The following is a 72,089-nucleotide window of genomic DNA, read 5'->3' as shown; positions in this document are numbered from 1 at the left end:
TAAAGTAAAGAAACACAAAATTCTTGTGAAATCGTTAAATTCATTCTCAAAATTTTGCTATTACAAATTACTTCAAGCAAGGAATAGCAATAGTACAGACTCCACAGTTCTTAAGCCGTTTTGACTAAAAGAAAAGAAAACAACATATGGAAAAACAACAAAACCAAATAAACAAGACTCAACCAAAGATTAATTTTCCAACTTAGGGGCCCGCGAGGCATCATTCGGCCTTTCCGCGGCCCTTGGTGTGAGGTCTCTCTGCAGACCTTTCAACTCATTCATGATTCGGTGGACGCAACCCATGATGGAAACAAGGAGGGTCTTCCGAGGCATTTGCTCGCATGCCAGGCATCTCATGTAGATGTAATGCCCAATCTCGTCGATCCTTCCTCGAATGTTGTCCCTTTCTGCGAACAAATGCCTTATCTGTCGGTTCTTCAACCCCAGTGTTTGCGCATTGTTGGCAAGCTGATCCTGGAATATCTCCATTCGTCTTTCCATTCTGGTCATTGCATCGTAACATCGCCTTCTGTCGGCTTGGGCATCTCGTGCTTGTTTGACGATCCGATCATGTAGAGTGGAGTTCGTCTCCCTCAATATTCCGATGCTCATCTCATAATCCCTTATGACCTGTTGCAAACGCTGCTTCCGGGCCAATGTGTGCCTTGCCCATCTGACCTTCATCCTTGCTATGCATGCTTCTGATTGTTCTAATTCTTCTTGGCTCTGGATGACCTGACTTCTCAAACTTGCTATCAATCTTTCGTCAGAGCGACGCTTCTGTCGGTCAACGTCACTCTTACTGTCTTGGTGAAGGCGGGCCTTCAAGATTTGGTTTTCTTGGGCTAGCTTGTTTCTTTCAGCCTGCTCCGAAGCGGCTTGCACATTGTTCTCGAATGTAAGTCTTTCGACTTGTTGCTTTAGCTTCCCGATTTCAACCCGGTAACCTTCCTCCCTTTTTAACCATCCCCATTGCTCTTGCGAATCATTTGTGAAGTGTTGGACGTGTGCCCTTTTAGCAGGTCTTTGCCGAATCTGAAACCTTCCTTTGAACCAAGCATCGTACTTTGGGTCTACCTCACCTTTGGCTAGTTCTCGCACCATGGTCTTGGGCTCCAAGAATCTACATTCATGCCACAGTTTTCTAATCTTCCCCTCGGGGAATATGACTCCCGGGCTTAATTCTAAGGCATGCTTGCTCATGTCTTCGTCAGTAGGGACTACTTGAAACCTGCCCAATTGTCGTAATACCCGATGAGGGGCATATGGCTGGATGCTGCGAAGGCCTATTAAGAGAACATGACATTCTTCAGCCGACATGTAGATCACCTCAGTATCAGCCAACCAACCGAATGCCCATTCAATTTGGTCAGCTGTTGTTGACCTTAACCGTGTAAACCATGCTTCGGCGCCTTCAGGAAATCTGGCGCCTGTCATGCGCTTCTTGAATCCGCTGATACAATTCCTCTCGGTCAACCCGTGGTTCATGTATCCTACTCGGTGATGGAGATGTTCCTGCATCCATAGCTGAAGTAACAGGTTGCAACCTTGGAAGAACTTGCCTCCTTCTCGGCATATAGTCAGAGCCCGGTAGATTTCGGACAAAATCAAAGGAACCACAGTACTATTGGTTCTTTTGATTGCCACGTCGGCCATCCCTACCAGACCTATCTCTATCTTTTTATCCTTCCTTGGACAGACCATGACTCCCAAGAATGCTGTGATAAAAGCCAAAGTACGTCTTGCTTCCCATTTGTTTCTGTTCCCTCCGTGAGTTAACCCAAGGTTTGGTTCCTCAAAACCCTGCGGGGTTCCGTACCGCTGATACAAGAAATGGAGATCACAATATCCTCTCGATAAATCGTCATGTTGTACCTTCCGACTAATGCTTAGTAGATCCAGAAACGCATGCGGAGACACTGGCCTTGGCGAAAGCAAATATTGCCCTCTTAACCTCTCATTCAATCCCGCATATCCGGCGACTTCCTCAAGTGTTGGTGAAAGTTCAAAGTCAACAAAACGGAATACATTGCGGGTTGGGTCCCAAAATGGTATTAGAGCTTCAAGAATATCTGTCCTTGGCCTAACGCCCAACAAATTTACAAAACCTCCCAATATTCTTCCTACTACCTCTTTGCCATTGGCTTCCAAATCATTCCACCACATGTGGAGTTGTAGGGGGACCTCGCTGAGGGCCGAGAATGGTTCATTTTTCTCTGTGCTCATCCTGCACATTTATTAAGGTGACCTTTTAGGCCAAAACAGAAACCTTTATTTTGACTCTAAACAAAAATCTTGGAAAACAAAACAAACAGTATATGTATTTATATACATGTGTGTACATATATGCTTTATGGTATATCATTATTGGTAAAATGGAAAGGGGAGTTGGACCCGATGAGGGTTGCCTACGTATCTCACATCCGGTGAGAATCAAACCCGCGTAGTTCGGTCAAATAAGAATAAGTAGGCAAATAATGATAAGCAGATGAACTAACTTTTTTTTTGATTTTTCGTTTAAAAGAACTACTTTAAAAGCAGCAAGGAAATATTATTTTTTGATTGATTTTCTTTTTAAAAGAACACTTCTAAGATATATTTTGAATTTTCATTTGGTCTTTTTCTTTATTCTAGAGAAGAAGAAGAAAATATTTTTCGGAATTTTGCTTTTAATAAAAGAAATGCTTCTCAAAATGTTTTTTTTTGAATTTTGAATTTTCTTTTCAATTTCGAAAAAAGAATCAAAATATTTGTTTTTCTATTTTATCTTTTTGAATTTTGAACTTTCTTTTGAAAATTTTTTTTGGATTATATATATACTTATTTTGGAACAAATAATAAAATCACATTCAACGCCGGACTCTTTTTATTTTTATTTCTGGCATTTTCATAGACAAACAAAATAAAATAAAATGAAACATTTTTTTTTAAAAAAAACAAACTCTTTTTCATTTTCATTTAATGACAAAACAAACTATTTTCTTTAATCTTAAAAAAAAACAGACAGAACAATGATGATTTTTTTTTTATTTTCCCTTTGCTTTCAATATAACAAACTAACAAGACATTTTTTCATTTTCAAAATTTCGGCAGAGTTTCGACTCTACTCAGACTTCTATGCTGTTATTTTCTCCTTTTTTTCACGATTTTCTTATATGTGGAAAATGATGACAACATAAAAAAAATTTGGATTTTCTTGCTTTGTTTTTATTTGTAATTTTATTTTTTATATTTATTATTTCTTTCAAAAATGTGGCATGGGAGACATAACGATTTCCAAGACTTCTTGGATTCCGCAAATGCTCCCCATGCGCTTTTCCCAACATGTGAAGCGTGGGGGACATATGGGAATTCCAAGACTTCTTGGATTCCACAAATGTTCCCCATGTGTTTTCCCAAAAAGCAAGCGTGGGGGACATAGGGAATTCCAAGGCTTCTTGGATTCCACAAATGTTCCCCATGTGTTTTCCCAAAAAGCAAGCGTGGGGGACATAGGGAATTCCAAGGCTTCTTGGATTCCGCAAATGTTCCTCATGCTTTGATTAAAATAACATCATGCTGGAAATGACCAAATGACCCATTTGCCCTTGACTGAATACAACATGTAGCACATAGGATGTCATAAGATGGTCTATTATTTTCAGGTTGCTTGTCCTAGACGGACCCAACCCCTGTGTTGAGTCCCCTAAGTCAAATGCACATGATGCAAATAAACGTTCCTACTAGGGATCCGGCATGTGGCTTTGTTATACTAGGTTCAGAACCTGGGTGTTTGTTCTAGACCTGGCTTACCCGAGCGGACAGCTCGAGCCGAGGGGGGGCAGCGTACCGGGAATACAGAAGCTTCACCGGCTTAGCAACTTATCCGAACCTCGTTCTAAATTGGGATTTGACACTATACAGAAAAGAAGTCGTACGAAGTACACCCTTCTTCATGATTTAGAAGACTCAGAAAGGATATGGGTTTCGGCACAGTTTATATACAGTTCACATAATATCAAAGCGGTAAAAGCAACATTTAGCACATTAGGCTCAAAACATGTAAAAAATCAGATAAAGCCAAATATAACAATTTATCTAAGCTCGAATTTCTAACCCTGAACCAGTGGTTCTGGGTTCTTCCCCAGCGGAGTCGCCAGAGCTGTCACACCTCCCTTTTCCGCGCCCGAAGGGCGCATGGGAGTTTTTTTCCAATTAAAGGACAATCGAAATGGGATTGGTTTATTAATCTCAGAGTCGCCACTTGGGAGATTTAGGGTGTCCCAAGTCACCAATTTTAATCCCGAATCGAGGAAAAGAATGACTCCATATTACAGTCTGCGCACCAGAAATCCGGATAAGGAATTCTATTAACTCGGGAGAAGGTGTTAGGCATTCCCGAGTTCCGTGGTTCTAGCACGGTCGCTCAACTGTCATATTCGGCTTATTTATCTAATTTTAAATACAATATGAACCTATGTGCAAATTTATCTTTTAACCGCTTTACTATTATTTTTTTTTTTTTTTTGGAATGTGAACATCGCTTAAAATATATCTTTGGACTGTGTCACATGAAATGCACCCACAACCCGAAACATATTTTATTTGATGTTTTAGGATTTGGATTTGGGTCGCATGAAATGCACACCCAAGTTTAAGAAAGTAAATTATTAAACACGCGCCTAAAGAGGCTATCGCGTTATTATTTTGCGGAGGCCGTGAAGTTCGCTAAACGACCCTCCTGAATTCTAAGTAATTTTAAACAAGTATTTACTGAGGGCCCCGCAATCTGTATTTTTATTCGGCGAGGCTCATCTCATTCTTATTTTTTTTTTAAGAATTTGCAACGTCATGGAAATGCATCTCGGGCCGCGCCACAATCAATGCGCCCGTGACTAGAGACATATTTCGACTCCGTTGAGATTTGGATTTGGGTCACATAAATGTGCACCCGAGTTTAGGGAGATAACATTATTAAAGGCGCGCCTAAAGCAACTAGCGCATTATTATTTTTGGGGCAGGGCCGTGAAATTTACTAAACGGCCCGTCCCGGAATCTAAGTATTTAATACATATATTTTGCGAGGGCTCCGCAATTCGTACATTTTTATTTAGCGAAGCTCGCCTCTTTTTTATTATTATTATTTTTTATTATTTTTTATTTTTTATTTTTTTTATATTTTTAAAGGGATGCCATTTTTACGCCTTTAACCATACTAAATCTTACAACCTCTTTACAAATACAATCTCATAACTTGTCAAGATTTAACAAAGGAAGTTAAGCGGATGAGTGTTTCGGGCGTAGCAACAACATGTACTAATACTAATTTTGTCCAAATAAACTAAGACAATAATAACATAACACATTGAACGAAAATGCATACGGTGAAACATAAGCAGAAAATTATCATATCAATTGATATATTGCAACTTCAAACATTGAACGTAAAATTTCTTTAATCCAATACATCGAGGTTTACTAACCTTTGAACCTCAACAAACTCCGAACGACAAACACGATTCCGACGGAACTCGAGCCGGACCTCTCTAAACGAAGAACAACGATGGAACCTCGGACAGCAACTCGGCGCACCGGACCTCGACGAGCCAAAGTCGACCACGACGGGAAAACAGAAAACTCGGTCAAGAAGGATTGAAGCAACCTTCTGTTGCTCGGAAACGCAGCTACGACTGCTTGGAGGTTGACGACGTTGGACTGAAAATGGCGGACTGGTTCTGGAGGTTGACGACGGTGGTTATGGCGTCGCTTGGTGGTGGCGATGCAGTAGAGTCGACGGGTTTGGGTAGTGGTCGACGGAGGGCTGGAGGTTGACGATGGTGGTTATGGCGTCGTTTGGTGGTGGCAATGCAATAGAGTCGACTGGTTTGGGTAGTGGTCGACGGAGGGCTGGAGGTTGACGATGGTGGTTATGGCGTCGTTTGGTGGTGGCGATGCAGTGATGGAGCTGGAGGTTGACGATGGTGGTTATGGCGTCGTTTGGTGGTGGCGATGCAGTGATGGAGCTGGAGCTCGCGGGCTGGGGGAAGGTGACGATGGTGGCGCTGGGAGGAGGAGGGTCCGTGTGGTGGTGGTGTTTGGAGCGTTTGGACGTGGGGCAGGTGAAAGGGGGGGGCGGTCCGGTAAGGTTTTCTCTTCTTCTTCTTTGTGAAGAAGAAGATGAACAGTGCAAAGAAATTTTCCGTTTTTTTTTCTTTTTCTGACCAAAAATCCCCCAAAATCCCTCATTCCTTATTTGTCCGTGTATTTGTATAGTCTCTGCCCAGAAAATTGAGCCCCACGCGTGGTGGGGTTCCCCACGTGTCCTGGACACGGTTTATTATGGGCTAGGTCCGAAAATTAGGCCTAAAACCGGGTAGTTTAAACCCGAATATTATTCTTTTGCCCGGACCCGAGAAATAGGAACACGTTGCTTAACTAGTCCTATGTAAGCAAAATAACTACCAAAAATAAGACTAGTATTTAAACAAAACTATATATTTTTTTTTTTAAAAAAAGTATTTTTTAAAGATTTAAAATAGCTACAAAATATTAATGAAACTATTTTTTTTTGTAATTTTCGTTTTTCTTAAATATTAAGATAAAATATGAAGTAATATATATTTTTTTTTTGTATTTTTCAAAGTTAAAATGACTATAGAATATTAATAAAATTATATTTTTTTGTAATTTTCGAATTTTATATAAAGTACCAAAATAAAGTACAATTTTTGTATTTTTCAAGTTTATGAGAAATACATAAACTAACATTTATATATATATTTTGTGATTTTTTTTCTTTTTGCAACAAAAATAAGGTAAAATAGTTAAAATAGCTATACTAGACCCAATTTCACATATTCACGCTAAAAATGTGAAAATTCTCGGGGAGGGTTAAAAATCACGTGCTTACAGTCACAACTAAAGACTTCAAAGAGAAATTTCCTTCTGCTAACCCTCGTACATGGGCCATTGGCAGATACCCTTCCTCTATCCCTCCTTCGATCATTCCTATTATGAAGGAAGACTGCCATTGCCAAGATGTAAACATTATCACTCTTGCTCTGGCAGAGTGGGTAACCTTACCCAAGAAGGGTTTTACATATTTTTATATGTATCCTTTCACTTTGGGAGCATTTTCTTTGAGTTGAGAGCTTGACTTAGTCATCGTGGAGTTCTGCCTCCGCAACCAGGTGTGTTTGGCATAGTGTGGAGGACAATCACTTGTCTTCAGCACCTGTGTCAGGAGACGGGAGATGAGCTATCCCTAGCTCAAATAATGAACCTCTATTCCCCCAAGATCTTCCGCGGTGGAATAATAAATTTTAGCAAACGTGACAACCATGCTCTGTTATCTAGCATGGGTGATGACAACGACCGTGGTGGATGGAATGATTTGTTGCAGTTTCCACTAATGATATCATTCCGGCAACGGCTTTATCCTCTCCGGAATTATTGAACCGCACTCGTAAGTTCCTCGTTTAACCTTTCTTTTATTAAAGATCATCTCATACTATTATTGACCCTTTTTCTTTTACCTGTTTTAGCAACTTTATGGGTACCACCTAGGGTTGAAGGCTTGGACCAATTGGCACAGAAAATCTTGTATGTCACTACGCCTGAGACCCATATGTGGAAACAAATGGCCCTTAAATACGGGTGGAAGGCCAAAAGTCATGGTAACTTGGACTCATCTCGTCTTTGCTTTTCATGTAAGAAAGTTGATTAATCCTTTATCTTTTTGCTGAATTCAGGTCTACTCCCGGGCTCGGTTGTCGTCCCCGAGGAGGATGTTTTGACTGATCCTGTTGATACGGCGAGGCTTCTTCAGGAAGCGTTTACTCGAACATGCGTCTCCAAACCTGCTTCAAGTGCAAGTGTTTCCTTTTGTAGTCCCCAGCCAGAGAGCAAACAAGCAATAAAGAGATATTCCTTCGCGGTCAGGGGAAATCATAAAAAGGTAAGGAGTGTCATGCCCGAATCGTCTGTAGATGCTGTGGTATCGAGCACCGCGCCCGAGCCGGCCATAGATACTGTGGTTATTGATGATGATTGAGAAGCTAGTGATGAAGGGGATTCTCTACATTGAAGATAATGAACTTCATCAACTCAACATAATGCTCAATCTGTTGAGTTAGTTACACCAACCGACGACGATTCCTCGGCACTCTTGGGGAATTTGAGATGGTAGAAAATGCCAACTCTCATTGCCAGATCCCAATCGCTGCGCCCGGTACCGTGAGGCTGAGTACCAGGTCCCTGTTGTCTTCAGTTGACAAGCAACCAACAACCAGCACTGCATTTTCCGCAACTACTTCTCACCCTTTAACACCATTAGCTTCATCTCCTTCTTCACCAGCTCTTCCACCAGCAAATGCTACGTCATCTCCACCTACCACATCTGTCCGATAAGAGGATGTTCCCCTCCCCCAGTCCCTAGTTTATGGGAACTTGGGGCAAAGTTATAATGCTTCCTCAGAGGATCCCACAAAGGAGTAGGAGTGTTACTTTCTCGGTCTCTACCGGATGCAATTTGTTGTCCCGACTGGTGGAACTTGCTAATTATCTGAAGCCTTTGGCTTCAGAAAAGGATAGGGAAAAGATACAAGCTCTGTTGGGAGAGTGCTTGTTGAACAATGCCATGCACAATGCCGCATCGTTATATCCTTTGTTTCCTTCATTATTTCTTCTACTTTTGATACAGTACTATTTTGAATTTACATTTTATGGTTCACATGCCAACTTTCTTGCTTTTGAGGGCCTCCAAAGGTTGATTCGAGATAAAGAGGAACTTATCTCTAAGCAGGATCAACTTTTGGCCGAAGGGGACCAAACTGTTGCTCGCCTCTTAGAACTGGAGGCTAAAGCTGCTGAGGGTGTTGTGTTGCAGGCTCAGTTGCAGCAAAACGAGCAAGAAGTAGAGACACTTAGCCAAGATATCGCCCCATTGAGTGTTCAATTTGAATAGGCTAGGGCCATATGGGTTGAAGTCCATAATTTTGTTCTTGCTGCATCCGATCGCGAGGTTGCTTCGTCTGAAAGATTAAATAATTTGGAAGCTGCCTTGAACTCCAAAATCGAAGAGCTTGCTGCTGCTAGGGTGAAATATGCCCAATTAGAGGAGAAATATAAGAAGACCATTGAGCATAATAGACTTTTCAGCTTTGCGGTCCGTGACCTTGATGTCAGCCTTCAGTCCATTAGATCCGCACGGGAAAATCTTTCTACCGAGTTTGACCAACTTAAAGAAAAACTTCAGCACAGAGAGGCTTCCCTCATTGTTGAGAAAACACATTATATGTATAGAATGGGGAGAAAAACCTTGGAAGAGGTCAAAGCGGGTGTCATAGACTTTGACGCCGAAATCGCTAAGGCCCTTGAACTGGAGTTAGCTGCAAAAAGAGGTCTTCCGGCTAGGCCTGATGCTACTAATTCTTGTAGTTCCGGTTTTGAGTTCTCGGGAACTGAAGAGGAGTCTAAAGGTGATGATGCTGAGGGCCAAAATGATGAAGGCCAAGATATCAAACTGGCGGCGGATCTACCTTCTTCTCCTAGGGGAGCAGACGCTTCTCTTCCTTCGGGTTTCGGAGATGCAGCAACTTAGCTTTTAATTTCTTTTTCCAAATTTTGTATTTGTGCCATTTGACACATTCATTATAAATAAAAAAACTTTTTGCTTAAATATTGCATGAATTTTCCTTTCTGTGCTCTTTCTTATCCTCATATCATCCCCCCAGTGTTCGAATGCGAAGAATGCATTTTCGAACACTGGAAGTTTTTACACCTTCGAGGATTCCACTAATGAATTGCTAGATAATCTCCAGTTTAGTAACAAACTTCATTTCCCCTTAGGAATTTATGTTATCGAGTCGAAGACTATCTAACAATCCCTATTGGCTTGCACTTGTGAACGGTTGGGTAATCTTTGTTCGATAGCAAACTTAACTTCCCAGTAGGAAATTTGCTACCGAGCAAAAGATTATCTAACCGTCAAAGGGGTTCGTCGGTTGTGTGCCTTGTTATTAGAATGTCTTATCGTTGCTGTTGAAACTTTCTTCGTAGTATGTTTTCTGCTGCTGCCTCATTAAAAACCTTGCAAGAAAAACTCAATTGGGACAAAAACTGGATGAAGGGAAAAAGAGTGCAACACATACTTTCAGTACAAATGATGTTCATCAGCAATTGTATCTCTTGAGATGTGCCACATTCTAGTTGCTTGGAAACTTGTCTCCATCTTGGTCCTCCAACTCGTATAATCCTTTCCCGGTGATAGCTGAAACCTGGTAGGGGCCTTTACATGTTGGACCCAGCTTCCCTACATTGAGTTCTCGGGTGTTTTGAGTTACCTTCCATAAAACCAAGTCTCCCACTTTGAAATAACGGAGGTTGGCTCCTTGATTGTAATATATTTCTATTCTATGCTTTTGAGTTGCCATCCTTATATGCTCCAAGTCCCTGCTTTCATCGAGTAGCTCCAAATTAACCAACATTGCTTCGTTGTTTGCTTCTTCATTCACCTCAAAGTACCTCAAGGTAGGTTCCCCTACTTCCACTAGGATCAGGGCTTCTGCTTCATACACAAGGGAGAAATGAGTCTCTCATGTGCTTGATTTGGCCATTGTTCGGTACGCCCAAAATACTCCTGGAAGTTCCTCGGGTCATTTGCCTTTAGCTTCCTCTAACCTCTTATTGAGATTTTGTATAATCACTTTGTTCCTTGATTCCGCTTGACCATTTGTGCTCGGATGATAGGGCGAAGATGTGATCCTTTTGATTTTCAAGTCTTCAAGGAACTTCGAGACCTTTGCACCTAATTATGGCCCATTTTTGTAGACTATCTCATTTGGTATCCCAAATATGCAAATTATGTTCTCCCACAAGAAATCTACCACTTCACGTTCGCCGATCTTCTCATAAGGACCTGCTTCAACCCATTTATAAAAATAGTCAGTTAAAATCGAAAGGAACCTTACCTTACCAGGGGCTGGCGGCACCGGTCCGATGATATACATTCCCCACTTCATGAACGACCATGGAGACAAAACTGAGTGCAATGGTTCTACTGGTTGATGTACTAACGATGCGTAGCATTGGCACTTATTGCATTTTTGAACAAAAGCTTTGGAGTCTTGTTCCATCCGGGACCAATCGTATCCTGCCTTACCAATTTTATTACTAAGGAATCTGTGCCCGAATGGTTTCTACGGATCCCTTTGTGGACTTCTCTCATAACGTAATTAGCTTAAGAGGCTCCCAAACATCGGGCCAACGGGCCTTAGAAGATTTTCTATACAATTGGCCTCCTTTGAAACAATACCACATTGCTTTAGCACACAGCGCTCGGGATGCTTTTGGATCTTCAAGCAACTTTCCATGCTCGAGGTAATCAATGACCTCATTCCTCCAGTCCTAGACCAAATTAGTCACGTTTACCTCGTAGTACCTATCTGCGTTCTGAACCGAGTGCATAAGTTGTACGACCATACCTAAGTCTGATCCCTTCATCTTTGTTGACGAGCCAAGGTTAGCTAATTCATCCACTTCTACATTTGTTTCCCTCAGGATATGCATGATAGACCACTCCTGAAGTCGAGCGAGCAAAGCATAAATCTTCACTACGTATTGCTGCATGCGTTCCTCTTTGGCTTCAAAGATCCCGTAGACCTGATTTACCACCAGTTGAGAGTCATATTTGATTTCTATGACCTCAGAATCTAGTCCCCGGGCAAATTCGAGCCCTAAAATTAAAGCTTCATACTCCGCTTCATTAGTAGTCAGTGAAACCTTTTTTATAGCCTGCCTTAAGGTTTCTCCTGAAGGCGTGGTTAATACTATGCCGAACCCGGACCTTTTTACGTTGGAGGATCCATCCATAAATAGGGTCTAAACTCCTGATGTCGATTCTGACATCATCACTGCTTCTTTAATAGCCAAAGGTAACAATCGTGGACTGAAATCAACCATAAAATCGGCCAAAACTTGTGACTTAATCACAGTCCTAAGTTTATATTCTTTGTCAAATTCACTCATTTGACGGCCCACTTGGCCAACCTAACTAAAAGTTCAGGTTTATGAAGGATATTCCGCAGGGGAAAGGTGGTCACTACAACTATCAGGTGACACTGGAATAAGGCCTTATCTTCCGAACGACGACTACTAGGGCAAAGGCCAACGTTTCCAAATGTGGGTAGCCAGTTTCTGCTCTCGTTAAAATTTTAATAACATAATAAATAGAAGATTGCGTACCTTCATCCTCACAGACTAAAATGACGTTTATCGCTACCTCCGAGACTGCTAGATAGATTAACAACTTTTCGCCTTCTTCCAAATTTGATAACAGCGGAGGACTTAACAAGTATCTTTTCAAATCCCTCAAAGCATGCTGACATTATGGGGTCCACTCAAAGTTGTTCTTCTTTTTGAGTAACAAGAAGAAATGATGGCATTTTTCTGAAGACCGGGAAATGAACCTTTTCAAGGCTGCCAATCTCTCTGTGAGCCTTTGAACCTCTTTTACGCTTGATAGCTAGTCCGAGATGAATTCAATGGCTTTGATTTTATCGGGGTTAACCTCAATCCCCCTTTGTGACACCAGGAATCCTAAGGAACTTGCTGGAGCTGACCCCGAACGCACACTTATCCGAGTTAAGATTCATCTTATGCTTCCTTAGAATATCAAAAGTCTCTTTTAGGTATTTAATATTATCACCTGCATTCAAAGACTTAACAAGAATATCATCTATATAAACTTCTATGGTTTTCCCTATCCTTTTTTCAAACATTTTGTTTAATATGTGCCGAAGTTCGTTATAAATGAAGTTTTTTCCTGGTCCTCTGGGTTTATCTTAATTTGGTTGTACTCGGGGTAAGCATCGAGGAAACTCATTAATTCATGCCAGACTGTTGCATCAATAATTTGATCAATGTTGGTAGTGAGGACGAGTCCTTTGGGCACTCCTTATTCAAGTCCTTATAGTCCACGCACATGTGAAATTTATTATTCTTCTTTGGAACTAATACTACGTTAGCTAGCCAGTCCGGATACTTTACCTCTCAGATTGTACCGATACCAAGTAGGTGAGTTACATCTTCTTTGACGAATTTGTTTTTGGCCTCGGCAATATGTCATTTTTTATATCTTACTGGAGGATGCTGAGATCCAAACTCAGATTGTGCACGGTCACTTCTGGCAGGATAGCTGTCATGTTCGCATACAACCACGCAAAACATTCGACATTAAATATAAAAAATTCAATAAATACAGACCTTAGTTCGGGGTGCAGTCCTATCCCCAAGTCGAATTTCCTTTTCAGGAACTTCTCGAATAATGTGACTTGCTCAAGCTCTTCCGCTGTGGACTTTGTTGCATCCGTCTCTTTTGGTACCTGGAAATACCTTGGCACTTGATAAGATTATGATGCCTCTTCCCTCTAGTTGACCTCACTTGGCTTGGAAGCATGCGCTGGTTCCTGTAATTGCTATGCTGCATTCTCTTTCCCATTGCTACTGGAGACCGAAATTGCATTCATCTCCCTTGCCATCGGTTGGTCACCTCTTATTTGTTTAATTCCCTTAGGAGTTGGGAATTTTATCAACTAGTGATATATTGATGGCACAACTTTCATTTCGTGCAACCATGGTCTTTCCAAGATAATGTTGTAGCCCATATCGCTATCTACTACCTCGAAAAGGGTCATCTTCATCACCCTTTGAGCGTTCGTGGGCAGTAGGATCTCTCCTTGGGTTATCACACTTGCTTGGTTGAACCCGACAAAGAGTTTCATAGATGGAATTATGCTTTCGATATGTTTGGCTTGCTCCAATACCCTTCACTGTATAACATTGGCCGATATCCATGGATCCACCAGAACACGTTTGATCAATCTAACATATTTAAAGAAATTACCAATGCACCGTTGTGCAGTAGAAGCAATCCATCTGCGTCTTCCTCCGTGAAAGTGATATCATTTTCAGCGACTTCCCGAAGTCTCTTGCTATGGGTTACTGATACCTTTGTATTTTTTGCTGTCGAGAAGGTAACCCCGTTAATCTCGTTCCCCCCCGAAAATCATATTGATCGTTAGGTGCAGGGGATCTTCAGGTGAGGGTTTTGTGTTGTCATAATTGCGACTGTAATTGTTTTTAGGTCGGTCACTTAAGAATTTTCTAAGATGGCCATTCTTCAGCAGTGTCGCAACCTCTTCGCGTAGATACTGACAATCTCTATCCCGGTGACTGTTCATCCCGTGATATTTGCACCACAAATTAGGATCCCTCTGGTTAGGATCGGATCTCATCGGCTTTGGAAACCGTGCTTCTTCGATGTTCCTCATAGTTGATACCAAATCTATTACATTGACGTTGTAGTTGTATTCTTAATGTCTGGCGTAGGAAGGATCTCGAGAACCTGATATTTCCTTGTCCTGTAATGACGGGTTATTCCGGTTGCGATTAGTTCTTCTATCAAATCTATCTGTCGCCTGGGAGCTTCGTCGCATCCTTCATCCTATTCATAGGGCAAGAACCGGCTCATCGAAGATCATCTATCTGTGTCAGAATCGTCTTTTGATTTCTCTTTATTCTTCTCTCGGCCTTTAACCGACGACGGAAAATCGAACTGATCATCCTCAATCCTTATCTTTGACTCGTACCAGTTGTGAACATCCGCCCAACTTCTCGCTTGGAACTCGATCAAGCTTTCTTTCAACTTCCGGGAAGCATCGAAACTTCTCGGATTCAAACCCTTGGTGAATGCTTCAGCCGCCCATTGATATGAAATGGCTGGGAGCAACATCCTTTAATACTAGAACTGGGTTATTAGTTTCCGCAGCTACTCAGACTCTCCTTGTGCAATCCTGAATATATCGGCCTTTTAGGCCTGCACCTTTTTGGCCCTAGCATGGGCCTTAATGAAAGAATGCGTGAGTATCTAGAAAGAATACATGGAATTCTCGGGCAAAAATGAATACCACGTCATGTCTCCCTTAGTGAGAATCTCTCCAAATTTCTTCAGTAAAACTGACTCGATCTCGTGGGAAGCTAATCGTTCCCCTTCACCGCCATTGTATAAGTAGTGATATGCTCCTAAGGATCTGAAGTCGCATCATATTTCGGCACACCCAACATTTTAAACCGCTTTGGGATCAATTTTGGTGCCACACTCGATTTGTACGTCAATTGAGTGTACTTCTTTGGGTCTGACCCTTTCAACACTGGTGGTACGCCCGAGATTCTGTCCATACAGGCGTTTACTTCCCTCATAAACCATAAGAGTTGATTTTTGAAGGGGTCGTTCTCGTTGTTGAGAATAGATTCATTTCCCCCGGCCCTATTAAAGCCGACCTTTCCCCTCGAGGTATTGTTGTCGACCCTTTGCGTTGTTTGATTACGGGAGCATCGGAAAAAACTAGACTTCGTCCATTCGCATTATTGGAAGCACCCGATAACGCCTATTTCAGTTCCTTCATAACCTTATCATGCCATATGAGATGACCTAAGATGGCCTCATGTTGCTCCTGCAACACCCTTACTACTTTAACGGCGTGCTATTCTTCAGCATCATCAGGGGTTGCCTCTCAAACATGTCGTGGGTACCGTCTGTCGTAGACCGGAGTGACTTTGTTCCCCTCACTATGGGTATCACTGATCAAATCCTCATGCCGAGGCTTATTTCCTTGAGCCTCAAGGTTGTGTGTGTTGTTAAGACCATTATCTGCCATTTTCTACGATTTTCCCCTAAAAACAAATAATCAAACACATTAGTAAAAGAGGCAAGGATCAACTTAATTACACAACTGTCTAAGCCCCACTGTGGGCGCCAAATTGTTTACTTGTAAAATAGTACAGTTGAATTTATACATAGTTTATTGACAAGTAAACTAATTTGATCATGTAATAATAGATGAATTAAATAAAAATATGATACTTAGCCTTGAGACTGAGATAAAATAGCAGAAATGGTAATTCCGGAACAGGGCTTCCGGACACAATAGCCATGATATTATTAAACAAGAAGATAAGATTATATTGAGCTTGGAATAGAAAGTAGCATATGTTTGCTAGAAAATTCGTGTCCTTTACAATGATAATAGAGCTCATTATGTATAGCTGGGCTTAGGGAACGGGGTCCGAGGATCAAGCCCCTCTTTAATGTCAATTATAAGGTCCATTGAAGAATGTGTAACGACGAACAGTGAATGTCATATTCCTTGTAACGGGCCGCATACCTAATGCGATAGAATATTCCTCATTAAATGCTACCGGGTGGCAGACATTTATTTGCCTTTATGAGTATAATTCTCTCCGGTAATAGATGAGATTGTTGCCTTTGGATTCAACTATCTTCTATATTCGGCTCCACGTATCACTTCCGTATGTGATCATTTAATATAAATATATTTTACCCTATACAGATAGTCCCCTTAATCAGTGCTTTTGAAAAAAATGAAACAAGTCTTGTGTGATAGTAATACCATCATTGTATATAATAAGAGACAAGGGGATACCATATTGAAATCATAATTTTGAGGGCATCCGAGTAAATAGTTTTAGGGATATGAAGGGAGTATGAGCGATTAATTATTTTGTGCTTAAGGAGCATCTAACGATAATAATACTTCAATCCTGAAACTAGTTGGGGTCGGCTATATGAATTCTCTATATTTATTAGGCTCCATGTGGGCCCTTCTCGTTTCAATAAATTGCCAAATAAGCTTATTTATTACAATATTTAGTTTCATTATTGATTCTTGAACAAACCCCATAATCTAGCAGAGGACAACCCCTATAATATAAGGTAAACAAATAAATTTAAGCATGATTTAAAGTTGACAAAGTTAATAATTTTTACTAAAGATTCAATTTTTAAGTAAATTTCACTATTGAGTAGGAGTGAATTTTTACACTATCAGTTCATTGTTGTACATGTTGTTACCTTTTTTCCAGATACAAGGCAAATGATTCATTTAGAAAAGATCCGATACCAAGTGAATGAAGAAAAAGGGATTTAAAACTTGTCGTCTACTTTCAGGAAATGTTTGGAAAAGAGAACTTACAATAATACAACGCCATATTCTCCGAAGATTGAGGAAGAAGAAGAGATCTAATTTCACTTACTTATTATGGATGATTACCTTTCATTATCTATCATTCGAAAGATTGTTCTTAACTTTTTTTTTCCGGTTTTTTTAGATTGTAGCGCCACGGAAGGACAAAAGGGCTATAGAAAGACACACCAAGTCCAAAGAAGCAGCATTGCTTGAAACTGAAAGCATACTAAAACGTGCTCTACAACCCGATTAAAATATACTGTTATTTACTCTCTTAGTGTATTGGCATGAAAACCTGGTTCTTACCTCATTTTCTAGGATACTAATGAGAAGGAGAAGCTTACTCTTGAGATGGATTTACCGATTGAACTAGATTTATATGCTTTTTCACCTAAGTTGCTCTATATTTCTTCACTACTCGTACATGCTTAACGGAGTTAAGCTGTATTGATGGAATCGGTTTTGTCTCAACCAATCAAGAATGCCTCAACTGAATAAATTCCCTTATTTCACATAGGATCTGACACAGATCGTCTCCAGCCCACTTGAACAATTTGAAATAATCCCATTAATTCCTATAAAAATAGGAAACTTGTATTTCTCGTTCACACATCCATCTTTGTTTATTCTACTAACTCTCAGTTTGGTCCTACTTTTGGTTTGTTTTGTTACTAAAAAGGGAGGAAACTCAGTACCAAATGCTTGCAATTCTTGGTGATTTATGATTTCGTGCTGAACCCGGTAAATAAACAAATAGGTGGTCTTTTCGGAAATGTTAAACAAAAATTTCCCCTCGCATCTCAGTCAGTTTTACTTTTTCGTTATTTTGTAATCCCTAGGGTATGATACCTTATAGCTTCACAGTTACAAGTCATTTTCTCATTACTTTGGGTCTATCTTTTTCTATTTTTATTGGCATTACTATAGTGGGATTTCAAAAAAAAAAACAAATGGGCTTCATTTCTTAAGCTTTTATTACCAACAGGAGTCCCACTGCGATTAGCACCTTTTTAGTACTCCCTTAAGCTAATCCCTTATTATTTTCGATCATTAAGCTCATGAATATATTTATTTGCTAATATGATGGCTGGTCATAGTTCAATAAAGATTTTATGTAGGTTCTCTTGGACTATGCTATGTATGAATAATCTTTTATATTTCATACGAGATCTTGGTCCTTTATTTCTACTTCTTGCATTAACTGGTCTGGAATTAGGTGTAGCTATATCACAAGATAATGTTTCTACAATCTTAATCTGTATTTACTTGAATGATGCTATAAATATTCATCAAAGTGCTTATTATTTTTTATAATTGAACAAAAGCGAGTCTGAATGGGTATACTTAGTCGTGGAGAATTCCGAGTATTTGATTTAGGGATCGTTCCTGCGCATCTCCTTACTTTATAGCAGTTATTGCTCTGGTTCTAAAAGGTATAGATCTCGCCTCAGCTTTTTCTTTGAAATCGGAGATTGTTCCAATTTCCTATTGAGATAGGCAAGCGGAAGGAGAACTAGACGTATCTTGCTAGGCAAAGACAAGTTAGAATGGATAGCTCGTGGGTGGGATTGACGGGACATATTACTATTGCAGAAGTAGGTAGAACCGGGGGACAAATTATGTCTATAAAGGTCCTCCCCTCTTAGGCACATGGCTCTAAAGATTCAATCTCAAAGAAGTACTAAAGATTAGGCAGAAGAAGAACTAGACTAGAATTATTCGCCCCTCTTCTTGTACTAAGAAGCAAGTGCAGAACATAAGGATAATGAGCTCGTCTATTATAAGTTATTAGTTTACGGAGCTATCTTGGATATATTGAGTAAGGAGACGGGACAATAAAGTTAGAGTTCTATTTCTAGGAAGGAAGCGACTATCAGGAAGCTCACTCTCGGCCGGGCTCGAAGTAGAAGGTAAAAGTAAGAAATTTTGTATATTTTGACCAATTCAAGGTGAAAAATGGGGTTGATCCCTCAACAAACTAGGATAAAATTGAGCCAAAAGATTTCGATTCAAGATAAATTCATGAGAAAGTGTTAGCTCTTTAGGATCTACTCCAACATTTAGAAATTGGTTAATCGGTACAGATAGATGTACTTGATGCCCCACCTAAGAGAGAGACCCAAATCCAAGTAGCCGTGCCAAATGGTGATTCTAGTAGAGAAAGAAAGCCCATACATAACTCGCTATGCTTGGCGTGGTCCCGTGCTATGCTATTTGATCGAGATTCGAAATACCCTTCCTCGCCGCCACCTTCCTTTAGAGATAGCCCGATTGGAATCTTTTACGCTTTCCTTATCTTTCTTTTATTGATCCAGCCTATACCTATTTCCTCTTACTTCATGCAGCCGAGCCTCTACCTCATGGAAAATTATAATTAGGAAGCTAGCGCCCGCTCTCGCTCCAATATACGCGTAGGAGGGAGCACCAATGAAAGTGAACCTTTATTCTTTCCTCTTCTCTTCAAACCAATTAGAAGGAAGGCAATAACTCCTCCTGAACTAATGTATGATTGCAAACATTATTGAGGTCAGTATTTTCAAATTACGGGTGATAGGTAAATGCCAAAGTCCGAAAATTACGGGCAGTTTCCAATTTGCTTGTAGTGAATACGGGTAATTCCCTGCCACTTGCCCAATATTTTAATAGAGTGACAACCGGCAGTAAAGTCATTGGACCAATAAACAATAGGCATAAGTAACTTGAAATCAAAAAGGGTAAAATTAGGGGCTAATCTACCTTTTCAGCCCGAGTTAAGACAAAGGAATGGTTTCACTCAAGAGGAGTGCGCCTTCATTAAACAAAGAAGCTAAGCGAATGACATCGAATAAGTGTTCGCATGAGAGGAGTGATCAAATTATATTATATTAGGGGTCCCCGGGCCTATCCTTTCTTTTTTATCAAAAACGTCTATGGACCCACTAGTGATACTTGGGAGAGAGCTGACCTACTAGTCTTGATCCCATTCTATACGCACACAATTTTTTAGTAACAAGAAGTAGGATAAAGCTATAAAAAGGGGACAAGATTCATCGATTAGGTGGCAGCAAGGTTTGTGACTCTTTGATCTATCGATTGACTCTATCTTTTTAACATCATTGATCTTGATTTGTTTCCAGGAGCATATACATTATGAAATAAGCAATCAAGTCCATTTGGATGGATATCGAGAAAGCCCTATACTCGAACTATTTCCATACTAAAGCATTGAAAGAAAAGCAAGCAACTTTGCCGAGTTTCAGAGGTGAGCGAGACTAAAAAAGGAGTTCAACCGTTCCCTAAATATTATGTAAATAACTTTGAAGGGCCATTATTGAGTCAAGCAACCGAAACCAAGCAAAGAAGTCACGTTTGAGCTAATTATAACTAACTCATCTACTTATATTATACCAAACAAGACACTTTTGCAGTTTACTCGCTAGTGTCATCACTCACTGAACGAGCCTTTCTGTTTGTACCAGTTGAGTACATCTGCCCAAGACCTAGACAAAAAGCTTTGTACCTTACTACAGAAACTCTACTATCAATGTTGTCTAGCCCAATTGCCCCAACTATTCTTAACCATTTGACTTTTGACAAGAAGAGGAAGAGAAGCCCTCTTGAGAAAGGGCTCTTGAGTTGGAGTTCGAACTCACCTTCTTTATTCTATTTCATAGCCTCTTCCGTATTCTTAATCAAAATAGACAGGCCAATAATCTATTTATTTTATTAGGAATCGAATCTGAAAGAGATTCAACAGTAAGAGGTCCTGAATCAAATAGAGCAAGCAAGTCCATATTCTGTTTGGCTTACGACTTCATTCCCAAAGTAAGGAGAGAGAAGACACAGCACCAGGGAATAGCTCCTAGAGGGACTTCTCTGAGCAAAGAGATAAGTAAGGATAAGAGTCATTCCAATTGAGTAGGTAAAGAGTCTCTTTCGAACGAGATCCTTTACCACGCCTAACTAAATAAAAGAAAGTAAGAGAGGGAGTGCCTGCCTATTTCTTAAATGAAAATAAAGGACTTCCTTATCCTAAAGGTTGTCACTGAATGAATCTGGTAAATAATGTCACTAGATAAGTTGAGGTGAGTATCGTCGCATCACCTCCGACAACTTCTTTTTCTTTGTAGCTATGGCTCTTATCCTTCCTAAGTGGGTTGTAAGTCTTTCTTAGTTTAGACTTATAAAGACTGCTTGCGCCCGTTGTTCCTGCTTTAGCCTGTGAGGTATTTCTCTTATTGTTCCTTTTAGTTTCAGTGAAGTGCTTATAGGGTTTAACTTCCGATTTAGCTATTTTTATGGTAGAAGAAGAGTATATTATAGAATACACTCTACCCCAAGACCCGGTATGGAAAGGGAGTAAGGTAATTCATCATCAACCAAGGCAGGAATCGTTAGAGTATTGTATTGCCCTCCAATAGGACTATACAGAGCAACGAGAAGGTCAGAATCTAATGAATCTATCTTTAGAGTGTAGCTCCACACCTTATCCATCATGTAATGTCAGTGTACCTTCACCCCATGATCTTAGTGCTCCAATTGCACCTTTTGTATTTGTAACTGTAAGTGCATATGTATACACTAATTTATACGTGGGGTTCCGCTTCGGGGAAGATGAGTTGACTCCAGAAAGCAGAAAATTCTTGCCTCAGATATTCCATTAACGGTTATCTAGCCCAGAAAAGGAAAAGAAAGGGCAATCTACTAGAGGCACATTCCTATTCCTTGTCGTAACATATCCCAAGTTGGCTACCTTACCCTTGCGAAATCCTAGGAGACTCTTTCTTGTAGGCGCAAGGAAGATTTCTGATTCACCACTTGGACCTAAAAACAATCTACTAAAGTTCTTCCGATTCTGCTGCGGGTATTTTATTTTCTTGGATCTTATCGATCTATGCCCTTTTGGTCTATGGGGTATCCCACTTTTCCGCTATCACACCTCCTTTTACCTACACCCCGTAAAGGAGTATATATAAAGAGAGTTTTTCCAATTAAAAGACAATCGAAACGGGATCATATTATTATTAACAGATTCAGAGTCACCACTTGGGAGATTTATGGTGTCCCAAGTCACCGATTGAAATCCCGAATCGAGGAAAAGATTGACTCTGTTTTAACAGTCCGCGAACAAGAAATCCGAGTAAGGAATTTTGTTAACCCGGGAAAAAGTGTTAGGCATTACCAAGTTCCGTGGTTCTAGCACGGTCGCTCAACTGTTATAATCGGCTTAATTATCTGATTTTAAACAATTATGAACCTACATGCAATTTTAGCTGTTAACCGCTTTTATTCCATTTGAAGTAGATTGAACGTCATTTAAAACATGTCTTTAGATCGCGCCATATGAAGTGCACCCGCAATCCGGAACACATTTTATTCAACGTTTTAGGATTTGGATTTGGGTCACATGAAATGCGCACCCGAGTTTAAGAAGGTAAAATTATTAAAACAACGCGCCTAGAGAAACTACACGTTTTTAGCTTTACGAGGGCCATGAAAACTTGCTATATGGCGCGCCTTGAATTCTAAGTATTTAAATATTAACTAAGCGAGGGCAATGCATCTCAAGATTTTATCTAACACGGCCCCTCAATTCCGATTTTGAAAGGGAATTCGAACTAAACTTCAGAGAGCCATAAACTATATTCTGTTTCAATATGGCACGCCTCGCTTCCAAATGTATAAATTCTTTATTTGACACTATGTAAGTCTTAAACTATTAATGCTATTTAAGAAGGCACGCCTCAATTATAAAGGAGTTATTCTGAAATCACGTAAGTTTGGGCTGTTGCTTGTGCAAACATCGTTCACATGGGCCTCCAGGCCCTTGGGCAATGCCTGTCGTGAACGAGACTGGCAGCAGTAGTCAAGTGAGAACTGGGCTCAAATTGGTCCCAGGAATGAACTGCACGCACTTACTCAGACGTGGGCTTCGAGTCCAGGCCCAGGTGGGCTGCAACGTACTATATGTTCAGTATCAGTACCGATGGAGAGATCTGGGATCCAGGCTAAGCCCAGGGGTAAAAGAACATACGCTATAGCCCAATGCCAAATCAGGAACACTGGTCATAAATCATGTGCCTTTAATCTTCTCCATAAAAGAAAACAACAAGGTGCAAAGAACTAAACTGATCTGAGAATTCTCAAGTTAAAAATTAAACCCTATATCTATTTGAAAAGCCTTTGTGAGTTCACTCATGGGCTTAGCAGGGCAAGGCAACAAATTGAAGTGACTAAGCTATTCAAAAAGCTGATGGATGGACATCAAAACACAAACCATATTTGCTTAGGAGAGTTAGTCATCAACTCATATATATCATCCTGATCCTAAGAGCATTCTTGAATCCAAGCATCATTCAAAAGAAAACCACAGATCCAAGCCTTATAACGAAACACCATACTAATAAATGAACGAAATGTATAAAATAAAGCTGAACTAAGAGACACATGGACAAAATACAACACATTCGATCAGTTATTCGACCATAGAGAGCTAGCTTTTGCCATTTCTCTTTAGTTTAGTTACATGGCTTCATGTTTGCACTTCATATGTTAATCGAGAATCGATACATACCTGGGAATAAAAGAGAAACAAAATAAGTGAATAAATCAGTAGCCAGCAACAATAGAGAAGCAATGAAAAAGTGTTGAAATAAGCCAATTCAACCCCAAAGAATTCAAACTGAAACCACAGCTATATATTACTTCACGCGAGCAAACTCAAACCAAACTTTCAAACCCAAGAATAAGGTGCAAAAATTCAAAAGACCCAATTTCAGTCGAACAAAAACCCAGCAGAAATCAAGTCCAACAATGAAATCAGTCCAAAAGAAAAGAACCAATTCCCCAGCTTAAGGCAGGGCTTTCATTACCCAAGTTCAAACCATTTTGAACCTCAAATAGAATCAGTCATTCTTCAGCAATAGAAAAACTTCAAAGTTTTAAGCAGAATTTCAATGAAACAGTAATTTTCAGCCGTTTGTTTTTTTCCAGAATATTTCTCTATTCAACCCTTAGGTCTCTTCCCTCTGCCTTTTAATGCAAGAAATGTTGCCTTTATAGGCAAGAAAGTAGGGCAACCTAACTAATCAACAGATTTGCACTTCGACCCTTTTTGAATTTCCATTTTAGCTTAGACACCCCTAGTTTTAATTTAGTTTTTTGCAAAGCAGTCCCCTCCCCAGCTTCCTAGAAGCTTCCCAAGCAGTTACACAAAGATTCCCCTAAGCAGACTACCCAAATTACCCTTCTCACCCCTAAAAATTACCTTGAACCTCAAATGAGTCATGGGTCGAATTGACCCGGAGGTTTAACCAAGTGAACGGGCTGCCCTTCCTTTATAGATGGGTCAGATCCAAAGCCCAAACAACTAAATAAACCCAACTAAATTGGTAACAACAAAAATAACACACAAACGATTTCTTAAAACTAAACTGATTGATTGATTAGCCAACACAAAAAAACAAGGAATTAACTAACCCAATTAATAGACCAGAATAAACTAATTAAACTAAACTAATGAGGCCAACATAAAACAGGAGAAAATCAGAGGCTTGACTATAACCTTAATAAAACTTAGCAAATCAAGAACACACATTTTTTTAAAAAGGATTTGAAAGAAAGATAGAGGGAACAGAAAACAATTCAAAACATCGGAAAATAGGTCAAGTCTTCAAACAGAGAAAAGGAGAAGAAAAGAAGAGGGACGAAAAGGTGCACTAAAACACAACTGGTCATGCAGAGGGATAGAAACTCACCAATCAAACTCGAAATCGGACAGGCACAAAGAACTAAGCCAAACTTATGTCGATCCTTTATTCTATGTCAAGAACAACTGATCGACATCCGTTTTGCCGAGTCCGAACCTCAAAGCTTGATAGAATAGCACTTCCCGAACATGCATGCTACCAGGATTGACGAAAAAATGATTTTGAACTTTTGGGGGTTGACCTCAGATTCAAGATTCGCGGAGATCCGGGTAGATTCGAAGGAAATTGGTCCAGGATTTAGAAAGAAAGGAGTGAAGGGGTCATGGGGTGTTGTTTTGGTGGCGTTTGGAGGTAGCGCCGCCACCAGACGGTGGTGGAATTTTGGGGCGGCTACTAGGGTTTGAGGGCAGATTTCTAAGGATGAGGGGTGTTGGAACGATGAAATGAGGGGGGGGGGGGTAGGGTAGCGTTTGGACATATATATATATTAAACCCCCCAGTTCTGATCCATTAGATTAGGCAATATCAACGGTCCAGATGAAAGGAGCTGAAACGACGTCGTTTGGTTTAGGGGGAAAACCGGACCGGGTCAGGGCGTGGATTTGGGCCGGGTACTGGGTAATTTCGTTTGGGCTGGGAAATTCGGATTGATTTTGGCCCAGATTTAAACCTTCTTTATTTCTTTCTTTTTCCTTTTTCAATTTCACAATTCTTTTCTTTTCCAAAATTAAAATAAATCCTAAATTAATTAATAATTATTTTTAAACTAAATTAGCCTACCCAATTATATTAATCACTCACCATGGTATTTTTAATAATTAATTAAATCCTAAATTTAAAGAACAATTACACATTTCAAATTAAAAAGAAAAAATGCAAAATGAATTATTTTTGTGATTTTCATTTTTTATAAAACAAACTAATTTGCTAATTAATCTAAAAATATAAAATTAAATCCTAAATGCAGATGCAACATATTTTTGTATTTTTCATGAATTAAATAAAATAAACGTGCACAAACAAATGCAAATAATTAACAGAAAATGCCACGAAATCCAACAAAATTGCAAACACTGAAAGAAATTATTTTGTTTTGAATTTGTTGGAGTAATTCATATAGGGCAAAAATCACGTGCTCACAGCTGCCCCTCTTTGCCCGGAAACACGAAGAGTTTTCATGCAAAGATAAGTGAGCGGATAAGAGCGATTTTTGCCCGTTTGAATACTACGTGGGAAGCATTTTTGAAAAATTTGGCCGCACCCTGCTTCCGAGATTGCCTACATATCCTTGGATAAAAAGGAATCAGGTCAGTGTAGTTCATGAAGGTCTGGTAGGTGGGACTACCATGGAGGTGTGATTTCACTGCTGCTGCTGCTCACTGAACCCCTTATTACACCGTTAAAATAAAACAAGAAGCTTGACTAGACTATGATCTATGGATTATAAAAGTCCTATATATATCTTCAAGCTTGCTCTTGTGTTTCTTGTTTCCTTGTTGTCCTCCATTCTCTTGGAAACATCCGTTTGTTGCCACCTTGAATTGTAAACTGAGGTGTTTTCCCCTTCTTCAGGTGGGTTCCTGACTGCTGAACTTGATATGTATTCCCATGCTATCCAGGCGGGCTCCTAACTTCAAAACGTGAATGTATTCCCATTCTATCCTGGCGGGCTGCTGACTGCTGACTTGAAATGTATTCCCTACTCTCCAGACGGGCTCCTGACTACTGACTTGAAATGTATTCCCTGCTCTCTAGACGGGCTCCTGACTTCAACATAGACAAAACAAGGAAAATTTTCTGCCCCAGTTTGATGGCTGGGCACAGATGTAAGTGTAAAATGGATCATATTACCAAATATCGGTAAGAAATTGAAAGCTAAAACTTGAATTGTACTCCCTTGTTCTCCAAGCGGGCTCCTGATTATGACTTGAAATGTATTCCCTGCTCTTCAGGCGGGCTCCTGACTGCTAACTTGAAATGTATTCCCTGCTCTCCAGGCGGGCTCCTGACTTCAACTTGAAATATATTCCCTGCTCTCCAGGCGGGCTCCTGACTTCAACTTGAAATGTATTCCCTACTCTCCAGGCGGGCTCCTGACTTCAAGATAGACAACACAAAGAATTTGAACGCTAAAATTTAAATTGTACTCCCTTGTTCTCCAGGCGGGCTCCTGATTGCTGCGCTTGAAAGTATTCCCTGCTTTTTAGGTGGGCTCTTGACTTCAACTTGAAATGTATTCCCCGCTCTCCAGGCGGGCTCCTGGCTACTAAACTTGAATGTATTTCCTTCTCTCCAGGCGGGCTCCTGACTTCGCCTTGAAATGTATTCCCTGCTCTCCAGGCGGGCTCCTGACTTCAACAAAACAGACAAAATAAAGAAAATTTTCTGCCCCAGTTTGGCGGTTGGGGACAGATGTGATTGTAAAACTAAATCATATTACCAAATATTACTAAGGATTTGAAAGCTAGGTCCCATTAGTCAGGGGGGGTCCTGACAACTCTTAACTAAACGACAATTTAAAATCTAAGTTATATCTTCTACAGGTGTGACTTTTGCTAAACCTTGCTATCTAAGAGGATCTTTAAACTACTCCCCGTTATCCAGGAGGGTCCTAAAAATCAAAAGTCTAATTTTATCTTAAGAGTGACAACTTTTATGGCTAAATTATACTACCCTACAATAGACTTTACACTAAATGTTGTTATCTAATCGAAATCTTAAAGCTAAGTTCCATTATTCAGGAGGGTCCTGGAAACTCCTAATTGAATCCTATCTCGAGCATGCACACTTCTAAGCCAACTTATATTCCTTTAGGATGCATTTATGCTAGATTATGCTATTTCTGAACATTTAAACTAGGTCCCATTTTCCAGAAGGGTCTTGAAAGTTTACGGTCAAACCTGTTTTGGTGCTTGCTCTTTTCCCCTACGGAGAGTTTCTCCGAATCAAACGAATTTTCTGCCCCTGTTTCAATCAAAGAAAATTTTGTCAGTTTAAAGTGGTGGTTAGCTGATGACATTCTTGCTGAAGATCTTTCTGCTGTAATGTTTTGTTCTGACTGGCTTCTCCGAACTAGCCCTAAACCGCTTTGACTTTCTGACTGACTCTCACACCCCATGACCTTTGACGAACCGAGTGTTCTATACCCATGCTGTTGTTTTACATCTGACCTTTTTATCTGAACCTTTGCATCTCCCATGACATTACCAATCTATTCCACCGATGAAACTTCCAGTGATTCCTTGTACCCCTCTTTTACATCATGGGCTTCGTTCAAGATCTTCATCAAAGCTTGACGGTGCTCGTCAGAATGGATCAATAATGACAATAATAAAATCTGAGCCAGTGTTTTCCTTAACTGCCCCCTAATGGAATAGTCCTGCACTTTCATCTTTCTCAAGAACTCCTCTGCTTCTTCCTCGGTCATGGCTTTTTTCACCAACACTGGGTTATCTTTTGAAGTCTTAGCTTTCCTCAACTCTTCGGGGGAAAAGCATCTACCTAATCGAGTTAAACCATGGGCCTCACACACTTCTTCTTTAACCTCTTTCCCCTCGTAAGTTACTGTCACTCGTTCATAATTCCACGGGACTGCCTTGCTGTCAACTATCGATAATTGAGTTACCGGTTTGATAACAACAAGCTTTGTGCGAGCACCCTTCACGACCACAACAGGTTTAATTGTAACCCCAGGTACCACCACTTTAGCTTTCTCTGGTTTCACTGTGACAGCACTTGACGACCCTTTCCCGGCTACCACTGCTGGCTTATTGTCTACCCCTTTCAACTAGACCACTGATTTCCCACTGGTTACCTTATCCTTTGAACTGGTTTCACTGGAGCAGATCATCATTACCATCTGTGAGGGTTTCTTAGGCTCCCCTCCCTTGTGTATCAACTCAATCATATGGGTCTCATGGTGAGCTGGCAGCGGATTCTGGTTGATATTTGGTGCTTCTGGGGCTTGAACCTCGATCCGATGAGTATCAATAAGCTTTTGCATAGCTGTTTTCAGTCTCCAACACTTCTCTGTATCGTATCCTGGGGCCCCTAAACAATACTCACAACTCACCGAGCAATCAAGATTTCTAGGAAGAGGATTCAACATTTTGGCATCGATCGAATTCAACATACCCAACTGTCTCAGTCTGTGGAATAGGCTGGTATATGATTCTCCTAATGGAGTGAAAGTCTTCTGCTTCTGCAATCTCTCATTCTTAAAAGCTTGATTGGGCCGAAAACCTGTTCCAGGAGGATTTCTGTAGGCTTTTGGAGGTGGATGGGTATTTTGTGGAGCTTGGTAGGGACTCTGTGGAGCTAGCACATGCCATTGTGCATGAGCGGGGGGTTGGGTATAGGTTTGTGCGTGATGGACAGAAAAATGGGGATCTGGCGGTAGGTAATAGTGTTGTGGTGGGCTATATGGTGTGTGGGGATAAGTTTGGGGATAGGGTTGAGGCTGGTTGTAGTAACGGGGAAGGTTCCTAGATCCGACCCAAGTTGCCGTCTCGATTGTCGCAATATCCTCTTTCTTCTTCTTCTTCTTCTTCTCGAGCACACCCCAGTACTATTTTGAATGGCTTGGGTGGTTGCTTTGATTGCTGAATAACTCATGATCTTATTGGACTTGAGTCCCTCCTAAACCATGCCTCCCATTTTCAAAACTTCATTAAAGGACTTGCCCACTGCTAACACCAAATGACCAAAATAAGTGGGCTCCAAAGCCTGCAAGAAATAATCAACCATCTCACTCTCTTTCATCGGGGGGTCAACCCTCGCTGCTTGCTCTCTCCAACGGAACCCATATTCTCGGAAGCTCTCACCGGTCTTCTTCTCGATCATCGTCAATGACAGACGGTCTGGGATGTTTTCAAGATTATACTAAAAATGATAGGCGAAGGCTTAGGCCAAATCGTCCCATGGGTACCACCGGCTATGATCTTGTATGGTGTAACATTCTAGCGCCGACCCACTCAAACATTGGCTGAAATACGCCATCAACAATTCATCTCTTCCACCTGCTCCTCTCATCTTGCTATAAAACCCCCTTAAGTGTGCTACTGGGTCACCATGCCCATCGTACAGATCAAACTTGGGCATTTTGAACCCTGCTGGAAACTGAACATCTGGGAACAAATATAAATCCTTATAGGCCACACTCACTTGACCTCCCAGCCCCCTCATATCTCGGAACGATTGCTTTAAGCTTTAACCTTTCTGATCATCTCTTTATGCTCGGGGTTTTTAGGCGGTTTCTCGGTCTCTGCCGGGATATCAAGATGAGGAGTGTAAGGATATGGCTCTGGAACTTTGAAGGTGGGTTCAGGGGGATAGTACTGGTTGTCGTGAGTTTGGAACAGGGGTTCGCTGGAAGATCGGAGTAATGTAGCAGGGGGAGGTGCCACAAAAATAGGTGTAATTAGTGGAGGAGGGTATGGGACTTGTTTGAGTGGTGGAGATTGAGAAGTATGGGAAGTGGTGCCATGGCATTGTTGGTAGAAGGGGAAGGTTGGAGATGAGTTCACAGTGGGAGGCTTCGGAGGTTGGACTGATGGTGGGATATAAGCAGGATTGGCGGGATAAACCGGTGGTGGATGCCCCTTCGCCCAAGCTTGGTACATTTTAGCCATCTGCTGCTTTAGCTTATACATTTCTTCCCTTATCGCATTAATGTCCATTTCTTCAACCTCTTTTGATGGGTCGACAATACTTGTTTCCTGTTCCTGGTCAACCATATTCAGCCTGTCTTTCGATCGGGTGTTGTAGGAGTGAGTTGCCAGAATGCCAGTCAATTAACCATCTGCCTGGACTTAATAAATCAAATACCAACCTTGTTAGCAATTAGGCTTTAACAGATTGGTAACCGCACATTGGGCATGAATGCACCTAAACAGTTAACCGTCTCTATTATGTATTTGATTGTTTGCATGCGTCATCCCGACCTTTTCTTTCTTTTAATTGCAAACATCCCCTTTTCTTTTCTTTTCTTTCCTCTCCTTTCATTCTTGCCTCTGTTCTCTCTTTGTTTTTACTCTCTCTTATTTCTTATTTTCTCTCTCTTTGGTTTTTCCGCTCTTTTCTTTTCTTTACTCTCTTGTTTTCCCTCTTATTTTCTTTCTCTCTCTTGTTTTTCCGCTCTTTCTTTATCTTTTTTATTTGGTTACGGTCGAATCCTATGGAGATTGCCTACGTATCATGACCCCGCATGAATCAGACCAAGTGTAGTTCTTGTAGTTAACTGCGAAATAAAACATTTTTGGGATTTTCAGTTCTCATAAAATAAAATAAAAACGAAAAATGCTTCCATTACAAACTCGAAATTAATAGCTTCCAAAAGACTAACAGATTTCGACGCAAAGATGAAATACAGACTCTAAAAATAGACATCAACTACAAAAAATACAGACTCGAAAATAATTTGACGGACTCTAGTAGAAAGAAAAACTTAACATGACTGACAAACTCAAAAGGATAAATCATGAATATATCAATGCTCCTGGTGCCAGTGGGACATCATTCGGTCTCGCCGCGGGCCTATATGCAAGCTCCCTTTGAAGTCGATCCAAGTCGCTCATTATATGTTTGACAAATGTCATTACTACTGCAAAGAAGGTAGTGCGAGTCATATCCTCATAGATCTGGCACTTCATAACGATGTAGTCAGCAATGTTTCTGATTCTCTCTCTTATGATGCCTTTTTCTGGTAACAGACGCCCAATCTGCTAGGCCCTGGCTTCCAAAGTTTACTCACCCGCATAATTTTGCTCCTGAAGTTATTGCAAATCTATTTCTAATTGCGCCAATGCTGTATAACAATGTTTCCTTTCAACTTTGAAGTCTTTTGCCTGTTTGATTATTTTGTTTTCTGTGGCGATGACCCTTTTCTTTAACCCTGCGACCTCATCGTCGTACCTTTCTCTCAATTTCTTAACTAGGCGTACTCGTTCATCTGCGTTTTTAGCCAATTGCTTTCGAGCCTTGGCTAGTTCACTTTCTGCTTTGTTCAAATCGAAACTATAGTCACTCACTTTCTGCCTCAGGTTAGCTATGAGCTTTTCATCTCTGTCACTTTGGACTGGATTTTCTGCCGCTACTTTCAATTTCTGAATTTGAGCTCGAAGGGCCTCATTTTCTTTGGCTAGCTTTTTCTTTTCTCCCTCGTCCGCCGCCATTTGCCAGCTATTCTCGAATTGAAATTCTCTGACTTGCTTTTTCAACTTGCTTATGGTAGCCCTGTACTCGTTTTCTTTGGTCAGCCAATCCCATTGTACCTGAGCTCCATCGGTGAATTGCTGGACATGGGGTCTTTTTGCAGTCCTGTCAGGTTCATATTGAACTCGGGATCTTTAACCATACCAAGCAGTGTAACTTGGCTCCACCTCGCCTTTGGATAGGTCTCGTACTTGAGTATTAGGCCCTAAGAATTTGCACTGATGCCAAATCCGGCGCACTTTCTTTTCTAGGAAGGCAACTTTTGGATCTAACTCAATGACATGTTGGCTCAAATATTCATCATATGGGATGGTCTGGTATCGTCCCAAATGACGTAAGACTCTATGCGGAGCATAAGGCTGGATACTCCGAAGACCCATCAACAACAAAAAATACACCTCAGCCGACATATAGATTACTTCATCGACTAAAAGCCAACCAAATGTCCATTCGATCTTATTTGCGGTCAAAGATCTCAGATAAGCATGCCATGCTTCCGTACCATCTGGAAACTCATAACCCTCTACTCGCTTTTCATGTTTTTCAATGCACTCGAGGCTAGTCATACCGAAATTCAAGTATCCGGGACGGTGGCAAAGGTGTTCCTCCATCCATATTTGTAACAACATATTGCACCCTTCAAAGAACTTTGCTCCTTCTCGACAACGAGTAAGAGCTCGGTAAATTTTTGCCAAGATCAACGGCACTATAGTCCCATTTTCCTTTTTCATCATAAAGTCAGTTATCCCTACTAACCCCTGTCAACGCCCCCTTTTTCTAAGTGTGGGTCGAAATCGGGTATATGACATTGGGAGGACAACTCTATTCCCTTTCGAGAATTGGGTCTTAGAAGTTGAAGAGTCACCACCTAATGATTATAGTGCATTAGGACACTTTAAGAAAGAATTTGAGATGAAGAGACCAGAGATTAGGGTAAGGGCTAGAAATTATCCCGAGGGGAAGGTGTTAGGCACCCCTCAGGATCCACAAGTGTGGTTCCCGGCCATGCTACAATTGTGACTTTACAATTAAACAATCAAGGCTCAAATAAGGACTCGCATATAACATTGCAATTAGGTTGAAAACTTTTGAAGGCAAGTAGAGAGGGCATAAATTTATGAAAAAGGAATTTGAAGAGTTTTACAAGAAGAGATGAAAACAAATAAAGGGAAGGGGGTCCTAGGTTTATGATTAATATGGATCACTTCAATGCAATATTCAGCAATCACTCCTCAAACGATGGGTCGCACGTAATATTAGCGCACCGGTCATCATATCCATATTCTACCCTTCCCACCCCATTAAGGTATTAAAGCGCGGAATGGTATCATTACTTATTGCATGCTATTACCCGCCCCAATCCTATCAGTCTCGGAGGCATTGAGACTACTAATCCTACAGGGTAAGGAGTAGGCTGAACCCTCAGGTTTAAAGGATAAAATGCTAAGAGACATACATAACAAATAGGACCGCACATAAGGGAGCATACAAAAACAAATAAAGGCTCACAGATCCCTCCACAAGTAAACATGTATTAGCACGTCTCTAACACATTTAAGGTCTCAAGGATAAAAGTTTTAAAGAAAAGGAATAAGTGATAGTAGTTGAGTAAGTAAAAAGCTAAGGGAACTGTTAAAACCTGGTTTGAAAAGGTAAAGACTTACAAATACAGTAGTTAAAATCAAAGCAACACGATTCTGGGCAGAAAAGGTAGCCCAGCATTTTGAAAACTTAATAGAGCAAGAATCAGAAAAATCAGTGAGAGTAGATATGTGATTTCAAAAAAAAAAACTTACTTCCAGATAGAAGTGGATTTTAAGTAAAAGAGTGAATTTCAGAGAGTCACAACAGGAATGAAAGCGGCAAAATTCAAATTAAACAAAAGCTGGTTAATCTTAAACTGATAAGAGCATGATTAATCGATTCTTATTAGGCCTAAAGTTTGTCTAGGCGTCGTACGCATTGCCTAATTATCTTAAAGGGTGAACATGCATATTTAATCCCAGTTTTAAAAGGACGCAGTTAAACAAGCTTGTATTAACGGTTTAAACCATACTGGTGAGGCGTTCAACTAATTGCAACTCGGACAGAATAAAACCCTAAGTAACATGGTGTCTAAGCACACGAAAGTCCTAGAGCATGGTTTCTAAATGCCAGTGAGAATGCATCAGTAATTTTATAACAATCACTTGTTGGTTATTAACAGATCATGATTACGAAATGAGTATGATAACTGGCTGAAAGTAAAGGGCCTAAAAACAGGATCTCTAATTGTATGAGATGCATGTCCTATACATAATATTTATTGCACAAATAAGTAAGTAAAGTCCTATAAGCATGTTTTCTACCTATTATTTAAACTAAGCATGCATAACCCCTCCCAATTTCACTATAACCCCAATCAGTTGTTTACAAGTTATTACAAACCATGATAGCTGAATTACAATAATAAAAAAAATAAGAAGTTATTCTATAGGGAGTTTTCAACCAGGCCCAATCTTCCAATCTCACATCTTTCGAGTTTCACAACCATGGTCTAAGTGCGGCAAAGCTCCCTAGGGCCCCATTGGGTCCCTAGCCAATAGCAACACCCAAACATTTACCAAAAAATGTTGGACAAGTGCAGTGTGGAATTACCAACCTTGTGCATCAAAGTTCAGTGGGTATTCAGAGATACCCAAAGCAATGCTTACACGAAAGGGGGCGAAACCTATTTTCTAAGAGTAGTGAGAGTGTGTGATAGAGTTTTTTAAGAAATTTAGTTGGTAGGAGAAGACAGTTTTAAAAATGATCCATATAGAATTAGTTCTTGAAAGAAAAACAATAGAAGAGTGTGACAGTTTTCGTAAGAAGATGTGTAAGACAATCTCAGAACAAAAATATCACACATAGTTTAGGGAAACAAACACAAACAGGGGATAGGGGACATTGGGACAAGTAGTTCATATGTAAGAGCACAATTGCACATACATAGACATCAGAGAAAATCATTTCAGAACTTAAACAGTCACAACATATTTCACCCCAAAAAGGTTCAGGGTTACATGCTGATAATGTACTGGGGTTAGGGGTAAGGAAGAACATGCATTAAACAAATAAGGGAAGCAGTAGGCATGCTGAATTACAGGAAAGATAGTCACATCAATGAACTTACACAGAGGAATGCTAGTTGCAATGAGAACAGCAGAACCATAAGTAGAAGCATAAAAGAAACAAGAGGAAGTGTAATACACATAAAAACATGTTGTTTTGGAAACTGTAAAATCAAATAGAAGACATACCAGTAAAAGAGCAAAAACAGGATACAAAGACAAAGTAGTAACACTATATTGGCCTTGGCTTTCAGCCGGTTGATAATAAGCAGGAGCAGAGAACAATAATAGAGCAAAAGAGCAAAAGAGCAAGAGAGAATGCAGATTTTGAAAGTATTCAGTGATGTGTGTAAGTCAGAAGACTGTTGTGTGTTTGCAAAAGAGAATGGGGAGTATTTATAGTACTGAATATGAGTAATCAATAAGGCAGCAGTCCCTTAACTATGGAATTGGCATCAATCACAATCAAATTAGTATATGGACTTCCCTTTAATTAAGGAATCCAAATCAAACGGTAAAAATCAATCATTTAAAAGGAAAGAAATCACAAAGTAGGGTATAATCACATAAGGAAACAGAGTAACATATAGTATTCAATAAAGACTAGGTACATGACACTCTAATTGGGGAAATAGGTCAGGCAAATCAATCAACAAATTTGTGCACATATATAGGGCAAAATACTACTGTAATTCAGGAAAATAATTTTCAAAATAATGAACGAGATTGAAGACCTAGGAAATTGGTATTAATCGAGGCGAGTATCCCACAATTTAAGGAAGCAATTCAAACTATAGGGAGAATACGCAGAATCACAGTTTCAAAGCAAGTATCACAGTCTCAAAGAGGGCTCGGATAATCAGTATAAAATCTTCGTGTAAGCAATCACAGAAGCTTTAAGCGAAGAACACAAAATGGTAGGGGAACGAAACACTAACAACGAGATTAAAGCAAAGAGCATGGAACTCGGAGAAGAACCCAGAAGGACACACAAACATGCAAATAATGCAAACACAATCATGCAAAGTTAGGGTTTCATCAAAATTAAGCCAAACATTTGAAAAATAGTACTGAGAATCATGAGTCAGTACTCAAAATTAGAAAATAAAGTGATTTTGAAAAGGGGTTCAGAAACCCTAGTTTCAAAAGGGGAACAAAATGTTTTAAAATTTGAACAATCGTAAAGATCGAGTAGAGAATAGTGTAAAATACCAAGGTGTGAGTTAAAAAATTGTAAAAACTATAGAGATTTAAGAGGTTGGGTACAGATTAGGGTTTCATAAGAAACCAGTGAGAAGTGAGAGAAACCTGGCTATGAAACTCAGCAATAATGGTGTTCATAGCACCATCGGACAAAACCCATCGGAGGACGGCCGGAGACGAACCAGGCAAAGCTTTTAGTGACCATATCGCATGGTGGAGGATCTTGGGGTCTCAAAGATAGAGGGAATCAACGAGGTAAGGCTTCACGGTGACTGATGATCGAAAGAAGTGAGACTGGAGGTAGCCGGAGAGGCGGTGGGTTCATCGGAGAAGAAGAGAACCAGAAGGTTATAGAGAGAAGGGAGAGGGAGAGTCAATATATATATAGAGAGAGAGACCGTCTCAGAAATGAGGGGCCTGGGGGGTGGGTAATTGGATTTTAATTAAGGAAATAAAATCTGGGCCGTTGATCTCATTTGATCAACGACTCCGATTAAATCTGAGCTGGGCCGGGTTGATTAATTGAAAATATGGTTCGGTCCAATTGGGGTTAGGACTGGGTAAATTGAGGGCTAAAATTGAAATCCGAATGGGCTATAATTGCAATGAAATGAGGCTAAACATTAAATAGCCACTTTTCCCTTTTTATTTTATATAAAATAGTTAAAATGATTTTTAAAACAAATTTAAAGCACTGAACTAATTAATAAGGTATAAGTATTAATCTAAAAATACTTGAAATAATTTAATAATTATGAAATGCTGTTAATTGTAAAATAGGCTATAATTGCAATTACATGCAATTTACGTTTTAAATACCAAATAAATTTGTAAAAAATATGCAAAAAAATCACCTTAAATATATTTTCGTGTAAATATGAGAAATAAATAAATTATTCACCAAAATGATAATTTTGGGAATAATTATTAAATTTTGCACTACTAAAATAGACAATAAATTGGTTTTGAAAATCTTTAAAAATTTGGGAAAAGTACCAAAACACCTGGGCATGCTTATATATGCACATATATGTTATTTTGAAAGTATTTTGAGTGTAAAACAAAATACTTAGGGAAAAATTGGGTATCAACAGCTGCCCTCTTTTTTCCCGGGAAGGATGAAAGAGTTGCCGGGTAAAGATATGATGGCCAATTTTGACCAAAAGAAATGATTTGAAAAATTTCGACCGAGCTCTGGTTCCTGAGCTGCCTATATATCCCTAGTCTTACAGGAATCAGTCCATGTGTAGTTCAGGATCCGTTGACGGGATATGCCGATGGAGATTTTGAAAAGAACGGACACGATGTTTGGTTGAGAAAAGTGGTTAAAGTCTGATAGGATACGGGAACTGGAGCAGGATCGCTCCTGCTGAGACGGCTGTTGATAGCCGGTGTACCTGCAAATGAATAATACCAACATATATTGTGCATAAATTTAAACGTGATGCAAGTTCCCATCGGACCATGAATGTTGTCTGTGGACGGTTATGATGACGTCCTCAGACCATGACGTCTTGGTCCATGAAGTGTATAATAAAGGATTCGCAGGCTATGAAATGATATTCTCGGGCTATGAGAATGATGCCTCCGAACCATGATGCCTTTGAATAGTGATATGCAAAAGGTTCTCAGGCCATGGCATGACGTTCTCGGGTTATGCAAATGGTGCCTCCGAACAATGATGCCATTGGACAATTTGGCGATCTTTCAGCCCATGAAATTCAGAAGGTGGCAATCTTTCAGCCTATGAAATGTAGGATTTGGCGATATTTCAGCCGATGCAAGACGTAAATAAAAGGTGGTGATATTTCAGCCATGCGAGAGAGATAAGGTGACGATCTTTCAGCTGATGCAAGAAAATAAAGTGGCGATATTTCAGCCATGCAGGATGGAGACAAAGCTTAGTCTCGGAAGGCAAGAAAGGTAGCCTTATGCAATGCAGGAAATGTAGATGGAGGTAGAGATTAACCTCAGAAGGTAGAAAGGTAGCCTTATGCAAAATGCAGATGGAGACAGAGCTTAGTCTTGAAAGGCAGAAAATATAGCCTTATGCAATGCAAGGAAATGCAAGATAGAGACAATGCTTAGTCTCGGAAGGTAGAAAGGTAGCCTTATGCAATGCAGAGAAATGCAGGATGGAGACAATGCTTAGTCTCGGAAGGCAGAAAGGTAGCCCTATGCATTGCCGAGAAATGCAGATGGAGACAATGCTTAGTCTCGGAAGGCAGAAAGGTAGCCTTATGCAAAATGCAGATGGAGATAGAGCTTAGTCTCGAAAGGCAGAAAGTTAGCCTTATGCAATGCAGGAAATGCAGATGGAGGTAGAGCTTAACCTCGGAAGGCATAAAGGTAGCCTTATACAAAATGCAGATGAAGACAGAGCTTAGTCTCAAAAGGCAGAAAGGTAGCCTTATGCGATGCAGAGAAATGCAGGACGGAGACAATGCTTAGTCTCGGAAGGCAGAAAGGTAGCCTTATGCAGTAAAAGGAAGATTAGTAGTAAGATCTCTTAGCTGATAGCCGATTATGACAATATGACTGCTGGGGAGATTGTGTATGGATAGCAATTGCGGCACGTGATGGTTCTGAGAAGTTGCATTCTTGGGAAAGTGTGAGTGCATAAATATATCTAATGATATTGCGAATTGAGTGCCTGCATCCAAAGAAAAATCGTGAGTTCCGTAAGGGGAAAAGGTTAGTTCGTCTTCCTCGGGTTCTTGACGTTGTGTGTCATTGGGGTAGCGTCGCTAAACAACAGCAATCCGGATAATAGTTATGCATGATTTAGTAAATATAACGTAAGTATATTATCGAAAATAGTTTTCTTTAGATGAACCAACGACTGCGACGTGGTTCCAGACATTGCAACCTCTTTCGCTCCGGAATTTTGAGGGTCCTCCTCAAAATTCTGTCCCAGTTTGCTGAGCGGACATTTCTGACGGCTCTGCTGAATGACTAAAAAAATCATCTTCGGAATTTTGAAGGTCCTCCTCAAAATTCTGCCCCAGTTTACTGGGCTGGCGCTTCTGGCGATGCATGGGCTAAAATCAACTTCGGAATTTTGAGGGTCCTCCTCAAAATTCTGCCCTAGTTCCAATAGAGGGAAAAAATAGATTTTTTTTTAAATTATGACCGAACCCATAGGGCTGCCTATGTATCCCTTCTTAAACGGGAATCAGGTCAGGCATAGTTCAAATTACATCATAGAGGGAATCATAGGTGGTTACACATAATATCGTTTTACTGCATCTGAATTGATCGACTTTGGCCAGACTTCTCCATCCATTTCTGCAAGAATAAGGGCTCCTCCAGTTAGAACCCGGTGAACCATGTACGGACCCTGCCAATTGGGAGAGAACTTCCCCTTGGCTTCATCTTGATGTGGGAATATTTTCTTCAATACCAGCTGCCCTGATGTGAACTTCCTTGGCTTAACTCTTTTGTTGAAGGCTCTGGACATTCTGTTCTGATACAACTGACCGTGACAAACTGCATTCATCCTTTTCCCATCTATAAGGGCTAACTGCTCGTAGTAACCTTTTACCAATTCTGCATCATCCAACTCTGCTTCTTGTATGATCCTTAAGCAGGGAATTTCTACCTCGGCGGGGATGACCGCCTCTGTACCATAAACCAGTATGTAGGGGGTTGCTCCGGTCGATGTGCGGACGACTATGGTGCGGTATCCCAATAAGGCGAATGATAACTTCTCATGCCATTGTTTGTGCCTTTCGACCATCTTCCTTAGTATCTTCTTGATATTCTTGTTGGCTGCCTCCACAACTCCATTCATCTGAGGCATGTAGGCTGTAGAGTTCTTGTGTTTGATTTTGAATGTTTCACACATTTCTTTCATCAAGTCGCTATTGAGATTGGAACCATTATCAGTGATGATTGATTCGGGAATTCCGAATCGACAAACAACGCGGTCGCGGAAGAAATCTGCCACAACCTTCTTAGTGACCGCCTTGTATGATGCTGCTTCGACCCATTTGGTAAAATAATCGATTGCCACTAAGATTAACCTGTGCCCATTTGATGCGGCAGGCTTTATAGGTCCGATAACATCCATTCCCCAAGCGGCGAATGACCATGGTGAGCTTGTTGTAGTAAGCTCGTTTGGAGGCACCTTTACCATATCTGCATGTATCTTACATCATTTGCAAACATATTGGATACAATCTGTTTCCATAGTCATCCAAAAATACCCTGCTCGGAGTATCTTCTTTGCTAAGACAAAACCATTCATGTGCGGCCCGCAGGTCCCTGCATGCACTTCGTCTAATATCCTGGATTCTTATTTTGCTTCGACACACCTTAGTAAACCCAAATCGGGAGTCCTCCTGTACATGATTCCTCCCCTGTGAAAGAAGTTGCAGGATAACCTACGAAGTGTGCGCTTCTGAGTAGCGTTGGCAAATTCTGGATATTCCCCTGTCGCCAAGTACTCCTTGATGTCATGGAACCATGGCTTTCCATCAGCTTCTTCCTCAACGTGGGCGCAATAAGCTGGCTGATCATGAATCTTTACTGGGATGGGATCAATGAAATTTGTATTTGGATGCTGGATCATGGATGATAAAGTAGCTAATGCATCAGCAAACTCGTTCTGGACTCTGGGGACGTGCTGAAATTCTGTCTTTGTGAACCTTTTCCTCAACTCATGTATGTGATGCAAGTAGGGAAGTATCTTATCTTGGTTGCCCACTCTTCTCGAACCTGATGTATGAGCAAGTCTGAATCCTCGATCACTAGCACCTCCTGAACATTCATGTCAATGGCCATTTTGAGCCCCAAGATGTAGGCTTCATATTCGGCCATATTATTGGTGCAAGGGAACCTGAGCTTGGCGGATACCGGGTAGTGCTAGCCAATTTCTGATACTAGGACTACTCCTATGCCAACTCATTTGAAATTTGCAGCTCCGTCGAAAAACAACCTCCAACCATCATAGGATTCTGCAATATCTTCTCCTATGAAAGATACCTCTTCATTGGGAAAATACGTTTTTAGGGGCTCGTATTCCCCATCCACGAGATTCTCGGCGAGATGATCCGCCAAGGCTTGCCCTATGATTGCTTTCTGGTTCACATAAACAATGTCGAATTCACATAGCAGGATTTGACACTTGGCGAGCTTGCCAGTGGGCATGGGTTTCTGGAAGATATACTTTAGAGGGTCCATTCTGGATATGAGATAAGTAGTGTAAGCACAAAAGTAATGCCTCAACTTCTGCGCGACCCAAGTCAGAGCACAACAAGTGTGTTCTAAAAGAGAATACCGGGCCCCGTACGGTGTGAACTTCTTACTGAGATAGTAGATGGCCTGCTCCATTCTCCCTGTTTCATCATGTTGTCCTAGAACACAACCGAATGCTCCATCCAATATCGCAAGGTAAAGCAATAGGGGTCTTCCTGGCTCAGGCGGAACCAAGACTGGTGGCGTTGACAGGTATTCCTTGATTCTATCGAAGGATTTCTGAGAATCATCAGTCCACTTGGTAGCAACATCCTTTTTCAACATTTTGAAGATAGGTTCACAAATGACAGTGGACTGAGCTATGAACCTGCTAATATAGTTGAGTCTCCTCAGGAAACTCATCACGTCCTTCTTGTTCTTTGGTGGCGACAATTCTTAGATAGCTTTGACCTTTGATGGATCCAATTCTATTCCTCGACGACTCACGATGAAACCCAATAATTTTCCAGCAGGAACCCCGAATGCACACTTGGCGGGATTTAGTTTCAGATTGTACCTCCTCAGTCTGTTGAAGAACTTTCTCAGGTCTTCCATATGATCCGTGGCTTTCTTGAATTTGACGATGACGTCATCTACATATACCTCGATCTCCTTGTGTATCATGTCATGAAAGATGGTAGTCATGGCTCTCATGTAGGTGGCACCAGCATTCTTCAAACCGAATGACATCATTTTGTAACAGTACATTCCCCATGGCGTGATGAAAGCCGTTTTCTCTGCATCTTCCTCATCCATCCATATCTGATGATACCCAATGAAATAATCAACAAAAGACTGCAACTCATGCTTGGTGTAGTTGTCGATAAGAATGTGTATGTTAGGCAAAGGGAAGTCGTCTTTGGGACTGGCCCGATTAAGATCCCGGTAGTCAACACAAACTCTAACTTTCCCATCCTTTTTTGGCACTGGCACGATGTTGGATAACCATGTCAGATACTCTACTACCCTGAGAACCTTGGCTTTGACTTGCTTGGTAACCTCTTCTTTGATTTTCAAACTCATGTCGGGTTTGAATTTCCTGAGCTTCTGCTTTACCGATGGACATGTTGGATCTGTTGGCAGTTTGTGAGCTACAATGGATGTACTAAGACCAGTCATATCATCATACGACCAGGCGAATATGTCTTCGTACTCCTTTAGGAATTCCGTGTACTCTTTCTTTTCTGATGGTGACAGGTGAACACTGATGCACATTTCTTTGACATTCTCTGTATCTCCCAGATTAACGACCTCAGTTTCGTCCAAGTCAGACTTAGGCCTATTCTCAAAATTCTCAACCTCTCTGACGACCTCTTCTGGTATATCATCCTCTTCTGAATCCATATCCATTTGTTGCGTTGTCTCGTTGCAAGTCACAATCGTTGGTTCATCGTGAAGGCAAGTAATAGTAATGCTGTGTAAAATAAAGTGAATGATAGAAAAATTAATGAGAGCGAGATATAATCAATTGAAATGCTTCGATTGAATTCATAATTGTTTTGAATATCAGAGCTCTTTTCAAAATTAAAGACAATGTGGAAATAAAATCAACTAGTAAAAAGTAAAAATATGATGCATTGTGCTTTTGTTTAGCCTTGCTACCCCGAAGCTTTTCGGGCCCTGATGTTTCTGATTGACCAATTGCTGAGGCGCTCTCCTCGGTTCACAACTTGTATAGAAGGGCCTTCCTCCCCTTACTCCTCGAAAATAACACAACAGTCCATATCATCATCTTCCAGAAACAGATTCTTCATGGCTGCCAATGCTTCATCTTCCTCTGATCCATATATGATGTCTGTCGGCTGGAAGGTCTACTCTAGGTGAGGTATCGTATGCTCCAGTGGGTAGTAGGTACCGCGCCATGGTGCCGACTAGTGATTGAACTCCTCCCAAGTGTACTCATACCCCAAACCAAATGTAGTGCCATGTTTCTTCAGCTTGATGGTTTTGGAGATTCCCTGGAGGTTTTTGCCGAGTCCCTTTCCAGGTTCGTATCCACACCAATTCAAGATACTTTCAATCTTATTATCCCACCATTTGTCTTTGTCTACAGCGTTGACTCTTTCAATGTGGTGGTATGTTTCTCCACCTATTCTCCTTCTACCTCCAATCATTGGGATGGTCTGGCGACTATATATGGGGTTGCTACCATCGCCATGAATAATCACCTCTTGGTGATTCTATTCGAACTTCACTGCCTGATGCAGGGTCGATGCTATAGCTCCAGCGGCGTGGATCCATGGTCATCCCAACAACAAATTGTAGGATGTTGGGACATCTATCACTTGAAAGTCAATGTCGAACCAGGTTGGCCCCATTTGCAAGCATAGGCTAATCTCTCCGATAGTAGATCTTTGGGACCCATCGAAGGGCTTTGACATTGATGGCCCCATCTTTGATCTCGTCCAGGCTTTTTTCCAATGTTCTCAGAGTTATCAACGGACAGATGTTGAGGCTGGAGCCTCCATCGATCAAGACTCTAGTGATAAAGTAATCCTCGCATTGCACGGTGATGTGCAGGGCCATGTTTTGACTCAGTCCTTTCGGCGGCGCTCATCTTCGTGGAAGGTGATTTTGTGGCTTTCTAGTATTTGTCCTACCATATTTGCCATTTCGCCTCCAGTTATGTTGCTGGGCACATAAGCTTTGCTCAATATCTTCACCAAGGCATTTTTGTGTGCGTTAGAGCTCTGTAGAAGAGCTCGGATGGAGATATGCGCTGGTGTTTTATTCAACTGCTCAACGACCGAATACTCTTTAGCTTGTATTTTCCTCCAAATATCATCGGGCCCAGTTTCAATAGTCCATCCAAAGGCTTGCTTACCGGACTCGGCTAGGTGCTCTGGAGTGTAAACCCTGCCTGTTCTGGTCATACCCTGCGCAATAATTGCTTCTCCCATCTTGGTCTTCCCTTCCCTCCTAGCTTCAGTTGTGTAATCCCTTGGTATGGCATTTGAGTGGAACGGTGCTATGTCTGACATTGCTATAGGAATGGGTACCCTCGGTGGTAACACAACAACTTCAAAGGGTACACGTGCTTTTGGAGCCCCAAACTCAACCTCAATTGGCCCTACCACCTTCACAGAAGAAGGTGCTTCAAATTCGAGAGGTATAGACATGTTTTCTTCATCGCCCTTGGAGGGCTGATTCTGCACAACAATCGGGTTAAGTGTGACTGCCAGTTTCTTTGGCTCGTCATCCTTAGCAATCAATCCTATCGACCCCTTGGGGTCCTAGTCATCTTCGATCTCGATCATGTGAATGTCTCCTCCGTTGTAGTCAGGCAAAGGATTGTTGCGGACATTAGGAGCAGGCTCCTTTGCTACGATAACCTTATTGTCGATCAGAGTTTGAATCTTGTCCTTTAACGAGCAACACTCGTCAATAGTATATCCCTTCATGCCAGAGTGGTATGCACATGTCTTATTAGGGTTGACCCATTGGGAAGGATTTTATAAAGTTATGGCAGGGATAGAGGAGACGTAACCAACAGCTTTAAGTTTCTCATACAGCTGGTCAATTGGCTCAGCGATGGCTGTATATTGTTTGGGAGGTCTGCAGTCAAAATTTGGTCTAGGTCTAGGGAAATTTTGGCGAGTGGGAGGTGATTGGTAGTGAGAGGGTTGGGCATTATAAGCTTTATAAACAGGTACAGGTTGATAGTATCTGGGTGAAGTGGGTTGATATGCGGGAAGTGGAGATGATTGGTAAACGGGTGGTGGATTTTGGTAAGAGGGTGTGAGTGTTTGGTAATTTGGGATGGGCTGATATGTAAGTGGAGGTGACAGGTAAGTGTGGTATTTTAGTGGTGATTTGGCTCCCTATGCGACCATCAAGGCTCTCACATCCTTCTTCTTGGACATGCCACTAGACTGTAAAGCCTTGTTGGTGGCCTACAATGCTTCAAGATTAGTAATCATACCATTCTTAATGCCTTCCTCAATTCTTTCTCCCAACTTGATGATATCGGAGAATTTCTGGCCCTCGATCAGCATCAACCTCTCATAATATTGTGGATCCTGAGCCCAGACGAAGAATTTGTTCATATGTTTCTCTTCTAAGGTCGGTCTGACCTTAGCAGCCTCTGATCTCCAACGAGTAGCATACTCGTGGAATGTCTCGGTAGGCTTCTTCTTCAAATTCTAGATGTAGAATACATCCGGTGTATTCTCTGTATTGAATCGGAACCTATCCATGAAATCCGATGCCATACCTACCCAGCTTGTCTATTTCTTGGGGTCCTGACTGATGTACCAGGATAAAGCATCCCCCTTCAGACTTCTCATGAAGAGTTTCATACAGATTTTCTCATTCCTTCCGACTCTGACCAGCTTATCACAATATGTCCTCAAATGGACTCTGGGATCTCCTATGCCATCGAACATTTTGAACTTGGGAGTTTGTACCCCTCCGGAAGTTCAACATCTGGCTGAATGCAGAGGTCCTCATAATTCAGCCCCTCTATACCTTTGTTTCCTTCCATGCCTTGGACTCGGCTGGTCAACATCTTGAGTTCTTCTGCCAAGTTTATGATAAGAGAGTCCTTGTCATTAGACTCAGGTGCACTTGAGATTGGTTGAGTGTAGTGGGGTACGGTATCTACGTAGATGGGGGTATTGTAGAGGTGGTCGTTTGTGGTGTTCAGTGGTTCAGGAATGAGTAGTGGAGTGTTGTTTGGAGTTTGGCATTGTTGCAGTGTTGAGCATGAGTGGGTTGCATATGTGGTTGTGGGGTGTTCTGTGGAGGTACGGGATTTTGAGCATTGGAAAGTTGACATCAGGAGCGGTAAGAGAGAATGATAAATTTGCCAAGTTCTGACTTGATCCAGTTCTTCTCGGAACTTCAATAGTTTCTGCTCAAGTTGGGCAGTAGTTTCCTTAGTAACCAGGGTATCCTGAGGAATCTCAATTCTTTCAATTTCCTTTCTGGCGCTTGAATCTCCCATCCTGCTTTTGTTCTTGCTCCAGATAGGACTTGGAGGAGGAGAAGGTGGAGGGCCCTTGGATCTTGTACTGTATGATGATGGTGCCAGAATGCACGAACTACCCTTTGAGGAGGGGAATAAAAAAAATAAAACAAAAACAAAGACAAGGAAATAAGTTAGTTTGGGTTATGAGGAGAAAATGTTGCAATATTTAAACACATTGTGCAAGAATATAAATCACGTCCTAATTTGGGTGCCTCGTTGTGCCCGAGGTAGGTCTAGCGACAAGTTAATTTGGAGAACTTATAATGCTAAATGCCTCATTTTATTGATAAAAATAAGACGAATCCAAAACGATGCCAAATAACAGAAAGTAAAATGTCACTAGTGGCCATTGGCCTTATTACATCATTAAAGCAAAATAAAAGACTCCTAACTACTTGGTCCCAGAAGGACCTTCCCCAGATTCGACATCTTTGTCTCCCTCGAACAGCTTCACCAGCTCGCGCAGTCCTAGCAGCAGATAAGCTTGGGCCAAATGTCTGCCTGCATTCCCTTCAGCGTTTCGACAGTCTTCAATACTCTTGAGGAACTTTCCTTCTAGCTCCACTAGACCCCGCTCCAAATACCCTAGTCGTTTGTTGGCGCTGACAGCCATATCCTTCCATTCCTCGATCAACTTCTGATGGGCTTCTTGTATTTCTCGATGCTCACTTTCACACTCCCAAATTCTCTTGCGCAATTGATTGTACTTAACTCGTGCTTCAGCTTTCTCGTCAAGAATTCGGTGTCCTCGAATGAACCCAGGCTGACCCATACCATTGTGATTATCTTCCAACCAACCCGAATAGTGCGGCACACAATCGGCGTGATACCTGTCTGGCTCAATAGATTCTCTCCCCAAAACAAGCTTGCAATGCCACATGTGCTGAGCTTGGCATTTGTGAGGGTTATCATCGTCCCGGAAATCAGCCCTAAAGTGACTCATTTTGTCGACCCTTAGTATGATTTGCTTTCTTCCAGCCTGCCTCATGGCCCGAAGGGGAACGTAGGGATAAGTTCCTCTCAGACCAATGAGTATAAGAAATGGTGCGTCTTGGGATCGAACAATGAATTCTTCCGTAGGGAACCATTCGACCATCCATTGTACCTGGTCTTCTTTTAGATTCTTAAATAACTCCACCCATCCTCCAGCGTCCTCTGGCTGAGCGAACATGTTAGGCATATAATTCATACGCCTTGGCTGGTGGAAGGCAATGTGATCATCCCAGTCTCTGCATAAGATCTCTTGTTAGTATTCTCCTTTCTGGAGGTGCTCCATGAGCCAGAGCTGAAGTAATAAATTGCATCCCTCAAAATGACTTGCCTTTCGCTGACAGTTGTCCAGGGCCCGGTATATCTCAGCAACGATCATGGGCACTATATTAAAAGGTTGTCTGCCAATCCCTTCAATCAGAGTCTTGGTTACCATGGCCAGTCTGGTGTGGATCCTAGCCTTCTTCATAGGGAACACTATCATCCCCAGGAAACAAAACATGAATACGAAGACCCTTCTGTGAATATGCCCCAATGAGGTGAGGGCAAATTCGTCTGAGTAGGTGCAGTATGACTTGCTATGGCCGTACCTCTCGTACAGATAGTTGAATGGGATGTAGGAGTCTTTCAAACAGGTCAAGTCTGGGTTCTTCTTCAGTCCCATCATCTTAAGGAAACCCCTACCCTTGCGATTCTCTGGCATAAGCAAACCCGGAGTCTCCCAAGGAATACCAGCTAAACCTCCTATTTCTTCAAGCAAAGGAGTCATTTCAAGGTCCCCGAAGCGGAACACGAACCTGTCACTATCCCAGAACAGAGTTACAGCCTCTATGATTTTGTTGTCAGGCTGGATTTCTAGAAGAGAAGGCAGATTCCCTAAGTATTTGCGGACGAGTGTCTGATCACTAGAGTGGAGGTCTTCCCACCAATTTAGCAGCCTTGGATGAATGTTGGTTACCATGCCAAATCTGGGGACTTCGTGCCTCATTTTATGCAAAACAGAGTGTTAGACCCTTACCCCGCCAGACTCGACTATTTAAACCAATAATTATCATAGCAAGCATTTAGTTCTCTAAATAAATGCATAGAACATGTAGATGTGTATTTGGGTTTCAGGGAAACCCGATGGACTTTGGACAAGTCTATCTTAATGAGTCATTATGCGGACAACATAACGGACTTGGCTAGGTTTGACCATGATGCATGCACAATTAAACAGAGTAAGGTTTCTATTGGGGTATTAGACATGTACCCTTTAGCGGACAACTCAAGAGGGAAAGGAACGGAACTGTCGACTGCACCGCTGATCGACTGGTTTTACCGCAAATACACCTTTGCCTAATTTAAAGGGTGATAATATTGGAAGAGCGCAACCACTCATTATAAGCGTTGCTATGGTAATTGTTTAGCACGAGTGGAATATGATGTTGAAGATGCAGTTTACAAGAATGAAACAAATTGACATGTATTTCTATATTCATAAGATAAATGATTATAATAATTGCAGTAATCACAACAGTATTGAAATAAAGCAGTAAAGGAAAGCAGTTAAAGGAAAGAAAAGACACGAAGAGCCAAGTTAGTTTCATAGTGAAAGAATAAAAGACAGTAAATAAAGCAATTAATGATATAGTAAAGTCACAAGCAACATGCAATGGTAAGAGCCTAAAGAAGGTCCCCAACAGAGTCGCCATGCTGTCTACGCCCCCTTTTTCTAAGCGTGGGTCGAAATCGGGTATACGACATTGGGAGGACAACTCTATTCTCTTTCGAGAATTGGGTCTTAGAAGTTGAATAGTCGACACCTAATGATTATAGTGCATTAAGACACTTTAAGAAAGAATTTGAGATGAAGAGACCAGAGATTAGGGTAAGGGCTAGAAATTATCCCGAGGGGAAGGTGTTAGGCACCCCTCAGGATCCACAAGTGTGGTTCCCGGCCATGCTACAATTGTGACTTTACAAGTAAACAATCAAGGCTCAAATAAGGACTCGCATATAACATTGCAATTAGGTTGAAAACTTTTGAAGGCAAGTAGAGAGGGCAGAAATTTATGAAAAAGGAATTTGAAGAGTTTTACAAGAAGAGATGAAAGCAAATAAAGGGAAGGGGGTCCTAGGTTTATGATTAATATGGATCACTTCAATGCAATATCTAGCAATCACTCCTCAAAAGAGGGGTCGCACGTGATATTAGTGCACCGGTCATCATATCCATATTCTACCCTTCCCACCCCGTTAAGGTATTAAAGCACGGAATGGTATCGTTACTTATTGCATGCTATTCTAGCCCCAATCCTATCAGTCTCGGAGGCATTGAGACTACTAATCCTATAGGGTAAGGAGTAGGCTGAACTCTCAGGTTTAAAGGATAAAATTCTAAGCGACATACATAACAAATAGGACCGCACATAAGGGAGCATACAAAGACAAATAAAGGCTCACAGATCCCTCCACAAGTAAACATGTATTAGTACGTCTCTAACACATTTAAGGTCTCAAGGATAAAAGTTTTAAAGAAAAGGAATAAGTGACAGTATTTGAGTAAGTAAAAAGCTAAGGGAACTGTTAAAACCTGGTTTGAAAAGGTAAAGACTTGAAAATACAGTAGTTTAAATCAAAGCAACACGATTCTGGGCAGAAAAGGTAGCCCAGCAGTTTGAAAACTTAATAGAGCAAGAATCAGAAAAATCAGTGAGAGTAGATATGTGATTTCAAAAAAAAAACTTACTTCCAGATAGAGGTGGATTTTAAGTAAAAGAGTGAATTTCAGAGAGTCACAACAGGAATGAAAGCGGCAAAATTCAAATTAAACAAAAGCTGATTAATCTTAAACTGATAAGAGCATGATTAATCGATTCTTATTAGGCCTAAAGTTTGTCTAGGCGTCGTACGCGTTGCCTAATTATCTTAAAGGGTGAACATGCATATTTAATCCCAGTTTTTAAAGGACGCAGTTAACCAAGCTTGTATTAACGGTTTAAACCATAGTGGTGAGGCGTTCAACTAATTGCAACTCGGACAGAATAAAACCCTAAGTAACATGGTATCTAATGCACACAAAAGTCCTAGAGCATGGTTTCTAAATGCCAGTGAGAATGCAATAGTAGTTTTATGACAATTACTTGTTGGTTATTAACAGATCATGATTATGAAATGAGTATGATAACTGGTTGAAAGTAAAGGGCCTAAAAACAGGATCTCTAATTGTATGAGATGCATGTCCTATACAGGATATTTATTGCACAAATAAGTAAGTAAAGTCCTATAAGCATGTTTTCTACCCATTATTTAAACTAAGCATGCATAACCCCTCCCAATTTCACTATAACCCCAATCAGTTGTTTACAAGTTATTACAAACCATGATAGCTGAATTACAATAATAAAGAAAAATAAGAAGTTATTCTATAGGGAGCCTTCAACCAGGCCCAATCTTCCAATCTCGCATCTTTCGTGTTTCACAACCATGGTCTAGGTGTGGCAAAGCTCCCTAGGGCCCCATTGGGTCCCTAGCCAATAGCAGCACCCAAACATTTACCAAAAAATGTTGGACAAGTGCAGTGTGGAATTACCTGCCTTGTGCACCAAAGTTCAGTGGGTATTCTGAGATACCCAAAGCAATGCTTACATGAAAGGTGGCAGAACCTATTTTCTAAGAGTAATGAGAGTGTATGATAGAGTTTTTTAAGAAATTGAGTTGGGAGGAGAAGACATTTTTAAAAATGATCCATATAGAATCAGTTCTTGAAAGAAAAACAATAGAAGAGTGTGACTGTTTTCGTAAGAAGATGAGTAAGACAATCTCAGAACAAAAATATCATACATAGTTCAGGGAAACAAACACAAACAGGGGATATGGGACATGGGGACAAGTAGTTCACATGTAAGAGCACAATTGCACATATATAGACATCAGAGAAAAGCATTTCAGAACTTAAACAGTCACTACATATTTCATCCCAAAAAGGTTCAGGGTTACATGCTGATAATATACTGGGGTTAGGGGTAAGGAAGAACATGCATTAAACAAATAAAGGAAGCAGTAGGCATACTGAATTAAAGGAAAGATAGTCACATCAATGAACTTACACAGAGGCATGCTAGTTGCAATGAGAACAGCAGAACCATAAGTAGAAGCATAAACGAAACAAGAGGAAGTGTAATACACATAAAAACATGTTGTTTTGGAAACTGTAAATCAAATAGAGGACATACTAGTAAAAGAGCAAAAGCAAGATACAAAGACAAAGTAGTAACACTATATTGGCCTTGGCTTTCAGCCGACTGATAATAAGCAGGAGCAGAGAACAACAATAGAGCAAAAGAGCAAGAGAGCAAGAGAGAATGCAGATTTTGAAAGTATTCAGTGGTGTGCGTAAGTTAGAAGACTGTTGTGTGTTTGCAAAAGAGAATGGGGAGTATTTATAGTACTGAATACGAGTAATCAATAAGGCAGCAGTCCCTTAACTAAGGAACTGACATCAATCACAATCAAATTAGTATATGGACTTCCCTTTAATTAAGGAATCCAAATCAACGGTAAAAATCAATCATTTAAAAGGAAAGAAATCACAAAGTAGGGTATAATCACATAAGGAAACAGAGTAACATATAATATTCAATAAAGACTAGGTACATGACACTTTAATTAGGGAAATAGGTCAGGCAAATCAATCAACAAATTTGTGCACATATATAGGGCAAAATACCACTGTAATTCAGGAAAATAATTTTTAAAATAATGAACGAGATTGAAGACCTAGGAAATCGGTATTAATCGAGTCGAGTATCCCTCAATTTAAGGAAGCAATTCAAACTATAAGGAAAATATGCAGAATCACAGTTTCAAAGCAAATATCACAGTCTCAAAGAGGGCTCGGATAATCAGTATAAAATCCTCGTTTAAGCAATCAGAGAAGCTTTAAGCGAAGAACACAAAATGGTAGGGGAATGAAACACTAACAACGAGATTAAAGCAAAGAGCATGGAACTCAGAGAAGAACCCAGAAGAACACACAAACATGCAAATAATGCAAACACAATCATACAAAGTTAGGGTTTCATAATGCTTAAGCCAAACATTTGAAAAATAGTACTGAGAATCACGAGTCAGTACTCAAAATTAGAAAATAAAGTGATTTTGAAGAGGGGTTCAGAAACCCTAGTTTCAAAAGGGGAACAAAACGTTTTAAAATTTGAACAATCGTAAAGATCGAGTAGAGAATATTGTAAAATACCAAGGTATGCGTTAAAAAATCGTAAAAACTATAGAGATTTAAGAGGTTGGGTACAGATTAGGGTTTCATAAGAAACCAGTGAGAAGTAAGAGAAACCTGGCTATGAAACTCAGCAATAATGGTGTTCATAGCACCATCGGACAAAACCCAACGGTGGACGGCCAGAAACGAACCAGGCAAAGCTTTCAGTGGCCATCTCGCATGGTGGAGGATCTTGGGGTCTCAAAGATAGAGTGAATCAACGAGGTAAGGCTTCACGGTGACTGATGATCGAAAGAGGTGAGGCTGGAGGTAGCCGGAGAGGCGGTGGGTTCATTGGAGAAGAAGAGAACCAGAAGGTTATAGAGAGAAGTGAGAGGGAGAGTCAATATAGAGATAGAGAGAGACCGTCTCGGAAATGAGGGGCCTGAGGGGGAGGATAATTGGATTTTAATTAAGGAAATCAAATCTGGGCCGTTGATCTCATTTGATCAAAATCGGAGATGAGCCGGGTTGATTAATTGAAAATATGGGTCAGTCCAATTGGGGTTAGGACTGGGTAAATTGAGGGCTAAAATTGAAATCCGAATGGGCTATAATTGCAATGAAATGAAGCTAAACATCAAATAGCCAATTTTCACTTTTTATTTTATATAAAATAGTTAAAATGATTTTTAAAACAAATTAAAAGAACTTAATTAATTAATAAGGTATAAGTATTAATTTAAAAATACTGGAAATAATTTAATAATTATGAAATACTGTTAATTTTAAAATAGGCTATAATTGCAATTACATGCAATTTAGCTTTTAAATACCAAATAAATTTGTATAAAATTTGCAAAAAATCACCTTAATTATATTTTGGTGTAAATATGAGAAAGAAATAAATTATTCACTAAAATGATAATTTTGGGAATAATTATTGAATTTTGCACTGCTAAAATAGACAATAAATTGGTTTTGAAAGTCTTTAAAAATATGCGAAAAATACCAAAATACTTGGGCATGCTTATGTATGCACATATATGTTATTTGGGAAGTATTTTGAGTGTAAAAAAAATACATAGGGAAAAATTGGGTATCAAGAACCCCATCTCTATGTTCCCGTCTTTTCTCGGGCAAACCAAAATACCCAGAAACGCCACTATGAAAGCTAATCCTCTCCGAGCTTCCCACTTGTCTTGATTCCCAGCATGAGTAAAACCAGTATCTGGTGTTTCGAAGCCACGTGGATTCCCATATCGTCGGTACAGAAAGTAGAAGATACAAAATCCTTTGGCCAAATTTCCGTCTCAGACATCCCGACTGATGCTTAACAAGTCCAAAAATTTGTGCGGGGTCACTGTTCTTGGTGCTACCGGGTATTGACTTCTGAGATTCCCTTCGAAACTGACATAGCCTGCTATCTCTTGTAGCGTAGGAGTTAACTCGAAATCCACAAAGTGGAACACATTATGTGCTGGGTCCCAAAACGGTATCAAGGCCTCAATCACGTCTTTTCTGGGCTTAATCTTCAAAAGCCCGATAAGACCGCCCAATGCTTTTGTTACAACTTTCCTGCTGTCGCCCCCCAAATCATGCCACCACACATGTAGCTCCAAAGGGATCTCTTCACGGACTGAAAAAGGTCCATTTTGATTTGTGCTCATCTTGCACATTTATTAAGGTGATTTTAATTAAAAGAAAACCATGACTCATTTTGACTTAAGAGAAATGACCAATTTTCAAAATTTCCACAAAACATTCGGCTTTGCCAACACGGCCTATTAGCACTTCAAAAACGAAAATTTTAAGGCTGTGTCAGCTAACTAGCCAAAACCTTTAACATTGACTAAAAGTGGTTGTGCTTGCAAAAATAGCCTTCCGGCGCCCTTTTAGGGACATTCGGCTTTTTCTGACAAGAATGACATCACCCTAATTATTTTCAAATTAAAGTAAAAATTTTCTGGCTACTTTCGCAAAAGGAAGATGGACCCGATGAGGGTTGCCTCCATATCTCACACCCTGTGAGAATCAAACTGGCGTAGTTCGGGCGAATGAAACAAACTATTTTTTGAAAACAAGACTCTTTTTTATTTATTATTTCATTGGCAAATAAAACTATTTTTTTGAAAACAAAAACTTTTTTTCCTCAAAAATTCGACAGAGTTTCGACAATATTTGGAGATTGGTTTTTTTTCAGAACAGGCGATTAACTCTCATACTGCTATTTCTCTTACCTCAACTTTTCCCAATATTCATAAGTCGGTCAACATGCGAGTCCGAAAATAAATGCACAAGTAGCAAGTAAGATGCATCAGGATGATCTTTTTATTTCGGGTGCACCTGTCCTAGATAGACCCAACCCCTGTGTTGAGTCTCCAAAGTCAAAATGCACATGATGCAAACAAACGTTCCTACTAGGGATCCGGCATGAGGTCTTGTTATACTAGGTTTAAATCCTGGGTTTATTGTTCTAGACTGGGCTTACCCGAGCGGACAGCTCGAGCCGAGGGGGGCAGCGTACCGGGAATACAGAAGCTTCGCCGGCTTTGCAACTTGTCCGAACCTCGTTCTAAATTTGGAATATGACTCTAATAGAAAAGAAGTCACACGAAGTGCACACTTCTTCATGATTTAGAAGACTCAGAGAGAAGAGGGATGTCACAACAATTTATATACAGTTCACAGAATATCAAAGCGGTAAAAGCAATCAATTAGCACATAAGGCCCAAATCATGTAACAAAAATTATATAATGGATAAAGCCAACTATAACAATTATTCTAAGCTCGAATTCTTGAACCCTGAACCAGAGATTCTGGGTTCTGTCCCCAGCAGAGTCGCCAGAGCCGTCACACCTCCTTTTACCTACACCCCGTAAAGGAGTATATATAAAGGGAGTTTTTTCAATTAAAGGACAATCGAAACGGGATCATATTATTGTTAACAGATTCAAAGTCTCCATTTAGGAGATTTATGGTGTCCCAAGTCACCGATTGAAATCCTGAATCGAGGAAAAGATTGACTCTGTTTTAACAGTCTGCGAACCAGAAATTCCAGTAAGGAATTCTGTTAACCCAGGAGAAGGTGTTAGGCATTCCCGAGTTCTGTGGTTCTAGCACGGTCGCGCAACTGTTATAATCAGCTTAATTATATGATTTTAAACAATTATGAACCTATATGCAATTTTAGCTATTAACCGCTTTTATTCCATTTGAAGCAGATTGAACGTCGTTTCAAACATGTCTTTGGATCGCGCCACATGAAATGCACCTGCAATCCAGAACACATTTTATTCAATGTTTTAAGATTTGGATTTGGGTCATATGAAATGCGCACCCACATTTAAGAAGGTAAAATTATTAAAACAACGCGCCTAGAGCAACTACATGTTTTTAGCTTTACGAGGGCCATGGAAACTTGCTATATGGCGTGCCTCGAATTCTAAGTATTTAAATATTAACTAAGCGAGGGCAATGCATCTCAAGATTTTATCTAACACGGCCCCTCAATTCCGATTTTGAAAGGGAATTCGAACTAAACTTTAGAGGGCCATAAACTATATTCTGTTTCAATATGGAACGCCTCGCTTCCAAATGTATAAATTCTTTATTTGACACTATGTAGGTCTTAAACTATTACTGCTATTTAAGAAGGCTCGCCTCGATTATAAAGGAGTTATTATGAAATCACGTAAGTTTGAGCTGTTGCTTGTGCAAACATCGTTTACATGGGCCTCCAGGCCATTGGGCCATGCCTGTCGCGAATGAGACTGGCAGTAGCAGTCAAGTGAGAACTGGGCTCAAATTGGTCCCAGGAATGAACTGCACACACTTACTCAGATGTGGGCTTCGAGTCCAGGCCCAGGTGGGTTGCAACGTGCTATATGTTCATTAGCAGTACCGATGGAGAGATCTGGGCTCCAGGCTAAGCCTAGGTGTAAAAGAACATACACAATGCCCAATGCCAAATCAGGCACGTTGGTCAGAAATCATGTGCCTTTAATCTTCTCCATAAAAGAAAATAAAAAGGTGCAAAGAACTAAACTGATCTGAGAATTTTCAAGTTAAAATATAGACCCTATATCTATTTGAAAAGCCTTTGTGAGTTAACTCATGGGCTTAGCAGGGCAAGGAAGCAAATTGAAGTGACTAAGCTATTCAAAAAGCTGATGGATGGACATCAAAACACAAATCATATTTGCTAAGGAGAGTTAGTCATCAACTCATATATATCATCCTGATCCTAAGAGCATTCTTGAATCCAAGCATCATTCAAAAGAAAACCGCAGATCCAAGCCTTATAACGAAACACCATACTAATATATGAACGACATATACAGAATAAAGCTGTGGACAAAATACAACATATTCGATCAGTTATTCGACCATAGAGAGCTAACTTTTGCCATTTCTCTTCAGTTTAGTTACATGGCTTCATATTTGCACTTCATATGTTAATCAAGAGTCGATACATACCTGGGAATAAAAGAGAAACAAAAGAAGTGAATAAATCAGTAGCCAGCAACAACAGAGAAGCAATGGAACAGTGTTGAAATCAGCCAATTCAACCCCAAAGAATTCAAGTTGAAACCACAGCTATACAGTACTTCACGCGAGCAAGCTCAAACTAAACTTTCAAACCCAAGAATAAGGTGCAAAAATCCAAAAGACACAATTTCAGTCGAACAAAAACCCAGCAGAAATCAAGTCCAACAATGAAATCAGTCCAAAAGAAAAGAACCAATTCCCCAGCTTAAGGCAGGGCTTTCATTACCCAAGTTCAAACCATTTTGAACCTCAAATAGAATCAGTCATTCTTCAGCAATAGAAAAACTTCAAAGTTTTAAGCAGAATATCAATGAAACAGTAATTTTCAGCTGTTTGTTTTTTTTTTCCAGAATTTTTCTCTATTCAGCCCTTAGGTCTCTTCCCTCTGCCTTTTAATGCAAGAAATATTGCCTTTATAGGCAAGAAAGTAGGGCAACCTAACTAATCAACAGATTTGCACTTCGACCCTTTTTGAATTTCCATTTTAGCTTAGATGCCCCTAGTTTTAATTTAGTTTTTTGCAAAGCAGTCCCCTCCCCAGCTTCCTAGAAGCTTCCCAAGCAGTTACACAAAGATTCCCCTAAGCAGACTACCCAAATTACCCTTCTCACCCCTGAAAATTACCTTAAACCCCAAATGAGTCATGGGTTGAATTGACCCGACGATTTAACCAAGTGAACAGGATGCCCTTCCTTTATAGATGGGTCAGGCCCAAAGCCCAAACAGCTAAATAAACCCAACTAAATTGGTAACAACAAAAATAACACACAAACGATTTCTTAAAACTAAACTGATTGATTGATTAGCCAACACAAACAAACAAAGAATTAACTAACCAAATTAATAGACCAGAATAAACTAATTAAACTAAACTAATGAGGCCAACATAAATGGGAGAAAATCAGAGGCTTGACTATAACCTTAATAAAACTCAGCAAATCAAGAACACGCATTTTTTTAAAAGGATTTGAAAGAAAGATAGAAGGAACAGAAAACAATTCAAAACATCGAAAAATAGGTCAAGTCTTCAAACAGAGAAAAGTAGAAGAAAAGAAGAGGGACGAAAAGGTGAATTAAAACACAATTGGTCACACAGAGGGATAGAAACTCACCAATCGAACTCGAAATTGGACAGGCGCAAAGAACTAAGCCAAACTTATGTCGATCCTTTGTTCTTTATCCAGAACAACTGAGCTGACATCCGTTTTGCCGAGTCCGAACCTCAAAGCTTGATGTAATAGCACTTCCCGAACATGCATGCTACCAGGATTGACGAAAAAATGATTTTGAACTTTTGGGGGTTGACCTCAGATTCAAGATTCGCGGAGCTCTGGGCAGATTCGAAGGAAATTGGTCCGGGATTTAGAAAGAGGGGAGTGAGGGGGTCATGAGGTGTTGTTTTGGTGGTTTTTGGAGGTGGCGCCGCCACCAGACGGTAGTGGGATTTTGGGGCGGCTACTAGGGTTTGAGGGTAGGTTTCTGAGGAAGGGGGTGTTGGAACGATGAAATGAGGGGGGTAGGGTAGCGTTTGGACATATATATATTAACCCCCCCCCCCAGTTCTGATCCGTTGGATTAGGCAATATCAACGGTCCAGATGAAAGGAGCTAAAACGACGTCGTTTGGTTGAGGGGGAAAACCGGATCGGGTCAGGGCGTGGGTTTGGGCCGGGTACTGGGTAATTTCGTTTGGGCTGGGAAATTCGGATTTATTTTGGCCCAGATTTAAACATTCTTTATTTCTTGCTTTTTTCTTTTTCAATTTCACAATTCTTTTCTTTTCCCAAAATTAAAATAAATCCTAAATTAATTAATAATTATTTTTAAACTAAATTAGCCTACCCAATTAGATTAATCACTCACCATGGTATTTTTAATAATTAATTAAATCCTAAATTTAAAGAACAATTACACAATTCAAAATTAAAAAATAAAAATGCAAAATGAATTATTTTTGTGATTTTTATTTTTTATAAAACAAACTAATTTGCTAATTAATCTAAAAATAAAAAATTAAATCCTAAATGCTGATGCAACATATTTTTTGTATTTTTCATGAATTAAATAAAATAAACGTGTACAGACAAATGCAAATAATTAACAGAAAATGCCACGAAATCCAACAAAATTGCAAACACTGAAAGAAATTATTTTGTTTTGAATTTGTTGGAGTAATTCATATAGGGCAAAAATTACGTGCTCATATCCGCTTTTCTTTCTTTCATGTTTCTAATTCCTCAGGTAAGCTTCATGCCAGTCTGACTAGGGTAAGGGGAAGACATCATTTTGTCATTCATATCTATTCGTCTTAGACCGGCTTCGGCGATTCAATTCGACATTTCATTTCCCCTTCATCATTTGATTTTTTGCATCTAAGAGTTGATCTTGCAAAAGGAGTACAGTGCGATAACAAGCAATTTGTGATCAATAAAAAGTACTATCGGATTCTATACCCATTATTCTTGGGTCCTCAACTTAGACAGTTTCATTTTGTTATAAAAGAAAAGCTTTATCGCTAGCATTACGGTCTTTATCAAGCACTCTTCTAAAGTTGTCTTCAAGCCCTCATATTCAAATCGCTATCTCATCCACATAGCATGAACTCGCTCGATGTGCTTTCTCCTACTATGGTAGAGTTTACCAAGAACTATAAATGTTCGGAGAGCCGGTTCTGTTTCAGAAGAAGTATGATGGCAGTTTAATATTTTGCATCGATTATAGAGCGCTGAACAAAGTGACTATCATGAACAAGTACCTTATGCCTCTTATTGTAGATCTTTTCGATCAGTTAAGTAGATCATGATACTTTACAAAGTTTGATTTGCGGTCGGGTTATTATCAAGTGTGTATTTCTGAGGGTGAACATATTTTTTTTCTTGTGTAGGTTTTGCAAGTTCCTGTTGTGCATCCCTGACCGATCATTTTCTTCTGATTATCTATTTTTAACCAAATTACTAGCTTCTAGGAGGAGGGTTATAGACTTATTCAGGTTGAAACGAACTCCCTGGTTTCTATATAAAAGCTGCATAATGGCTGGGCCTGAGGATCCACATTTCAATATTATCTTGAGAATCAGAGAGCTAATGAGAAGGGATTAGAGGTGTGAATTGAGACATATTTGGAGGGAAGGCAATGTTAAGATGTGTTGGGTAAGAAAAGTATCAGTCCAGATCGTAGCTTAACCATCATACATGAACCCCTACTACAATCATATAGTGAAAAAAGAATGATAACTTAGGCGCAACGACATCTAGAGTTGTTACAGTGAGTTAGAGCGTAAAGCCTTAACATGTTACAAAAAAGGAAGTATACATATCTCTCCCTCATGGATATTCTTCACAGGGGGAGAACTCTATTTTCCACCTGAATCGGTCCCTTTATGGACTTAAACAAGCATCCCAAAATGGGTTGCACAAATTTTCTTCTGCTTTACTGAATACTAGTTTTCTTCAATCCTAGGCAGATCCTTTTTACTTGTCGAAGTGGAAACTATTCTATTTTTTATTTTAGTATATATTTATTAAATTATAATCATTAGTAATGATATTAAATTTAGCATATCAAACAGTTGATTTGGAGATAGAGGTGACAGAGGAAGAGTATCGAGAGTGGTATATTCCTAGAGCCTTGATATCTTTCTTTTGCAATTTTCCACCTAGATCTAGGTGTGAACTAGGAGGTTTCCATTGTGGAGAAAGAATGGATATGCCAATTACTACTCTATATATCTGATATATGCTTCGGTTATTGGAATGTTGATCAAAGGCGGGCGATAATAGAAGGAGGTAAGAGCGGGGTTAGGCGCTCCAGCAGCTCTATGAGTTCCCCTTTGAAAATGGTACTGAAACTGTCCCTACCACTGCCCTTTATCAAGTTGGTTTACAAGAGTTCTGCCTTTCCTAACCGGACAAAACTTCTAGGGAATTTAATTTCTTTCGAACCCCCTATTATATTTATATGTGGTCCTAACCTTGTTAATCTTACTTCCACTAGCAAGAGAACTTATGCTCGTAACATACCCCTAGGGATATAATCTTACTTCTTGAAGTGAGATACTTTAACTACTAAAGGAGTGGAGCAACTCGAGTTAGACGATAGGCAGGGATGTAATTTCAAAGAGGCTCGACCGAACCCTATAACCGGACAGAAGATAGGCCCCACTGTGATACCTCGTGCAAGTTCTAGTTAATGACCTGAAAGAAGTCACTAGCTTCTTGCTATCGAGCGTGCCTTAGCCTTAGTTTACAAGAAATCTTTGTCGTACTTAGAAAAGGATGGTTCTAATGTAAGTGCCAAGCTGAGAAAAGGCAAAGAATTTTTGAATTCAAGAAAAGAAAGTCATTACCCAATACATTCATTCTATACAATAGGAATTCCAATCCGTAAAAGGCAATGTGAATTCCTATGACTCCTCTCACTCTCAGGGACGGATTGAAAAATAACTGTTAGGGAAGGATCTCTATCATTAATTCATTAGAAGTCATCAAGCACGAAAGTAGCAAGGAGTGTGCTAGTGAGTCCCAAGCAAAGGAAAGAAGGACATGAGAGGCATAGAGAGGACTCAAGGACAATACATGACTCAGACCCTAGTAAATTTGATCTTCATTGGCCATGTTGTCCACAAATCGATTACTCACATTAGGTGATGCCCGTTTGAAGGCAAGTCATGGTATACGGGATCGGACATCGAAAGGGAAGGCGAGGTTTCAAAGTCTATTATGGAAGTGGGACCCTACTGGTAGTGACTCCCCGATCTCATAGATGAAGGCTAACATTTTCTATTGGAATAGAGGGATGTGCAGATCAATTCTACTTTTCACTTTGTCATCTAGAGATAGTTTCCCTGAGTTAGGATACGAAGTTGGAAGAGAATGCCAGTATATCTGTTTATCTTCATCAAAGGCCAAGATCTCCATGAATTCTATTATTTTGAATCTCTTTGCTTCTGAGGCAGTTTCAAGTTTAAGACAAGCCTCGAGATCAAGTAAAAGGTCACTCCTCATCCCGATCATATTAAAGGAGGACGTAAATAGATCAAGGTTTCTACTTACTTCCGTTATGGAGAGTGAGGGCAGAGGGTGATGAGTTGGGATACTTTAAAGCGGGGACACGAGGTTATGGTTTTGTTACTTTATGTTTCGGAGTCTATTGATCCCTCGATCAAGTCCTAACTAGAAATATCATTAGAGAAGAAGAGAAATTATTTAGATTTGAGGATAAACCCCTCTCCTCCGTTGCAGAGTTCTTCTATTCTAATCCCCTAAATCGAAGGTCAGCTAACTGAGGAGTTAATATTGATTCATGAAAAGATACTCCTTTGAAGTTGGAGTAAGGAATTGTCCACCTCACCACCCCGAAGAGCAGTGGCTCTATTGTGTTTGCATGCCTACAGAGAGAGACTCCAAAAGTACCGACGCTCAATCGAAAGAAATAGGAATTAACCATATGCTTAAATCATGCCCCAGGAATCCCTAGACACAAAGAGGGGGTACGAGCTAATCTTTTACTAGAGGCAAAGCTGGCGAAAAGCATAGAGTGTGCGTGCTACCCTCTCACGATCCTTTCATCCGCAAAGATGATGCAGGAGAAAAAGCGTGATTCCTCGGTGTCATAGGTTACCTTTCTATCTTCCTCCCCTGTGACGTTCCCAAAGTGATCAATATCCTTTTCTTGCTTTTTTCTTGTCTTGAATTTTTATAGAACGACTTTATATTAGATATAGTTGGTTAGGATGAAGCCTTAGTAGATATATCAAGTGTGTCGGGGATGCGGCTCGGGTATAGTAGGTCTGGACGCCTAGCATGAAAGAGCCTTCTCTGGTAGCAGCACTATACCTTAGTATCTCACTAGCTTCCAGTCTATATAAAACATTATCAGCAGAGGTCAGTCTGTTTGGCATTTCCTCGCATAAAGGACTACTTTTGTATTAGCTCTCTCTCGTTAGGTAATTACCAAGGCGAAAGAAGCTCTCTCGAAAGTCCCAACTTAGTGGGACTAGTCTAAAAAACTTTCACTTACTCGATTTTTTTTGTAGGAAAGCCCTTCTAGAATTATGTTTAATGTCCCTTTATGACTTTCTCGATTGGCGCCTCAGGTCGATAGATGGGCTCCGGGGCATTACTACCATGGCTACTATTGACCCAAGCCCAAATAAGGAAAAGAACGGGCTAAAGCGAGGAGTTTATTAGCTATACATAGTTAAGGAGGATGGCGATCAACCTCTTTCATGACCCATGGACCTTGTGTGTCACTTGATTAGCATTTGTAGAACAAAATAAGTAGGGTTGGTTTTTCAATACGGAAAGACACAAGGGAGGGGGAGTTGGCTTATTGAGACTTGTTTTTCGGATGGACAATATGGATATTTTCGAGATAGTTAATCACCTTTTAACCGTGAGAGGGTGGATGTAATTTAGCTTGAACAAAGTGAGAGGGAAGTCATTCAGAACCTGCTGGCTCCAGAACGACGGACGACTCCAGATGCGCTGTCGAAGGCACCAATACCGACATAAATTGCCCACCCCACTCCCGATTAAAAAGAGCATGCAAGACTTCGAAGGGACATTCACACTTTGATTCATGAGCAACTTCAAAGGAACATTGTGAAAGGAGGAAATGGTGGCTATCCGTGCACTTTCCAAAAATGACGAAAATATAGTTCAGTACTGCGAAGGTGATAATGTTTTACGATCTTACGATCTCCGTAGAGACAAATATGGAAACCCTTCGCAGATGGGTGGAGAATATAAGGGAGACCTTTATCTCCTAAAGCTACTCATTAGGGAATACCGGCCAAATTAGTCTATCTGCCTCTTTCTTTGATAATAGAGTCGTTATCCCAGGCTGGCAAAGAATTCTCTCGCACGGGCGAAAGAGATGCATTTCTGGTACTGGTTGTATTGGACAAGCTCTAAGGGAATAATCTCTTTTTTATTTCTGTATTTCTTTCCCATGGCGACTAAGAACATGAAAATAAAAAAATTCACTTCAAATTTTGGACCTCAATATTCTGCTACTCATGGTGTTTCACGATCAATATTGGAAATCAACAGAAAAGTGGTGGAACGTGCGGAACCACATATTGGATTACTCCTATGTGGCACGAAGCCATTGATGCCGAGTAGGCTCATATGCCACTAGTTATGCTCTGATTGGCCCCCTCCCCCTACATGGTAAAGGTTCTGTAGCACGTCATGAGCATGGAAATATTGCAGTTTTGTTGGGTCCGTCTCTTCTGGTACCTAGAAATACCTTGGCACTTGATAAGATTCTGGAACCTCTTCCCTCTAGTTGACCTCACTGGGCTCGGGAGCAGGCGCCAGTTCCTATAATTGTTATGCTGCATTCTCTTTCCCTTTTCTACTAGAGATCAAAATTGCATTCATCTCCCTTACCGTCGGTTGGTCACCTCTTATTTGTTTAATTTTGTTAGAAGTAGGGAATTTCAGCAACTGGTGATATGTTGTTAGCACAACTTTCATCTCGTGCAACCATGGTCTTCCTAGGATAATGTTGTAGCCCATATCTCCATCTACTACCTCGAAAAGTGTCATCTTCATAACCCCTTCGGCGTTCGTGGGTAGCAGGATCTCTCCTCGGGTTGTCACACTTGCTAGGTTGAACCCAACGAGGAGTTTTATGGTCGGAATGATACTTCTGGTAAGTTTGGCTTGCTTCAATACCCTCCACTGTATAATATTGGCCGAACTCCCTGGATCCACCAGAACACATTTGATTTTAAAATCTAACACATTTAAAGAAATTACTAATGCGTCATTGTGCGGTAGCAGCAATTCATATGCGTCTTACTCTGTGAAGGTGATGTCATTTTCAGCGACTTCCCAGAGTCTCTTATTGTGGGTTAATGATACCTTTGTCTTTTTTACCGCTAAGAAGGTAACCCCGTTAATCTTGTTCCCCCCGAAAATCATGTTGATTGTCAGGCGCGGGGGATCTTCTCCCGCTTTTGAGGGTTCTATGTTGTCACAATTGCTACCGTAGTTGTTTTTAGCCCGGTCACTTAAGAATTCCCTGAGATGACCATTCTTCAGCAGTGTCGCAACCTCTTCACATAGATGTCGGCAGTCCCCAGTCCGATAATCGTTCGTCACATAGTATTCACACCACAAATTAGGATCTCTCTGGCTGGGATCAGATCTCATTGGCTTCGGGAACTGTGTTTCTTTAATATTCCTCATAGCCGATACCAACTCTACTATACTGGCATTGAAGTTGTATTCTAAAAATCTGGGGTAGGAAGGATCTCGAGAACCTGACATTTTCTTGTCCTGTAATGACCTGTTATTCTAGTCGCGATTAGTACTTCTATCGAACCTGTCTGCCACCGGGGAGCTTCTGCCGCATCCTTCGTCCCGTTCATAAGGCAATAACTGGCTCCTCGAAGACCATCTACCTGTACCGAAATCGTCTTTTGATTTCTCTTTATTCTTCTCCTGATCTTTAACCGACACCGAAAAACCGAACTGATCATCCTCAATCCTTATCTTTGACTCGTATCGCCTGTGAATATTCGCCCAAGTTGTCGCTTGGAATTAAAGCAAGATTTCTTTCAACTTTCGAGAAGCATTGGAACTTCTCGAATTCAAATCCTTGGTGAATGCTTTTAATGGGCATCTAATGATAATACTACTTCAATCTCGAAACTAGTTGGGGTTGGCTATATGAATTCTTTATATTTATTAGGCTCCTTGTGGGCCCTTCTCATTTCAATAAATTGCCAAATAAGCTTATTTATCACAAAATTCAGTTTTATTATTGAATCTTGAACAAACCCCACAAGCTAGCAGAGGACAAACCCCATAATAGAAGGTAAACAAATAAATTTAAGCATGATTCAAAGTTGACCAAGTTAATAATTTTTACTAAAGATTCAATTTTTTAGTAAATTTCACAATTGGGTAGGAGTGAATTTTTACACTATCAGTGCATTATTGTACACGTTGTTACTTTATTTTCCGGATACTAATTCCACTTATTATGGACGATTACCTTTTGTTATCTATCATTCGAATGCTTGTTCTTAACTTTTTTTTCTGGTCTTTTTAGATTGTAGCGTTACAGAAGAGCAAAAGGGCTATAGAAAGACACATCAAGTCTAAAGAAGCAGCATTGCTTGAAGCTAAAAGCATAATAAAAAGTACTCTACAACCCTGTTAAAATATACTATTCTTTACACTATTAGTGTATGGGCATGAAAAACTTGTGCTTACCTCATTTTCTAGGATACTAATGTTGATTATGATGACTAGTCACCGGTAAGCAGTGGTGAAAGCAAGATATTTACTAAGGTGATTCAAAAAATTAAAAAAATAACTATGCGAAGAAGCTAAGGGAATTCAACTTCTAATATATGTTCATGAAAAAATATTTGACCTTATATACATAGTGTAATTTTCGCACGAAGAGGTTTGAACCCCCTTACGCCTATCTAGCTCCTCCCATGCGTGTGAGGTATATTGTAGGTGACCTAACACTGTAGTGTATTATTGGAAACAACCTCCCTATCTTCCCAGGGAAGGATAAGGCTTGCGTACACACTACCCTCCCAAATTCTACTTGTGAAATTTCATTGGGTTGTTGTTGTTATTGTTATTGTTGTTAACACTATAGTGTATAGAAGTTAAACTGTTCTATCGTTTTCCTTTTCTTTTTGATGTTGCTAGATTCTTATAAGAAGATTGAGATGCTGAAGGAAGACATAGTAGTTGAGTCCAAGAGAAGCAGCAATAAAAGAGAAAGTTTCAGTTTCAAAAAAGACTAGTGACGGTGTATGAATTATAACTCCTCAATAAGGTCAGTATACTCCCATTATCATTAGCATTTCAGAAATCTCCACAACCAAATATTAACTGTGTTGTTTTAATAGTGAATTAGGTTCGCAACAAGGGGTGTCACATAGGATAGTTAGGACTTATTTTGGGTGGGTCATAAGAGGTTGTCAAATAAGCATGTAGGGCTTATTTTGGGCGGATCATAGTTACATCGACTAAGATAAGATGGGTGAGTTCAACAAATGGGCGGATCAATAATTGACCTAACCTTGGACTAGTTAGGCGGGTTAAATGAGTTTGGGTTCAAATTGTCATCCCTTGTTCAGAACATCTTAAAGACACATATATTGACCGAAATATGGAGCTAATTGCTTGGTTCATAAACAAGCATTTATCTAATATAAACTACATCCAAATAAAGTTCCAGTTTGTTAAGTGAAGAACTAGCTACATGTTGAGATTTCACAAGGAAATCCAATAAGAATATAATTGAAATTTGATTCTTTTTGCATATACCAAAATTATTTTTTTGCCTAGTGGAACATCATATGTAATATTTTCCTTATTAGATTCAAAAGGATGCAAAGCTAAATCAAGATGGAGAACTTTGCCAAGAACTCAAAGGGAAAATTACAAATACTCCATAACGAAAGAAATATGAATATACTAAAAATGAGAAAGAACTATAGATATGTGTAATTTAACAAATTAGCAGCAATCACTAGATGTTGAGTAAAATCCATATTCTTATATTTGTTGGCGTGTAAAAACCAAGTTGGTAGCCAAAGATTTGAAGTTTGTGAGTTTTAAATTCATCACAATGTGATGACCCGATAGGTCATCTAGAGTTTTAGAATTTAATTCTGTGTTTCAAAGCCTCCAAAAGCTTCTTTAAGCCTTCCTCAATTTGTGTGCACAGTCAGGTATTTTTTCGGAAGGTTTTTATGTTAAAAACTAATAAAATATGAAATTTTGCTTCAAAAATCTATTTGAGTTAACTTCCGTCAATGTTTTAAGAAAACGGATCTGAATCCATATTTTAATAGTTCCCGTGGGTCCGTAGCATGATTTGGGACCTGAACGTATGCCCGTAATAGAATTTAGAGGTCCCTAACTCGAGTTATTAATTTTTGTCGAAAATTGGAAGTTTAAAGGTTTAATGATTTTTAAGAATTAACCGATGTTTGATTTTATTAATACCGGGTCCGTATTTTAGTTTTGGAGCCTGATACAGGTCCATTACTATATTTATGACTTGTCTGTCAAATTTGGTGAGAAACGGAATTGGTTTGACGTGATTCGGACGTCCGGTTGTTAAAATAGAAATTCTAAAGTCTTCTTGAAAATCTTATTTGGTTTATTGTCCGATTTGTAGTTCTACGCATTATTTTGGTGTTTTGATCGCGCGAGCGAGTTCGTATGAGATTATTGGACTTGTGTGCACATTTGGTTTGGAGCCCTGAGGGCTCGGGTGAATTTCAGATAGCCTACGGACCTTAGTTCTTTGAAAATCTGGATTTTCTTAACTTCTATTGGTTTCTGGTGTTCCCTTCTTTGCGTTCGCGAATGCGAAGAGTGAATTGGGGCTGGGTGGATTTACTTCATCTCGAACGCGATAGCTGGGTCGCGAATGTGGAGCAATGGAGGCCTTACCTTTCGCGAACGCGACCAGCTTCTCGCGAACGCGTGCTTTAGGGACCTGGGGGAGGGGACAATAGTTTCTTCTACGCGAATGCGAGCACTGGATCATGAATGCAAAGGCCAGGAGGAGTAGATTTCGCGAACGCAAAAAAGGACTCGCGAACGTGAAAGCCACTTGCCTGCTACACATCGCGAACACGGCAGCCCCTTCGTGGATGCGGAGAAGGCCTGTCGCCCAGACCTTAAAACATTTCAAAAACGGGATTTCTCCCATTTTTCATAACCCTTCCATTAGAGCTCGGCCTAGGAACAATTTTGAAGACAAACTCAATATCATTTCAAAGGTTTGTACATTTTAACTCATTTTTTTTTCTATTTCTAATATCACCCATTAATTCTTAGCCCTAACCTTTGTTCTTCCATGGTAGAAAACTAGGGATTTAGGAAGAATTGGAATTTTTTTGGTAAAATTAAAATTTAGACCTCAAATTGAGGTCGGTTTTCGAAATAAATTATATAATCGGGCTCGAGGGTGAATGAGTTATGGATTTTGGTTCCAAACTCGGGTTTTGACCAAGCGGGCCCAGGGTCGATTTCTGACTTTTTGGGAAAAAGTTTGGAAATTCTAAATTTATGCATTGTTTGGAGGCGGATTCTAGGGAAAAGTCTCCGGTAGAGTTCTGAATTGACTGCAAAGTGAGGTAAGTTTCGAGTCTAACCTTGACTTGAGGGAATTAGGAACCCTTAGACTATGTGTTATGTGAATTTTATGTATTGTGGCGTATATGCGAGGTGACGAGTACTTATACATCGCTGAATAACCTGTTTTCCCTGATCCGATTTTTCTTAATTATCTCATTTTCTGTCTTAAATATTATATGCTCTAAATATCTTTCATGCTTATTTGCTACCTGCTAATCTATATTTTCTTCTATTAATAATGTTAGATCCTTTCATATTTTCATGATTCGCTACTACTTGCCTTAACTGACTTACTGACACCTTCTAAATTGTCATTTACCGGACTTGACTTGCTGTGTAGTATTAGCTATGTGAATTCTCATGTTGTACAAGGCTTCCTTTTTGGTTCAATATGTTATTTATTAATTGTAAAGGTTCTCGTGAATTGAATTATTGATTTGATTGTGCATATTGAGTATTTGGTACTGATATAGTGGGATCAAGCTGCACGCCGCAACATGTGAAATAAGGATGGATTGATATGGTGGAATAAAGGTGAATTTGTATTGATCGGGTTCACGCCGACCCATTCTTTAAGGATATATGATTAAAGAAAGTTACTTAGGGAAGGTTTAACTCCTAACAAAATAAAACTACCGCACGTTGCAAAGTAAGTGGGAGCGTGAGAATCAACGTGGATCAGTTTCTCGGTAATTTTTTCTCTGACAACTTTCCTTCTCTATATAATCGAGGCTCTCCTTCGTTAGATAAGAAGACTCTGAGCAATTCTCCCTACAAAGACAAAAATACACTAAAAGCAGAAGAAGATATCTAGTTTGTGAAAAATATTTCGTTTCCAAGAGAGAAGAAGTCGGACTTGAGAAATTGATCAAAGCAGGTTCTGCAAGACTTCCGCTACTATTAACAGGTACACAGATCGATGTCCCTATTACTCGATTATAGTCAACAATAGCATCAAGCCAGGCGTTTATTGTTCCTACTTTTTCTCTCTGTTGGATTTTGAAGTTAACAGTGTTTTGACATGAAAACCTAGTATAAATGCAAATAAAATTGTCAAATAGAATTCAGCGTGTTTCTTTCGTTGCACCAATTTTTGTCGGGAACTAATTCTTACTTACTACTTGTTTCATTAAGAAATTAAATGATACTGTTAACGGGGAATCATAGTTAGCTACTGTGATTGAAAATAGTGAATGAAACTTTAATTGTGGGAATTTTTGCTTCCTTGATTAATTTCAAAAGTTTTCCATTCACAAGCTTTGACCAATTTACATGATTCCTTTAAATAGACAATTCTTTTTCTATTTACAGTACTAGTATTAGTACCCGCGCGATGCGCGGATAATTATAAAGAACGATCTACACCGTAAAGTTTAATATGTTAGTGTTAATACTATCTTTACAACCAAACATTAAAAACATTTTAAGACTCCAGTAAAACTTTCATTCCATCTCCTAATAAATGTTCTATAAAAATAATGATACTATACAATTTGTTTGATATGAGCTTTTATAATACTATACAATTTGTTTGATGTGAGCTTTTATGAGCTGCATAACCACTATGATAGGTTAATTGGGTAATCCATCCAAGTGGGGCAAGATTTCATCTGCAAATTCTCCCCAAAATGTTGCTGAAATATTGTTCCTCCTATATGTAAATACACAAATTAATAATGAGAAAATAATAGTAATTGAATCTATAACTAATTCAATTCATGGTTGCAAGCGTACTCATGATCCTCAAGCTCCAAGTTCATAAAGGTACTTGTTTTACCACCTTGATTGTACGATTCTACGTTACCATGACCAATAACTTCTCCTATGATATCTGCTGTATTTAAATAAATAGTTATAAATAAGGTGATAAAATATTCAACAAAAAATAGCGAAAGCTAAAACAATTACCGTATAGTTTATTCTCATCAACCTCAAGTTGATTTGTGAGATGCTCATAAGGCTTAAAGTTGAAGATATTCAAACAAACTGTGGATCACTAATTTCATCCACACTCATCCTATGAGAAAATGTCAGTTTCAATTTATGCTTGTTGGTCTTAATTTTCAGATTGTTTGGTCCAACCACAAAGTTTTTCATAACATACAATCTCATTTCATGTATTTTTGTTTTGAAAATACGCATAACAACTCTTCCAATAGTTGAATGAATTTGATCTCCCTAAATCAAAAAATTGAAAAGAAATTTAAGTTAGCAAGGCGCATAAGTTGAAGGAAATACAGCACAACTCGAAAAAAATAACAACATGTAAAAGAGTATGCACATTTTCATCTTGAATAATTAATTCAATTGAATTAGAATTTTCTGGTTTCTCGCAGTCTGGAACGTGCCACAATCTAATAGCACGAACCATCAAATTCCAACTCATTTTGGATACTGATATTTCGTTGATATAGTTATAGTTTGGAGCCATACTTTATAGAAGTTTGTGTGGAAGCTAAACCCTAAGCAATGTAGAGAAGCCAAACCTAAACAAAAGTTTCTTAAATAAAAATTTCTAAGGAAAGACTATCATAGTAAATTAATTTTTAAGTATATGAAATCCTAATATTTTAAAAAGGTATGTGTAAATCAATTTGTATGAGCAAGTGCGCAAGAAATGATACTGATCTTAATTTTTTAGCTTTTGGCTTCTTTTTTTTCAACGTTTTTTTGTGGTTAATTAAAATTTGTTAACCACCAAGCCTTAATTTTGTCTTGTCTTTTTCCTTTGTCCTCCTGTTCATTTTTTAATTCTATTTCCTTTAATATAATATAGATGTAAGATATA

The 72,089-nt window shown here is 39.9% G+C and overlaps 1 pseudogene; it reads left to right on the top strand.

Moving 5' to 3' along the window:
* Window positions 1-13,781: 13,781 nt before the first annotated feature.
* On the top strand, window positions 13,782-66,948 carry LOC142166095 (ATP synthase subunit a-like; annotated as a pseudogene).
* Window positions 66,949-72,089: the final 5,141 nt, after the last annotated feature.

Source organism: Nicotiana tabacum, chromosome 11 (assembly GCF_000715075.1).
Source record: "Nicotiana tabacum cultivar K326 chromosome 11, ASM71507v2, whole genome shotgun sequence".
Taxonomy (NCBI): Eukaryota; Viridiplantae; Streptophyta; class Magnoliopsida; order Solanales; family Solanaceae; genus Nicotiana; species Nicotiana tabacum.
This window is presented reverse-complemented; position numbering and strand designations above follow the sequence as displayed.